Source organism: Solanum pennellii, chromosome 4 (assembly GCF_001406875.1).
Source record: "Solanum pennellii chromosome 4, SPENNV200".
In the NCBI taxonomy this organism is placed as follows: Eukaryota; Viridiplantae; Streptophyta; class Magnoliopsida; order Solanales; family Solanaceae; genus Solanum; species Solanum pennellii.
The window spans coordinates 76965209-77017228 of NC_028640.1; the positions used below are offsets into that span (position 1 = coordinate 76965209).

General features: G+C 34.9%; 9 protein-coding genes across 16 annotated transcripts; 5 read left to right on the forward strand and 4 right to left on the reverse strand.

Annotated features, from left to right (window-relative positions):
* Nucleotides 1–301: 301 nt before the first annotated feature.
* On the reverse strand, nt 302–7715 carry LOC107018272 (serine/threonine-protein kinase/endoribonuclease IRE1b-like). 3 transcript variants are annotated; one of them, XM_015218706.2, is made up of 6 exons: nt 7193–7715; nt 4715–4949; nt 2946–4387; nt 1551–1723; nt 940–1186; nt 302–827 (listed from the first exon to the last, which is right to left on the reverse strand). In XM_015218706.2, the coding sequence occupies exons 1-6, from the start codon at nt 7345–7347 to the stop codon at nt 377–379; spliced, it is 2703 nt and encodes a 900-aa protein (XP_015074192.1). In that variant the 5' UTR covers nt 7348–7715; the 3' UTR covers nt 302–376. The 3 variants fall into 3 exon arrangements, with proteins under 3 accessions (XP_015074192.1, XP_027772297.1, XP_015074194.1); XM_027916496.1 differs by lacking the exon at nt 4715–4949 and having other exon boundaries at nt 7193–7321; XM_015218708.2 differs by lacking the exons at nt 4715–4949; nt 7193–7715 and adding an exon at nt 4447–4677 and having other exon boundaries at nt 2946–4335.
* A 1016-nt stretch (nt 7716–8731) lies between these two features.
* Nucleotides 8732–11704, reverse strand: LOC107017638 (glyceraldehyde-3-phosphate dehydrogenase B, chloroplastic). Its single transcript, XM_015217832.2, has 9 exons — nt 11527–11704; nt 11235–11342; nt 10728–10889; nt 10464–10631; nt 9932–10092; nt 9768–9829; nt 9637–9686; nt 9123–9529; nt 8732–9047 (listed from the first exon to the last, which is right to left on the reverse strand). Exons 1-9 carry the CDS (start codon nt 11626–11628, stop codon nt 8915–8917), a joined length of 1353 nt encoding a protein of 450 aa, XP_015073318.1. The 5' UTR covers nt 11629–11704; the 3' UTR covers nt 8732–8914.
* Nucleotides 11705–12342: 638 nt separating this feature from the next.
* LOC107017639 lies at nt 12343–15755 on the reverse strand. The gene is made up of 5 exons (XM_015217833.2): nt 15579–15755; nt 13878–13995; nt 13603–13705; nt 13359–13445; nt 12343–12672 (listed from the first exon to the last, which is right to left on the reverse strand). The coding sequence occupies exons 1-5, from the start codon at nt 15643–15645 to the stop codon at nt 12538–12540; spliced, it is 510 nt and encodes a 169-aa protein (XP_015073319.1). The 5' UTR covers nt 15646–15755; the 3' UTR covers nt 12343–12537.
* Nucleotides 15756–18604: 2849 nt separating this feature from the next.
* On the forward strand, nt 18605–24913 carry LOC107018043 (protein S-acyltransferase 21). Of its 2 annotated transcripts, none has more exons than XM_015218402.2 (10): nt 18605–19006; nt 20119–20232; nt 20333–20453; nt 20889–21073; nt 21213–21281; nt 21550–21621; nt 21721–21849; nt 23192–23272; nt 23375–23581; nt 23787–24913. In XM_015218402.2, the coding sequence occupies exons 1-10, from the start codon at nt 18962–18964 to the stop codon at nt 24684–24686; spliced, it is 1923 nt and encodes a 640-aa protein (XP_015073888.1). In that variant the 5' UTR covers nt 18605–18961; the 3' UTR covers nt 24687–24913. The 2 variants fall into 2 exon arrangements, with proteins under 2 accessions (XP_015073888.1, XP_015073887.1); XM_015218401.2 differs by having other exon boundaries at nt 18606–19006; nt 20871–21073.
* Nucleotides 24914–25227: 314 nt separating this feature from the next.
* LOC107018044 (peptidyl-prolyl cis-trans isomerase FKBP18, chloroplastic) lies at nt 25228–28205 on the forward strand. The gene is made up of 6 exons (XM_015218403.2): nt 25228–25575; nt 26475–26545; nt 26632–26718; nt 26847–26996; nt 27149–27208; nt 27738–28205. Exons 1-6 carry the CDS (start codon nt 25341–25343, stop codon nt 27801–27803), a joined length of 669 nt encoding a protein of 222 aa, XP_015073889.1. The 5' UTR covers nt 25228–25340; the 3' UTR covers nt 27804–28205.
* A 674-nt stretch (nt 28206–28879) lies between these two features.
* Nucleotides 28880–34361, forward strand: LOC107018017 (dolichyl-diphosphooligosaccharide--protein glycosyltransferase subunit 1A). The gene is made up of 10 exons (XM_015218352.2): nt 28880–29101; nt 29865–29909; nt 30104–30738; nt 30824–30971; nt 31043–31219; nt 31435–31503; nt 31600–31689; nt 33273–33431; nt 33512–33736; nt 33928–34361. Exons 1-10 carry the CDS (start codon nt 29003–29005, stop codon nt 34117–34119), a joined length of 1839 nt encoding a protein of 612 aa, XP_015073838.1. The 5' UTR covers nt 28880–29002; the 3' UTR covers nt 34120–34361.
* Nucleotides 34362–34853: 492 nt separating this feature from the next.
* On the forward strand, nt 34854–39395 carry LOC107018409 (outer envelope pore protein 21B, chloroplastic). Of its 5 annotated transcripts, none has more exons than XM_015218882.1 (5): nt 34854–35170; nt 36593–36667; nt 37507–37659; nt 38290–38388; nt 39013–39395. In XM_015218882.1, the coding sequence occupies exons 1-5, from the start codon at nt 35078–35080 to the stop codon at nt 39094–39096; spliced, it is 504 nt and encodes a 167-aa protein (XP_015074368.1). In that variant the 5' UTR covers nt 34854–35077; the 3' UTR covers nt 39097–39395. The 5 variants fall into 5 exon arrangements, with proteins under 5 accessions (XP_015074368.1, XP_027772515.1, XP_027772517.1 ...); XM_027916713.1 differs by lacking the exon at nt 39013–39395 and adding an exon at nt 38680–38881 and having other exon boundaries at nt 34928–35170; XM_027916714.1 differs by lacking the exons at nt 37507–37659; nt 39013–39395 and adding an exon at nt 38680–38898 and having other exon boundaries at nt 34917–35170.
* Nucleotides 39396–43384: 3989 nt separating this feature from the next.
* On the forward strand, nt 43385–44171 carry LOC107017132 (RING-H2 finger protein ATL80). The gene has a single exon (XM_015217406.2). The coding sequence runs from the start codon at nt 43498–43500 to the stop codon at nt 44032–44034; it is 537 nt and encodes a 178-aa protein (XP_015072892.1). The 5' UTR covers nt 43385–43497; the 3' UTR covers nt 44035–44171.
* Nucleotides 44172–45160: 989 nt separating this feature from the next.
* On the reverse strand, nt 45161–50917 carry LOC107017901 (monosaccharide-sensing protein 2). The gene is made up of 6 exons (XM_015218186.2): nt 50554–50917; nt 50237–50362; nt 48973–49533; nt 47310–48250; nt 46531–46718; nt 45161–45809 (listed from the first exon to the last, which is right to left on the reverse strand). Exons 2-6 carry the CDS (start codon nt 50313–50315, stop codon nt 45365–45367), a joined length of 2214 nt encoding a protein of 737 aa, XP_015073672.1. The 5' UTR covers nt 50316–50362; nt 50554–50917; the 3' UTR covers nt 45161–45364.
* Nucleotides 50918–52020: the final 1103 nt, after the last annotated feature.

A 52020-nucleotide genomic window follows, 5' to 3' on the forward strand; every position in this document is an offset into this window, starting at 1 on the left:
ATATATATATATATATATATATATATATATAATTTATTTTTTGCAATACAAACTTTGTATGAAGAATTTTAGGATAAACGTGCAACGCACGTTCTCGGAAACTAGTTTAAGATTAAAAGGGAAAAAACCTTGATTCATGTATTTATTTAAAATTCTAAAAATCCTTATTGGCTTTTCTTCTCTCACATTCCTTTTCTAATTCAAAAAATAATTAAAATAATGTTATTTAATTAATTAGATGTTTAATTTAATATATAGGTAAAATGATAATTGAACTTTTCATTTTGAAGCTTTCCACTTATTATAATACATATGATAATAATAATAATTACAAATTATAATATGTACATAGGTTTAATATGTAGATAGTATTGAGCTAATTTTGATTGCCTTTGAAGTATTTTTGAAAGATATCTTCCTCTAAACAATAGGTATGAAGTACTTTGTAGACCTCAATTACAAGTCTAGGAAACCTGGTGGAGAAATAGCTCTCAAAACCTTCAGGAACCTGTCCAAGAATTCCCTGTATTTCCTTTGAAAGCTCTCTGTAATGGTTTAACTTATTTCTGATAACACGCAACAAATCGCGGACACTGTCGTATTTGTAACGCCTGTAGCGACCAATGTCATTGATAAATGCACTATCCATTTTATCATTCCACAGACCACCCAATGCCACGGTCTTAACACTTTCCAGTGCTCCCAAAAGTTCAGATCCATCTTCTCTATCCTCTAATTCCACTCTATCACTGGCGTCTCGGAGGAATGAGAGTCGCATCTCAGAATTCCAAAAGAAAGGATGATGCAATACCTCCACTGCTTTTGGCCTAAGGGATAACAGAAAGGCATACGCCCACATCAGTGGAAGTACAAATTTATAATATCAGGGAACCAATACTATGTAGAGGACCAAAAATTCCAAAACCATGATGTCATTACCTTAGCTCTGGATTTGGATGTAGGAGTGCACTGATGAGATCTGTTGCCTCTGGAATATTCTCTATAAGGAATAAATCCTTTTGATCGTTAACTATATTTACATCACGTTCAAAACTATCCCCATACGGATGTTTTCCCCCGGTTATGCAGAAAAAGAGTACACAGCCTAAACTGAATAAATCCACAGCACGTGTCTGCCGTTCATGACGAAGTTGCTCAGGTGCTTGCCAACCTGAACTCCCAGAGCCTACAGATATTGTAACACGGGATAAGTGACATTCATGCACGTACAATAGTTGCAAATAGATATGCAGAAGAAAGTTTCAAGATATCCCTATTTTCAAATGAAATGCCTCCAATGCATGGCTTCACTAATCACTATATAGATTTATCAATTCCAAATTGAAATGAATAGAAGTTTTTCAAAAAATTTGGGACAAAAAGGAAGTGAATGGGACTTGTATTAATTACATTGAAAAATAAAAAGCAACAAAAGAGACCTTCCTCACCCTTCACTCAGGGTAAATAAGGTAGCATTGGGGCTGGGTAATGCACTTGAAAATGCCAATTGTCACAAGAGAAAAAAATGCAAGTTCTGAACTAAGGCTTACCAGTGGAATTTTTGGTTAATGAAGACATGTCCCCTGCAAGATGCTTGCTGATACCCATATCTGAAAGCTTTGCACTTACAGATCTCTCTTTTACTATAAGAATATTCTGAGGCTTCAAGTCACGGTGTACAATTCCCAGTTCATGCAAATGAGCAAGGCCATGAACCATATCTCTGCCATTACAAATCATAAAAGGGCTTAATTGTTAATTCTGAATGCCTCTCAAATACGTCTGAAAGAGCTGTAACTAAATAATGGTGAAAGGAAAGGCAGGTAAAAGACATAAAAAATCTAATATGTCCACATCCTGAAATGTGAAAGAAAAATTTGTATGTATTCGTTCAAAAGGGCAAACAAATAAATAAGATGTGATTCAACAAATGATTCAGAGGCTAATTGCCTTTACATTTTGTGAGATCAAAATAATATAGTACTCTAACACAAAGATTAGATGAACTTCAAAGGCTTCATGGGAATACTGAAATTCCCATGACAGCCTATTAGATGCTTTAGCAATATAGATGTGAGAATTCTCAGCTTAAATGTTCCAAAGGCTGTGATTCATTTGCCTGAGAGTCGTCATTGAATTGTCTGCAAATCACAATGTTACATGTAGTAACAAATATTCCATCTTCAATTCACCAGGTGTGACAAGGATCATTAGGATAAAACTGCTCTGACATCATCCACTATAAATAATTACTTTTTTTGAACACATTTCTAGCGTTATTTGATGAATAAAAGCATGAGTTACCACTAGGAGTTCAGTTCACTAAGCAAAATGATAAAGATTAAACAATTGTCAACATAATTTTATTTTTTTGGGGGGTGGGGGGGTAAAGATTTATCATCAAAATAATTCTATACATATATACAAGAACTATTTCAATGTTAACTTTAATGGTCTATTCCAGTTCAAATTGGGACCCCTACATGATTTTTTCATTTCTGAAGTAAAAGCTATAGAATAACCAGCTTCAATACCTATTTCTCTATCCAAAACCAATAATATAAAAGATTCAAGCCACCATGAACATTTCCTATGTCACATTGTTTGATCAATTCTTCAAGAAAAAATTGACGTGAACCGTGTAAAATATGAATAACAGTTGGATAAACATTCAAGAAGTCCAGTTAGACATGCCCCAGAGTCGGATAATCCAAGAGAAGCTGTTTCCCAGGCATGGTTATGTCAAATGAAAATTGTACAGATTACCCAGTTTAACAAGAGTGACTATCAGTTTAGAGTCATCTTGCTGAGAAAGCCATAGATCATGCACTTGGTATTGACTGATCAATGAGAATGAACACTTGACATTGAAGTGAGTCTCCACACAATGAACGAATTCAGATTAATAAAAGTAAATCAGAAACCGATAATAACAATAAACCAACCTCATCAATTTTAACAGGTGAGCTGAAGGATATCCACTGGGCTTCCATAACGGGAAGTCATCCTTGTCTCCAGATTTCCATTGAACTTTTACAGTGCAGTCACTTAAACAACCGGCATCCTGGTCATCTCCAGAAAATTGTTTTTGGTAGGAGCTGGTGACTGATGATATAAACTCATATAAGCTACAAGTGCAACGCTCAAGAGCCAGGTAAACAAAATCTTGATCGTACTCCACACCATACCAACGAACAATATTTGGGTGTTGGTCAGATGCAATAAGATTTTGAATTTCTTTCAAAGCCACTTCGTGATGAGTCTGGATGAGGCGTTTAACAGCTACAGGACGACCATCATAGATTCCCTCGAGTACGATAGTGCCATTGCTCCCCTTAGCTATTTCAGTGTTAGAAACCAATAACTTACCAATCTTCCGATGATATACAAGACTGTCATACTTGCATAGATTCAGCTCCAAAACTTTCTCACTCTTTCCAATGACACCAACAACACCACTTGCTTCTGTGTCATCATTATGACTATTTTTCTGATTCTTCTCATTACGTGTACTGCTCTTACTGAAACCTGACTTTCGAGATTTCTTCTTTTTTGAGGTTACAGCTTGCAGTTTGGGATCTGTAGCCTGCTTGTGCGACTTCCACCATTTCCACAGATAAGTCAAAGAGGAGAGAACAGGAATGAGCAGAACAAATGTATTTAGTACAACGGAATTCCACTTATATGAATGTACTAAAGCATCAGATTTTGTGACTTTATCTCCACCAGGCAGACCCATGAGCCCAAATTCTTTAGTCATAGATGGAAGAGAAGAAAGGATTATATCAGTTCTTTTGTTTGGAGGTAATCCCATTAACTCAGAAACTGGTTTTAATGCAGGGTTGCTATAAGTAGAAAGCGCCACATCTCCGGAAAGAGCATTATGTGGCCTACCAGATGCAAAAAGTGATTCTAATGATTTAAGATTCCTGACTCGGTGAACAACTGGCTTACTAGAACAAACTCCATATCCGGAATTCAACTGATCCTCTTGGTCAGAAAAATCACCAAGAAAACTACCAATTTGTTTACATTGCTGTGAAGCCTCAAAATCAGCAAACATTAAGTACCATAAAACCTTTCCAGTCTTCGAAGAAGTATATTTTAGAGCATAATCGGTTCTCATAATGTAGAGTGGATTAACAGCTTCTGAGTCTGTATCTTGCGCTGCTGCCCATCCTTCAACATCCTCCATTGGTACAATTGGATTTTGTCCAACATCTGTATCACCTTCTAAAGGAAACACATCTGACCTATATGTCTGGATAAGTTTCCCGGTTTTAGCATCAACAATGAATACAGTAGTCTTCTTTGACCCCAACATGATTCCACCAGCTGAGACATATGGAGTTTGTTTTAGAAATTCTTCCACACTGAATTGCAGCTCCTAAGATAATGAAAAAGAATAGCACATTAAGGAATGCAGTATTTTAGGGTTTAAAATACCTTTTAACACTTTGTTATGTCAAACCATTTAATGTGAGCACACAGCAGTCTCGAAGTAATAACATCAAGTTCACAAGAATCACTCTCATCATGATATTTACACTAATAGATGGACAAAAGCAAAAAGCCTCTGGTGAAAAGATTCAAAAGCATCGCACACCTACTGGTGCCATAAGGGAATACAAGTTCTTCAGAAATACATTCCCTCAACACAAAACTCCGTAAAGTTTCTGACTGAGAATGGTAGAGGACAAGTTCAGTCGCGTACCACTTTTTCGAGGCCATTCCCATGCATGTATAATTTCCAATCTTCTCCACAATCTATATAGAAGTTATCATCCTCAATGGTAGCATTGTTACCATCACCTTGATAATCAGAGAGAGACTGATATGAAGAATAGATGGGTGCCCCTGACCTAAATGCCCAGATATCTTCTCCTGATTTTAAATCCAATAGATGTACCGTGCCATCTGGAGCAGCTACAATTGCTGTGTCACGCTTACTAAATTTCAAAACAAGATGACAACAAATTGCACTTGAATTAGCTTAGGGGCACTCGAGCAGAGAAATTATACAAAGAAGAAAGCAAGTGAAAGATGTTGAGAAAAATTAAGCAAATGAAATAAAGGTGAACAAGTCCTCAACCCTAGGCATATTACCTTATCAAAGAAAATGTAAAATAATGATTCTAAAGTTTCTAAAACGAAAAAAAAACCCAAGAATTTCACTACCATGCCAGTGTTCCACAATGTTATTGTGTATCAGTATGCCATCATCATCTACATCATCTATTCTAATAAAAAATAGAAACAGCAAAGCCTTCTTTGTTCCACACAAATGTGAAGCCTGTCACACTTTATTTCTTGTTTAATTTTACCATTGTATCAATATGTGGTTATTTCCCTACCTACTCCCAACAGTCTGCCTTACTGGATTATAATTTTCATAAGCTCTTAGCTCTCTTCTATACTGTGTTTATCTCCAATTTAAAGACAATTTTGGTAATTTTCTTTAGCATAATGGACATATCTTTGGTGTTCACATAGAAAATTAGTAGTTTGTTGGAAATGTGGCAATCATATGAGGTTAAGAAGAGCTCAAAGCCAATAAGGGATAACTATTCCCAGTTGCATAATGCGGAACTTATGGATGGAAAGAAACAAGGCATGCTTTGCTGGGAAGAAATTAAAGATCTCTAGAGTAAAAATAAAAGCATTAAAAAAAAGTTTAGATGTGTACTTTGGTGTTATAGCAGTACTTTAGATACGATGGATAAGTATTTGGACTTTCTGTACTTGCTAGAGATAATATGTAGTAGTGGATCAAAGAGTTTGCTGCTAAATCCTGAACCTTTTTCTGTACCATTTTGGCATTCTTTTTAAAATCCCCACTTCAAAAAAAAAATTAATGTGTGACTCGTTCAACCTCCAACTTCAATTAGTCGGGTCTTTACTAGGTCAATTGAAATGATGAGATGTGCGAAGAATAATCAACCCAAATGATTGGGTCGACATGGCTTAAGTGCATTATAAACAATTTGCTGGCATATCTGGTGGGAAAAAATCCATCAGAGTTTGATGGGTTAGGGAAAACCGCCGTAGAACGAAGCAAGGCTGTCAGTTGAGGCCTCACCGGGCTTTCATTCTATGACCACCATTCAACACATTTTCCACCCAACCCACACTGACAGAAATGAAATATGGTGGACGGTTTCATGACTCATATCCCAACTCATACTCAATCTAACCCGTTGTGCCTATTTGACACTCAACACAGTACACTGTAAATTGTTTTCCAATTTATATCAAATTTGGATTGCTTTAATTAAAAAATTAAGTTAAGCAAACTCACAAGTGTGACCTCCTAACTAGTAACAACGGGTTGGGAAATGTAGTTGTTGTACAAACAACAAAAACAACAACAACAAACCAGTACAGTCCCTAAAGAGGAGTCTGGGAAAATGTATTTTTTTTTAATAATCCAAATGTTTTGGCCTCACCTCTCTCAAGATGAATATTTAGTGGCAATTTCTCAAGGTTTAATTCTTTGCTTCATGTTGAACATGGAATAATCAGGTCGCCACGACAGAGAAATATATACATCGACCAAAAACAATCACAAAACCCCACACTTTAAGATACTACAACTTGAAAACCAATAACTAGACACCGCAAAGCAAAAAAAAAAAAAATACTTGAGAAAAATCATAGAAAACACCTGTAAGGATTATCCCCTCTTTTTGGAGGATTGTCCGTGGCCTACCTCCTTCCCACCAACACAAATACTGGATAACTCTGCCCACCAAGACTTAGGCAGATGGGAAGAACTCACTTGCCTCCACTGGGATTTAAACCTGATCTCATGGTTTCCTCCCCCTTCATTAATCACTAGTCCACACTCTTGGGTGCCAACACACATAAACATTCTTATCAGCCACATATCAGTATATAAATCAATCAGCTATGCCTCAACCAATTCGGCATTGGCTGGTAGGATCCTCTGCATCCTATCCTTTCTACTCAACCCCTCCTTTTACTTTGACAACCCTTGTGTCCGTCCACCAGCTTGTGGGCACCTCAACTAATTCCATGTAATACCTACCACCTCCCACCAACAAACACCAGGTAACTCTATCCTATCCACCAAGGCTAAGGCTAGGACACATTTCTTCAAAGGATTCATCTTGACTACATTTAACTTCTAACTGCAGAACTTAAAAAATCATGGAAAAGGGGGAAGACTTACGGTTTGAGAGGCAATAGAGGACTGGAAGTAGGAACTTCTGAGCTAGGGATGATTTCAGCTTCCGGTTCGGATCCTTCAGAATTTGATGGAGCTCCATATACAACAACTATAAACACAATTGCTAAAAAGAATATGATTAGGAAGAAACCTTTCATTTCCAAGATTTAGGGATCAGAAATTTACAAAAAATTCCATCCAATACTTCTCAATCGAAGCAAATATGAACACAAGATGTTGATTTTGAAGACAAATTGAATTTATTGAGGTTAAAGTGACATCTTTTTATCTCCTTTCTAGGGTTTTCGTTCCAATTTTGAACCAAAAATTGGATCTTTTCTAGGGTTTTCGTTTGCAGGGGAAAATCATAAACTAGATCATCAGTTTGCAGAAATCGAGGTCGGATCCGTAAACCGTTAATTTCGGCGCTACTATGATGTCTGGTCAACTGGTATAGCTTAAACATCAGTTTATCCTCTTTAATTGGAAAAAAAATAATGTGTGATAAAATGGATTATTAGTGTAATTTCACAACTGGCTTATAAAGAAGTTATATATGTGCAAATTTTATTTAAATAAATTTTGGACTCAAAAAAAGAAAGTAATCGAAATAGAATTATAGAAAAAAAAAATAACAGCAAAATAGTAAGCTACAAAATAAATAAAGCAATATACAATTGGAAAAAAAAAACATTTCAAAAATAAGAAATCAAAATGAATGTAAGGCGTAATATATATTATAAGTTTTTTTTATCAATTGATTTTCATATGTGATAGTAGATTAACAATGTTTATATTGTGTTCAAATGTTAAAGCTTATGAAGAGACTTTTATAGTTGTGATAGTAAAATAAAATTTAATTTTATATCAAATAGTCAACTTTGTCATCTATAATCTATAATTCATCTCTATGATAAATTTATAAGTGGAAAAATTGTGATAGCACATAGTAGAACTTAATTTTATGTGAAATGGTCAATTTTATTGTCTAAGATGGAGTGTAGATAACTTTAAATATACACAAATTTTATTTTTATTTTTTAAAATAAAAATATTATTTCTAAAAATTATTTGAATTTCGAAATTGAAAGAAAATTAAAAATAATAAAATATGAATAAATGAAGCAATAGATTACGAAACAATGAAGAGATAAAATCTATGATAAACTTATAATTGATAGTGCATAGAATTGATTTCATGTGACTTAGTCAACTTTAATACAATTAACTCAATGTTAACCATTTGTTGCTTGTAAAAATATTTTTCAATTATTTTTCGAATAAGAAAGGACGGTTGTCTTCAATTAGTAAAATCTATAATATCAAAAAGTGAGTTATCGGTGGCTTTTTCATTTCTTACCATGTCAACAAACTATCATCGACTTACCATTTTTCTTCTTTCATCATATGAAATTCATCGATTGCTATCAACTATAACCATCAATACACATTTATTTTAAATTTGAAGGATTTTATTTCCATAAAAAAAACTAGCTTGAATTGTTAATTTTTGAAGAAAAATATATAGAAACAAAGACAGAATTGAGATCATCAAATTTATTCTCAATCTCGATTAAATCGATATAGAAAGAATTCATACCAGTGTGATATTATTTTCTTAAGCTAATGGGACTTGCCACTCAGTTTTACACATTAAATATGTAGATAACAAAACTACTGTTGTTCTCAAAAGAGGAATATAATTATTAATATAACAAAAATGTCTTATTCATAGACTTTGCATTCCTCATCAGAAGGATTTGTCTCACAGAACTCATCCAATGGGTCTCCACTTCCTGGTGCTGCAACACCTGGCCATTTGCTTGCTACTAGATGAGCCAAGTCCACAACTCTTTGGCTGCAATTCACAAAAATAATATCTGAGCATCATGAAAGTTTTTGGTTAATTTCACGTATGGTTACTGAACTTTACCTGTATCCCCACTCGTTGTCATACCAAGCAACAACCTTGACCATATCATCTCCCATGACCATGGTCAAGGAGGAGTCGATGGTGGATGAAATGTCAGAGCATCGGAAGTCAACTGAAACAAGAGGGGCATCACACACATCTAATATGCCTTTCAGTGGACCATCAGCAGCCTTTCTGAATGCTGCATTCACATCCTCAGCTGTAATCCCTTTCTTCTCGACGTTGACAACAAGGTCAACGACTGAGACATTAGGTGTTGGCACTCGGAGAGCAATGCCATTCAGCTTCCCCTTGAGCTGAGGTAGCACTAAAGAAACTGCCTTGGCTGCACCAGTACTGGTTGGGACAATGTTCAATGCTGCTGCTCTCGCTCTCCTTAAGTCACGGTGTGATGCATCGAGAAGCCTCTGAATACCACAGAATTAACAATATTAGTGCGGAGTTGCATATTTCTACCATCAATATATTGACATGAAGACACCATATATGTGAAAGTGTTTCGTTGATTTATTACCTGATCTCCGGTGTAAGAGTGAGTTGTTGTCATTGTACCCTTCACAATTCCTGCAATGTGAATGGAAATAGTTAACACAATAAACAAATTTGTGCGTATGTAGTGCTATTGTAATACAATTTGCTGCTTACCAAGTTCTTCATCCATGACTTTCACAAATGGAGCCAAGCAGTTAGTGGTGCAAGAGGCATTGCTGCAATTGCAAAGCAAAGAACTTATAAATTATGAACAATATGAACTGTGAAGGTCTTATATAGTTGAGGATGACCAACTTTTCAAATGATGAAACACTGACCTTATGATGTTGGCAATCTCATGAGAGTAGTCTTGCTCGTTCACTCCAACAACATAGGTTGGAATGTCAGCACCTTTTGCTGGTGCAGTGATGATAACCTTCTTGGCACCAGCTTGGATGTGCTTCCCAGCACCTGGACCATCAACAAACACACCAGTTCCCTGTGATTCAAATAATATAATCAGCTCGGAACCATTTCTCAGAATCATCGAGTTGTAAGATGTTTGAACTCCACCGATCACAGAGGATAGTTGAACAAAGGACTGCAACTTGACTACCTTGATCCTCATTAATTCAATCTTATCGTGCAAATCATTTAATCCTGGTTATGCATACAATTTCTAAAATTCGCAATGAGAACCAGTATTTGAACCTAAACAGGATAAAATTACTTCTTCAATGAACATGGATATCAGTTATCACACCATTAACAATGCATGAACAACTCATCTAAAAACTTAAAACTGTTAAAAGAGAACACACTTTTATTTTCTTAATTACGTATTCAACAGACTGCAGACAAGAAGTTTACCTCAATAACAATGTCAATGCCAAGTTCAGCCCAAGGAAGCTTGAGGGGATCCCTGCTAGAAACAACCTTGATGTGCTTTCCATCAACACTAATGGTTTCATTATCCACTATTTTGACATCAGCTTTGAATGTTCCCAGCATTGAATCATACTTTAGCAAGTGAGATGCCTGCATAGTGCATTTTGCAGCAAAACTCAACCATTAATAATGAAGTTAAATTGAATTAATTGTTGCCACAAACGAAAACAAAGAATTTGGACTCACGTTCTTGACACCGCCACTGTCATTGACAACCACAACATCAAGTGGTGAGTCTTTGCGACCATGCCAGCATCGGAGGAAATTCCTACCAATTCTACCAAAACCGTTGATAGCAACCTTCAATTTAGCAACAGTTTCCCCCTTAACCGGGGCTGATCCTGTAGTCTAGTTTTTCATACCATAAAAAACAGATCAGTTCCACAAGCCTACTACCCTATAAAGAGTTTAAACTTCCTTCCTACAGTGACAGTAATTAAGATCACGATAACTACAGCTAATCGTTGATATCCCTGTGATTAGTAACCTGCTACGACATGTTAAAATATATTGATGGCGTAAATCCACCTACAGAGAAGCTATAGCTTGGCTAGATTTTGGGATCAAGTTACATATATAGTAGGTACTATGTACATAGATTTTCAAGTGGTCAACTTCAACATCTAAGCCAATTAATGGGATCTTAGTATTCTTTATAAGAAAAGCTGAAAAGTAGGGAAATCAAAGAGCTACCTTTGGAGTGAGTTGAGCAGAGACAACATCAAAGAAAGAAGACTCTCCGTTGGAAAATGTCACACATCCACTTGATCTTAGACCAGAAAATTCAGCTACTTCAGATTTCTGCAAAAATAAAGCATGAAAATTCAGAAAGACCATAATTTCCTAACATATTAGCTATGTTGCTCAGACTCCGACGATTGTATATGATCTTTCCAAAGTAGTGGATTTTCAGAGGATCTGCGACAATACTTAGCATCTTAGTACTATCAAACATACCCTGAAAAGGAAAGGAAAGAAAAGAAACCTTGGATAAACATTGTGTGGGGAATGAGTAGGAGTTCTTATTGGAAGGAAGCCTTGTGCTTGTAGGAATTCTTGAAGAAGCCAAAGCTGCATGAGAAGCCATGGCTGCAACTAAATGATCTTGAGGAAAGCTACTTCCTTTTTGGTATATATGGTTTAAAATATGGTTTGTTCCCACCATATTATTAATATTTTTTTATTTTGATGTAAATAAAGTCATGGTTGATATTGAAGGTAAAAGAAACGAGTGGTGAAGATGGTGTATGAAGATTGATATGAGATAAGATCATGTCCCCATGTAATCTTCCATTTTCATAATCTCAACCACAGATTGTTCTTTTTTATTCCGTTCATGCCCTTGAGATTCTCTATACTCTATACTGACCTGGCTGTAATTTGTTGTTGTTTGGAATTGTAAACGGATATTTACACCATCAGTGTAATTTAACCCGCTACGATAGAGGTTTACAATGGGGAAAACCGTGCAAGAAGAATATGGCACTCATCTTCAGTCCATTTAAATGTTTGGCTAGAACAACTATACAAGATAGTAAATATCAGTGTCTATTCATTAGGAAAAAAGTGAAAATATATTAATACTATTGCTGAAGGTAAAACTTTTATTTTGAGCTAAGACCCCTCTATACTTGGTAGGGGACTTTTTCCCGACGATGGGTATATTGTGGTGGAACCATGTGTAATGTACTCCAATATTAAAGATTCACATGTTCAAATTTATGAATCAACAGGCTTCTCGTGCTGGTCTTGATAGCAAGTTATGAAATATATTACCCCTCGAAGAAGAACACTAAGAAAATTGTAGGACAAAGATGAGTTTTAAAAGAGTTCCATGTCAATAGAAAACAGAAGCAGCATATAAAATCACATAATGTTTCCTCATTTTGGGATATCATATTGTAGCGAATACCAAAAACATCAAAACTGAACTAGGAATATTCCCATATACTCGATGTCCTCAGCTGACTTGATACTAACAAGATAGAAATGTTTCTTATACAACAGCTTCAACATCATCCGAGTTCACAGCAGCTCCATTTGGTGTGTCATCTGACCTCAACTGGGTAGAAATGTCATCAATCGCCGAGTTCAGCTGGTCAATCTTTTCAGCAAGCTTCTTGCGTTGTTTCTGCAGACAGAACAGTATGCATGAGTCAGAGGAAGTGGGAATACAAGATTATAACCCCAAACGGTTGGTTTATTTGTTTATCCTCTGTGAAAGTAAATGGCTGTTACACTTATACAGAGGTGATCCAACATCTTTTCACTAGGGGATCAAGAGTAGCCTCTCCAATACAGTTACTAGAAGCTTTCTACTAGGATTGTCAAGCATCAATATTCATGTAGCACGAATAGTGAAGCTAAACTTTTAGAACTGGAGCAACACACAATTGGCAGCTTCTGATCTTGCTGCTCACCTGTTTCTTCTGAATTCATTATCAAAAACGTAATCTGTTGACAAGTTCAAAGCTACATGATGGTCACAACTACCAGCACTTGTTCAATTACAATCCTTTTATTCAAGTATGGGAGAAGACAATTGCAGGTTATAGGTTTAAGAGTATTCATTGTTCACCAACAAAGGGAAGATAAAGTAGAAGTCCTTAGAAGGAACACAACATGGCAACTTACTAGAGTTATTACCTTTTCAGCTTAAGTGTAAGTGAAGATTAAGGTACACAGACTCGGGAAAACAGAATCACATCAATTAGTGAGACCAAAATCACAAGGAAACTATATTTTAATCAGAAGAGATGGTTCCCAGCACAAAGATATCTCCTTATATGATCAAAAATGTGCACGACACTAGCTTACCTCTAATGCTTTGTCTTCGTCATATATAAACTTGGGCAATTTTCTCATCAGGTCCTTCTTATCAGCTCCAGCTAATGCCTTGCTGATCTGTTAAGAAGAATTACACGGCAATCAGCTGGCTCCTCCTCTAAAGTGCAGCACTCAGAAAGAGAATAAAATATAAAAATGACCAATGAGATCAAGATGTGACTTTCACTAATGTTTAGCACAATAAAGGCAGCAACCAATGCAATTCCATATTTACCTGAGGTGCAAACACACATCCAAGAGTGCCAACAATTATTCCTCCCAGAACAAAGCCACCAACAAAGATGCCAGCACCGCTTCCGCTTGACCTTCCACCATCACTGCCAATTCAGAAGGAGAAATATTTGATACAACAATTTCTCGATTAGGTTTAGGTGGATAACCAATATATGAAAAACAAATTTCCTTGGTTCTGCTGTTTTGTTTGGCAGAAACCAACTCAAAGCAGAGAGTTCATGCACAAGCTGCATATTGAATACAAGAAGGAAATACCTGTATGACGCTTGAATGATCAATGATCTTTTAGAAGAATATGATTTTCCTCCGTGACTTGGACTGAAGGACAACTTGGTAGCACTAACATTTTGGTCCAATGACTTCAAGAAAGAACCTAGCACAATAACAAAGTTAAAGATTTTACACCGCATAGGTTCTGAAAGACGGCATACCATGAGTGCAACAAATTCTACTAACGTTATTTATAGGCCCAAACACAAATATAAGTAATATATGTTTTTTTAAAATACTGAGAAATTCCCGAGGCCAATGGCACATGTTCAAAACTCGGGATACATGCCAGCCCTCTATCATTCTCCACTAAAGTACCAAGCTTTTATCTGCAACAAAGTTCAAAATCGAGCGTGTGTCTAACCCACACATCACATGTTGCACTCTTAACACTATACCAAAGCCCTCAGGCATAATTTTGAGAAATATAGCCATCACGCTTTCCACGAAAAAAAGTACAAAAGCTCCAGTATTGGAAACATGCATTTCATTTGTATCATAACATTTGCCTTCAATTGCTTCACTGAAAATATTTAATCACAAGCATGAATTATACCAGCTGAATTTTGACCTTAACATGACCCTATTTTCGATATAGTGAAGAGAACGCCTGGCAGAAAATTCCTATAATTACTCATATCTATTAGATTATGAATAAACTATAGCATTCAATGAGCTACCTGGTATTTTATATTCGTATAAAGTATAATTTCCATGCTATTCAGAATCAAATCAAAAGCTTATTTAATCTTTAACAATAATAATAATAATAATCACAAACAACAACAATTATCACTTGAACAGCCGGTAATAAATATACAAAATTGAATAAGAAATGTGTGACAAATAAAAAAAGGGGGAAATCACGTTATCACCAAGCAGAATATAACCCAATTGCAGAAAACGCTTATTTCATGCATGAATATGTGAACTAGGGGAAAGTATAAGAAGTTAGGCATCTCCCTATCAAACTTATAGAAGTACAAATGGATATGGTAGTTGTAACCACCAAAAGGCTCATTGTTCGGATGCTAGAGCTCATAATTTTAGTAACACGGGTCGCTGGATCCTAACAGAAAAACATTTGACAAGTTCATGCTACAATGTTAAAACCGGCTTACTACTAGCACACACATGTTACTAGCATACATCTGGTGTTCTCAACCATCCTAACTGAAGCATGGTTGAGAACTCAAAGGGGCATGGACCTGACACTAATGCCGTGTGAAGATATAACACCTTAGGCTAATTCAACCCTAAAAGCTAGCTCGGGAGGGGAGGACTGCCCACTCACCAACCAATGTAGAACTCTAACAATATCCAAAACTAAGAGTCTAAAGAGCTCAAGAGACTAGTGTTAGAAGCTAAGATATCAAGAAAATCAGTGAATGAGAGCATCAAAACTAAATAATACAACCAGATCAACAAAGAATAAACACGCCCTACCCCGATTTGGGTATAGTACGGAGCTCGACAGACGCAAATCATAAGCTCACTCAGCAAAAAAATAAAGGCCAGACCAACGAGATCGAGAAATGAAAAACAAAAGCAAATACACAGCCATTCAACAATCCGTCAATAACTCGTAAAAGCTCAGATAGCAATGTAAATCAGTACAAAAATAAACAAACAATACAATCAGATCAACAAACGAAAACAAAAATAAAAGGAAATTGAAGAGATTACCAGAGGAGAAATGGAGAGAAGGGCTTCTGGGTTTGGATAAAATCAATGAATTTGAAAGAGCAGTCATTTTTGCAGTGAAACAAATTTGGATTGTGGAGAAGATTACAACAGAGAAGTGATTAATGGGTTATAGTACGTTTATATTTTTCCTCATTCGATAATATCAATGCCACATTGGGGACATTTCGTAAAAACCAATACTTATTATTAGTAATAAAAAAATAATTTAATTAATCAAACATATAGTAGTATAGGAGTCGAGATTAGAGGAACTTGCTCGAACCATAAGCACTTGAGGCTTCACTTTCGATCTAAATATTGTGAGTTCTAATTATCGATAAATTGGGAGTTTCTTAAAAAATGTTATTCGAATTACTAAAATTAGTAGAAACTACTCTCTTTGTCCCTAATTACTTGTTCATTTTTCTTTTTATAGTTGTCCTTGATTACTTGTTTATTTTGACAAATCAAGAAATGACAAATTTTTTTACCGATTATACCCTCAATTAAAATAATTAATTACTTAAAAAGATGTAAAACTTTTCATCCACTTCATAATTAACAGATGTAAAATGGTAAACTCATTAATTATTTTCTTAATAGGCGTGTCAATTCAAAAGTAGACGAGTATATACTAAAACCAATTTAATCAATAGTACATTTTTGCATGTTTGGTGTAATTTGTCTAAACTATAATACTCTGGATTATATCTCAGTTCCCTCAAAATTTACCGAATGAATATAAGATTAAATTCTAAATATGTTTTAACTACCGAACATCAAAAGCTTTGCATCTCAAGTAACTAATTTAATTATGGTTTTTGGATAAGTTTTTGCGTAGCTCAACAAATTTTACAAAATATTTGTTATCATTTACCGACATAGATATCGAATAATTCTATTCAACGAGGCTTGACAAAATCTTAAATCACTAGTAAGGATATAACAAATGTACCTATTAATTAATTTGTTAAAGTAAGGCAAGAAATTAGACGTAATAAATGTTCAAATGTTTATCTAATTGGGCCAAATGAAAAGCAGATTGCAATCAACCTAAGCCCATTATTTTCCATGACCCAGGTCCAATCAATTTAAAAGGGCTTTGACTGTTTAGTGAAATAGCCATCTTTTGCGACGGTATTTAAAATTTAGCGTAATCGAAAATTGAATAATTTTATGCTAGTACTTCACGTTAACCCATGTTACATAATCGTCCCTAACGACAAGTTATTAGACAAACTCTCACGGTAACACAGGTTTGCTTAAATTATACAAATGTTAGCTGCCAAAAATGTAATAATTTTTTTTAAAAGAATAAATTTTAGCAAGTTGTTTGGTGACAAAATTACTACAATATGAATACTTTAGTTGTCAACTTGATTGAAACTTCTAGTTAGTTGGTTGCAGATTGCATAGTTTGATATTAATTCATATAAATAAATTAGTGAAGAATTATTTCTATAAAATAGCCATTTCTTGATCATTACTATTTGTCTTGAATAGCCCGAGATGAAGCACAATGCATGGAATAATTAAATTTGGGCAGAGTTATAAGTACCGTTCAGAACATTTATGAAGAGAATAAGACGCAGAGAAATTTTATCTTTATATTCGTAAAATAAAGGAATTATTTTTTATTCAATATATCAATCAAACAAGAATGACTTTATCCCGATATATAGCATTCTTCAAACATTTTTCTTGCTATATGAAATTATCAAGCAATTGATTGTGTAAAATTATTAATACTATGAATGAAAAATAATTACTATAATTTTATTACAAAATGATGTGATGAGGTAAGAGCTTGTCAGTTTGGTTCTTAATAGTTGAGACAAATATCCAAGTCCATGATGAAAAAAAACCAAAGAAATAAACTTTAGTTTAATTGGATGGACAGTTCACTATTTTTCTAAGCAAATGTCAAAGCTGTTTATTATATTTGATTATTGTTACACTTACCTAAACATCCACATGCATTTCAATTATAGTTTTCATTGATTCTTTTCACTCATCATTTAACTATTATATTACTTTTAACTTTATCTTATCTTATATTATAGTTTTCATGGCTTTAATAATTTTGTGTCTTTTTTGCTCTCCTAAGAAATCATCAAAAATTAATTAGACTTTTTGTTTACTAGTAGTTGAACTCTAGTCGTCAACCAAGTAAAGATGCTAATAATTGTTTTCCTCTTATATTTTTACATTATCTCTTTTTTTAACATTTTCAATTTTTATAACGAGTTTCGAGTTTTTTACACGTATTTAACACACAACATTTCAAATATGAAGATATCTTTTATCCAACCATCTTTAATATGATGAGTGACATTATCATCATCAATCTTCTTATTTTTATGTATTACATATGCAAGATACTCGAAACTTGCTACTTTGAACATGACATATATATAATCTTTACTTTGATATCTTTTTATGTGTTACGTCACTAAACTTACACTTTAAATACTCTACTTTCGTTCTACTTCATCTAAAATCCTTAGATTTAAAAATATATTAAAAATAGAAGTACTAAAAGAAAAATATGGTAGCAGCAAGCTTTTTAAAAAAGAAAACAAAAAGGAAAAAATCTTACACGTTTGGTAGCTCGAGGATTCTGTTAAAACTACATTGAAAAGTGAAAATACTAAACAAAAAATTCTTTTATATAAATTTTGATTTTCATTTTGTTAAAATGTATTTTTAATTCTTTACATAAAATAATATTATATTCAGAGCATTTATAGAACTCACTCTAAAAAGACAAAATAAAAATTAAAAAGTTCACATCTCGTCAAATAATAGGACCATAAAGTTGAAAAAAGAGGAAATTTTCTGAAGCCGTCTAGATATGGAGAATTATTTTTTTCAACGTATTGTTTGATTATATATTATAGTTAAAATTTACAAAATTCAAACTTTATACTAATTTTTTAACTTTTTTTTAGGGGTGAAAAAAGAGCCGGCTTGTACGTCATAGTCAAAAGAAAATCTTTTTTTAAAGATCAATTTAATTTCCATAATAACAGAAAAAAACAATTTTCATCTTTCTTTAGTTACACTTTTGCTGCATAATGTTCTGCAGTTCCTTATTTTGCTCACCCACTTCTTCCCAGTTCCATCTTTTCAATTTCCCCAAACCCTAGAACTGAAAAATCTAAGTAAATGGGTCGTCTTGTTTCTTGATTTTAATATCTGGGTCGTTGTTTAGTTCTCACTTTGCGTATCAGAATCTTCAAACAAGTTCATTTGCTGCAGAAAAAGGAGCAATTTTTAATATTTTTAACTTCAATATTAGTAGTTCATTCACATTGGTGGAAGTTGGTTTGTTGGCATTTTTTTTTATGGTTTGAGTTGAAACGGGTCGGACTCGGTTCTCTATGGCTCGGCGTCATGGGTGGCAACTACCGGCTCACTCGTTTCAGGTTCTTCATTTTGCTCTTTGTTGTATTTGGATCACTCGTAAAGCTGTAATGTTGGTGTTGTTGGATCTTTTGGGGTTGGTTTGGTTTGGTGATATTGCTGATTTGTTTCTTTTAGTCAACTGCACTTTGACACTCTTTTACTTTTCCTTTTTAAGTGATGTTTTAGTTAGTTATGCTTTGTAGATTTGTGATTTGCTCAAATTTTAGTTACAGTCGCTTTGCAATTTCTAGTGTTTCACATTCTGAAAAGATGCGATCTTTAGGTTCTGAGTTATGAATTTTACTTGAGTTACAGTTGCTTTATTTGGATTTTTTAAAGTTGGTTTTGGGCCTGTGATGAAATTGGAGAAAAGGAGGTCAAATTTTAGTTTGTGGTAGAAATTTGTTTGACGGGTTTCCTTATTATTATTTTCTGCTCTGATAATTTCTAACTTTATGGTGATTACCCTGCATTGAAGGGGGAGTCTTGGAGCAATGGTAAAGTTGTATCCGGGTGACCTATATAGGTCATGGGTGATCTTAACTGATGCTTGCATCATTGTAGGATGCCTACATCACACCCCTTTGCCCTTCCCTGGACCTGCATGAATGCGGGATGCTTAGTGCACCTGCTGCTCTTTTGTATGGCGATTACCTTGCATTGTAACAAGATTAAAATTTCTGCGACTGACTGAGATCAACCTTCCATCTCTCTTGATGAAATAATGTATATCTTCTTCATCCAGTTCCTTGTTGGATAAACTCTACTATTTAGTCTAAAGAGATTTTAGCTCTGAACCGCGTTCACTGGATTGTCTAATGCAACTGTTCTGTATGTGTACTTGTAGCTTGGTCCCCGTGATATTCTTTCTTGCGGTCCGTCTGACAAAATAAAATACTTCATTGGTTTTTTGTGTGTAATCAGCATGCATTGCTTACTTCCGTACTCATTTTTCCATTTCTCAAGTCTCAGGATGATAAGTTGAACCTGTAGTTCTTCAGGAAGGCACAGCCCTTACTATTATTATTGATTAGTGACATCATATTGTATCGGCCTTTATGATTAGCTACTATTATCTATTGTTGTTGTGCAACTTGAACTTGTGTACTCATTATTCCATGTTGCTGTGCAGGTTGTGGCTATAACAGTTTTCTGCCTGCTATCTGTTGCCTTCTATGCATTTTTTGCTCCATTTCTAGGAAAAGACATCTTTGAGTACATAGCAATTGGTGTTTATTCCTTCCTGGTGAGTGTATTAGGAATGAAGTTGCTTGCTATTTTTGTTGCAAACACTCTATTCATGTTTCACTTGTTACTTCTTGTCATCTTTTGACTCTTGCTTTCAGGCTCTATGTGTGTTCATACTCTATGTTAGATGCACAGCAATTGATCCTGCTGATCCTGGGATTCTCATTGAAGCTGACAAGTCAACGGCCTATCAATCACACAACGAAATAGAGTTGCCTGGTTAGTATTGGATGCAATATGATTCTTTTATTCTTCTTCCTTTGATAAAGGTGAATCTGCAACGGGATCAGAACAACCTGAAGATACATCTGTTATCTTTTGGTTGGTAATCAAAGACCAAGTATTGTGTCTTTTGGATAAGTTGAAGATACTAGTAAACCCTTTGACCATCTAGACTTTCGGAAGTATAACAGAGCAAAATTATAAGAAATATCAAGTCTTACTAGTACTTAAACTGAAAGACTCAAGTTTTACAATAGATGAAAAAAGGGCAAAGGACTATCAAGTGTTAGTTATATGACTTTGTCGCTTTATCTTATTGGGGAGTGAGTGAGTGAAAAGATGGAACAATTGGTATCCATTTGGTAATTTGACCACAATTCATCATCTGTTGACATCTTGAACTGCTTGTGATAGGTGATATATCTGCTGCAGGGGGTCCCAGCACGGAAGGGTTCCGAGATGGAGGAACAACTGCAAGTGATGCTTCAGTTTGCTGTGGAAGACTTGGAGGGATCCTCTGTTGTTGTTTTGTCATTGAAGACTGTCGGAAGGATGATTCGTCGCTGGAGCAGAGTGGTGATGAAGAAGTTTTGTTCTGCACATTGTGTAATGCTGAGGTATACCACTTCTCATTTGCTGCTCTCTCTAGTCTACCCTGTATCTACAGTATATCTTTCTCCTACAACTATATCCAATGTTCTGACATTCATTGGTTGTAGTGGAGAGCATGAATACATTATTTTTTCCCTTATGCAGGTTCGAAAGTTCAGCAAACACTGTAGAAGTTGTGACAAATGTGTTGATGGATTTGATCATCACTGCCGTGTGAGTTCAAATATGTGTTTTCTGCTTGTTTAGTTTTCAGTTGCTCAAAATACATCGTGTTTTACTTTGACATGACATAACTGTTTGAATTGGAGGAATGAGCTGAATCTGATTTCCCATTTTAGGAATTCAAAACAAGGTTTATTTTGGACAATATATATTATATCACAAATATATTATATTCCATGCTGTTAATAATGTACACCAGTTCATATCCTCCTCTTGCAGTATTGTGAAGTTCTGTCATTTTGGATGTTTACTTTTACAGTGGTTGAATAATTGTGTGGGAAGGAAAAACTATATCACATTCGTGTGCCTGATGGCTTTCAGCTTTGTCTGGGTAAGTTGCTCTAAGATCTTTCACTTTATCTCCTCTTTTTGACAAGGCATAATCATTTCTTCACCTTTTTTTAATAGAAAACTGCTCTTTTCATGTCAGCTTATCGTTGAATGCGGAGTGGGCATTGCAGTCCTAGTTAGATGCTTTGTTGATAAGAAAGCTACTGAAAATCAGATAATAGAGAGGCTCGGAGAAGGATTCTCTAGACCTCCATTTGCTATTGTAGTGGTATGTAAGCTAGCTTGTTGCTTGCAGAAGAACTATTATGTACTGCATTTTCTAATCTGTCTTTGTTAGACCTTAATTTATTGTGGGAGTTATTTCTTATAGAATCTTTAGATGCGTAATCCGCTATGGTAAGTTCATAAGCCTTTGACCGGTTGAAGAATTTTCTCTGAAGGAAAGATATAAAACCATTTATATATCAAAGCCTTGATGCAGCTCGTAAATTTTTAAGGCGTGCAAAATCATAATGCCAGAATCACCATATATAGTGCTGCTTGGAACTTGTTCCCATTGTTGCTGCTTTATGGCTCTTCTATTCTTAAAAGGGATTCTATCAACTAAACAAAGCAGTTCATCTTGATTTTCTAGATAGAGTTCCCTTTATCTTCAAAGCGTCTCTCACACCTTTCCTCTAAACAGTCCACCAAATGCACACAGGGATAGTGCACCACAATTTCATCTGTTTCTTGCTACTCCCCTAATGTACCAGCTGTTTAGCAGCTGTCCAGTATCTCTAGGCAGGCACCATTTTAGTCCACCATGTTAAAAAGCAATCACCATAATTGATCAGTGACAGACCAATGCAGAAGCAAATGAATTACTCTTTCTGGCATTTGTCTCACAGAAAACATCTAGAACGTATCCGCTTCTTTGTAAGTTCTGATAGGTTAGGCATGTGTGTTGAGCCAACAAGCTTGAAAAACACATCACCTTATATGGAGCATTTGTCTTCCAAATCTGCCTCCAAGGCCAGAAAACATTGTGTTCCCTAGAGTTCATATTATCACATCATGATTTTACAGGGAAAATCATGTTGTCCCGAATCAGTGAAAATTCAGCGAATCTGCCCAATTTCTGATAATTCAGATTCCTCCTAATTGAAATCTAAACTTGTTTCTTGCATTAAGGCATTTAGAGATCTGGGAACTGTTCTTTGAGAGGAACATGGCCAATCCAGCTATCATTCCAGAAGGATACTTTTCTACCATCACCAATTTAAACCTTACAAATAGCAGCCTCAGGTTCCTTGTGTTTCTCCATTAGTTATAACCCCATAGGAAATGGGAACTGTTTTTAGTAAATATGATCCTTTGCTTCCATACTTTTCACTAATCACATCTTTCCGTAAAGCTTGTTCTTCTGAAATGGATCTCTAGAGCTGTTTCATCCTCAAGCTGTTGTTATAATGTGTCAAAATTCTGATGCCCAAAAGCTTTCCTTTTTGTTTGTTGTTGTGGACCACTTCACTAAATGAAATACTCTTTTTTCCTCGTTTTCTTTCATTCTTTGGTGCCTTTTCTTGTTCTCTTAGGGTTTAATATTCTTTTTTTCTTCTCTGTTTCAGGCCTTATGTACTGCTGTTTCACTCCTTGCAACTGTGCCTTTAGGTGAATTGTTCTTCTTTCACATTATTCTCATTCGTAAGGTATGTCCATTCATATCCTCATTCCTTCTCGGTTTTAATCTGGTGTATGTGCGTGCTTATATATAAGAGATATTCTGGTTCTGTTGTTATGCTGTATTACAGGGTATTACAACATATGAGTATGTTGTTGCAATGAGATCTCAAAGTGAGCCGCCTGGACCCTCTGTAGATGGAGGTGATCAGCAGAGTTTGCCATCATCACCGACCAGCTCTGCGGTGACTGCCATCAGTGGAAGAAGTTCTGTTGGGATGAGCTTGCAACATAAAGGTGCTTGGTGTACTCCTCCAAGAATCTTCATGGATCATCAGGTTAAACTTCTTATGTGCTTCTAGTTTTGTGAGATTGATTAAGAAAGTTCTCTCTTTTTCTTCGGGTGGAGGATATAGGATGGAATGAGAATGAGTTCTGGATGAGTTTTGACTCGAGCAACTAAGCTCATCCCTTGTCCTTGAGAAAAACAGTCAAATTATAGAACGGTATTGTTAATTTCATTCCTCTAACCACCTCGTGCAGGATGAAATTATTCCTCATCTTCAGCCTGGGCGATTGCCATCTACTGTTGATCCTGATGCACTAGACAAGGACAAAAAGGCATCCCACCGTCCAGTCCGAATTAGTGCATGGAAGCTGGCGAAACTAGATTCTAGTGAAGCAATCAAAGCTGGTGCCAAGGCTAGAGCTTCATCATCTGTGCTACGCCCAGTTGGTGCCAAGCACAATCCTTACGACGCTGATCATTTGTCCAGTGGCATGAGTGGTATAAGCAGTCCGGCAAGTACTAATCAAGGATTTTACGACAATAATGCTAGAGCTGGGACATCAAGGTTGTCTCCTTCCAAGAGCTCATATCCGCCCAGTCGTGCCAGCAGAGAAGACATTGAAACATGTGGCCACAGCATGAGTAACTTGAGCAGTCCTCTTGCCCCTAACCGAACTCCATCTCCATTAGCACTGCAGCGTCACCCTTCAAATAGAGACCACTTTAACCCAATATACCAGTCATCTGCAAATCAATCTCCGTGGTCAGCAAAAGCATGCCATGAGAACGAATCTCTGCCCCCTGACAATCTCTCAGAGGTATCCACTAGGAAGAATAATATGGGCACTCCAGAGAGTACAAGGTCATCAGTTTTCTGGGATCAAGAAGCCGGGCGATTTGTTACTGCTAATACTAACAGGGGTGCTGGTTCTACTTCACAAGTTTCTGGAACAGAGCTTACATACACTGGTCAATCTATATTTTTTGGAGGGCCTTTACTGAACGAGAACATGAACAGAGGGGCAAGAAGTAGCGGTACACCGTTTGCTGGTGGTCCACAGCGGAGTTACTATCAGGGCAGGACACAAAGGGGTGGCCAGCTTCCTGTATTTGTTCCTAGTGATTCCCAGCAAAATCAATTTTCTTCTCGATAGTATTGTATTTGCCCCACTTGTTTTATCTTTGAGATATACAGTTAGTTGTCCATTTTCGTCTTCTCAAGTTTTTGCTTTTACTTTCTTAACTGAGTTCATTCTCCCTTCTTTCTTTCACAACAACATACCTGTATAAACTCAAAAAGAGTGATCTGGAATGTACAGTGTTTCAAAGCACCACAATATGATTGCCAATCAAGATATCTTTTGGCATTGCAGACCTTAAATCCTCTGCTCATGGATTTAATCTTTCTTACACGACTGTGCTAATCGATAGTCTTATTAGTAATAAGATAAAATTGCAAGAAGAGAAAAGTGGCAGATGGAGAATATGATTAACAGCTCCAATTGAACCACACAGCATATATAGATATAATATAGGTATGTGATTGATCATTAACCTTTTTGGTGCCATATTTATCCACGACAACTCAAAATTGTCTTTCTGTTCTAAAAAATAATATTTTTAATTAGCTCAAATTTAATTATATATTAAAACTTACTATCCTTTTTATATTCAAAACTTGGTAAAATGAAAGAGGATATTGTTGTAAAGGAAATGACGGTGTGGCCCCTTAACTCCTTCAACGGCCTGGGTTTGGATAGAGCCAATCAAGAATGACAGAATAGTATACTACTGAATTTGTTAAAATCATGGCAGCTACTCTGAGCATTCAAGGATCATGCATCATCAGAAATTCTTCAAATTCCTCCAATGCCCACACTGAGCAGCAGGTAAAGAAGGTGTTTTTACAGTTACCTATTTCAAGAAGATCTGTTATTCTCATCTCTGTACTGCCCCTGAGCCTCAATTTGGTTCCTCAACCATCCATGGCTAGAGAGAGGCGCAATAAGAAGAACATCCCTCTTGAAGACTATCAAACTACCTGTTAGTACCTCTTCCCAATTCATTAATTACTTTTAGCTTTTTTCATTCTAAAATCTTCTTCACATTGGGGGCATTTTACAAGTTCTGTTATGGATAGTCTTAAAAAGTTACCATTAGTCATGCTATGTTTCAATTTCTTTGTCTCTCTTTTCAAAAAGAATACATCTTTACTCTCTTGTTTCAATTTTTCACGTGATATGTTTAAAAGACCGTAAGATTAAGGTATATTTTGACACATTCTTGGTATCTTTAGTTTAAGAATACAAAGATACAAAAGTCTTATTTAGTTTCTTAAACTCCGTGTATGCTTGTACGATTAGCTTCTAAGTAGTGCTGAAAAAAAGTAATTTGTTTACTCAACAGCAAGTACTTATGATAAGTTGTCAACAGTTTGAGTTTGATGTTGTTGAGTTTCCACATTGGGTGACATGTGGAGCTTTGGTCTCCTTGTATAGGTTGGAAAATCCTCACTCTTGAGCTGATTTTTGGGATTGAATTATGTCCAATATTCATTTTTTTATCATGGTATCATCAAAGCTCATGGTTTATCTGAACTTGGGCCTGCATTTTATGTGTCCATGCTCTAGATGTCAGTACTGGGCATGTCATCAGGTGGGATGTGGAACTATGGTCTCCTTATATTATCTTTGATCAAACCTCTCCTCATGGCTAGCTTTTGGAATTGTAGGTCCAAGATCCATTTAACATCAACATTATTCTTATATCTCATCCTAAGATTTGTTGATCAATCATTAAGGACTGGAAATATATTTTAATTAAATCGAAATACTGTTGTAGTTGATATATGTAATAATCCGATCGTCAATTGACAGAGCCTGACGATATCATGGATATAAGTCCATGATTATTATCTTTATTAATGATTGCTTTTAAAGCAGCTGATGGATTGAAATACTATGATATTCTTGAAGGAAAAGGTCCTGTAGCTGAGAAGGGCTCCACTGTACAGGTTTGGTTGTCCTTCTTGAAATTTGCATACATGTCTATTTCCAGTTGAGACTGACCTATTTCTGGCTTCTCTCCTGACTTCTGTAGGTACATTTTGACTGTGTATATCGTAATATTACTGCAGTTTCAAGTCGAGAATCTAAACTGTTGGCTGGTAATCGGATCATTTCACAGGTCTGTTGTGATGACTTCTCATTAGAAATGAGTACGCTATAATTGAATTGACATCTTACTAATAGACATGTATTGCTGCCCTTGGATACATTTATTACTGATACATATGTCTTTCTACTCTTAAGTAGCCTTACGAGTTCCAGGTTGGAGCTCCTCCAGGGAAAGAGCGGAAACGTGATTTTGTGGATAATCCAAATGGCTTATTTTCTGCTCAAGCAGCACCAAAACCTCCAAAGGCAATGTATACAATAACTGAAGGGATGAAAGTTGGAGGAAAGGTGTGATGACATTTCATTTGTGCCTAAAATGTCTTTTTTTTTTATAATAGTTTCTATGTGTAAACTCTGATCTCTGAAAAGTTAATCAAAGTGTAACATAACTGACAGCTAACTCATTACTTGCTGCTTGTCTTATGGTATCTTTTGCTCAGAGGACTGTGATCGTTCCTCCAGAAGCTGGATATGGTTCAAGGGGAATGAATGAAATTCCGGTATGAACCTCACTATGTTTCATTCTTTGTTATCTTAGTTGACAAAGTTATTATTGTGGTTTGCTTCTTTTCAAAGAAATGTCAGCTCGACCAAGGTCGATGAATTCACTGTATCTGTTAAATCACATTCGCTTAGAAGTGAGTTTCTCTTGAGAGTAGCTTGTGCTCAAACGACTTTGCGATCCTGGTATCTATTCCAAGGCCTAACAATATTGTTGCTTGCTTGTTTAGTAATTAGTTATGCAAGGGGAAACCAGAATGTCCAATCAAAGTTCTTGACATGACCAAATATAGTATATAGCCGTTAGAAATAACTTATCGATGTACTTATTACCTGTGAGTGGTTGTTTTCAGCATCACTCACCAAATTGCGAAAAGCAAAGCTATCTGCAGATTATACAACCCTTATACTAGGAGTTCTTGGCTGAAGATGCACAGATATCTTATTCGATTTGATTGGTGTGCTTCTATCATCTTTAAGTCTCTTTAGTTTCGATATCTAATGAATATTTCAACTTACATGGTGCAGCCAGGGGCTACATTCAACCTGAATATTGAACTATTGGAAGTAAAGTCATCAGAACGGAAGCAATAGATACCTGGACTGTGCCATATGTTTTGCCTTCCCTCTTCTTCATTGTTGTAAAAGTTGTGTTCGCTCATAAACACCAACAGCTATGGAAGCAATAACAGTTCCCACTTATCCTCCACGTGATTTGAACCACGACTTACAGGTTAAAAGAGACGGTGCCTCACCAACAGTGCCATCTCCTCTCATGATTTTTCTTCCCTTCATGTTAACTGTTCAGTCTTTGTTATGTAGATGAAGGAACTTGCTTCCAATTTTTTCCATGCTTCTTCATGTGTATGTAAACTTTTACTTCTTAACTTCCCATGTTACTATATATCATATATATATTAGAGAGACATCACACTATCTTGACAATGAGAAACCATGTACTGTTGGATGAGAAAGTAAAATAATAGTGTTCTCATATGTTATTTTATTTATTAAGATGATGATATCAGCTAAAACGATAAAATGATAGATTTACATATCTGGTTTTTGTTGTCTCATATATCATTTTATCAAAAAATACAAATATTTTTTCTTTCTTTTTGGATATTAAGCTAAGATATAATTCACATTTAATACAAGTTTTAATGATGGATAATACATTTATCACACATTTTAATACACTTATAATACAATGTGACCATTTTTTACCAAACAAACACAATATATTTCAAAAACAATTATAATTCAAATATATTGCATAAATAATTCACTTTTAATACATATTACAGATTTATCACAGTATTGCTATAAATGGTAATAAACAAAAAGTATCGCTAAAATCTGTAATTATTTTTTAAAATGTATTAATTTATGTAATTTTTCCATTCCTATTTACAAATTATTTAGTAAAATCAATTTACAAACTATTTGCAACCAAGTATAATCACACTATCTTTAGTTTTGTAAAAAAAAAAAAAAATGTACACAATTCTTATGCTTTAATTAACTCAAAAATAAAGCAGTTGTTTTGATAATACCAAAATTTTGTTAAAAATAAAAAGTGAAATGGATGAAAAATACGGTAAATAGAAGTATAGGGTAAAAATGAAATAATTAGTATTAGTAGGAGGGCTTTATATTTTAGGCAGATCGGTCTCGCTTGTCAGTAGACAGTAGCGTTCAACTCCGACGATGGTCTTTTTCTCTGTTTGATATTTTTCCGATCTGACAGCCGGAGTAGTATAACGCATAAAGCTAAAAGGAAGAATCAGAAAATGAAGATTCGTCTTTATTTGTTGTTCTCGTTTTTTGTTTTACTTGCTCAATGGTCGCCTGCACTTTCCGATCTAGTCATCTCCAAAGTTGATCGAAAGGTACGTTACGTCTCTGATTGGTGTTCAATTTGGTTTTGATTTGTTAATGTATGAATGTGCTACACTTTTTCCCTATGATACTGAGGGTAAGTGGATTATATGATTAAGATCTAGTCGTTGATAGAGTAACCTTTTGGGAGAATTTGATAAATATTTTGGTTTGCAAACCTCCTTATACCTGCTGGTGGTGGAAGATGATAGGTACCCGTGGAATTAGTTGAAGTAACCAAAAAAAAGTTGCAAATGTTGTAAGAGGAATTATATAGTCAAGTAATTTCAACAAAAGATGCTATTTTTTGATATTCCTTGCATTGGCATCAAAGGGAGCTGGTAGTTCTTTAAAAAATAGAGCTTTTTTAGGATTGACGAACTTTAAGTGATTAATTGTTCTTGCATAATAGTATAACTGTAGTGCTCTGACAGTGATTAATTTCTGCCTATCCCCTGTTTCTTTTTCTTTTCTTTGTGTTTATTCTCAAGCATGATCAAGTTGACTGATGCATAGAATGTGAGGTCATAGTATACTAATGATAGTCTTCACCTTTCTTTTTGTAATTATCTTCTAAAAATTTAATGGTTCACTGCACGTTTGATACTTTCTTTGATTGTCGTGTTGTCTGTTGTCACTTGGATTATCAGTCATTCCACATTTTGGTGTAGTTTGATAGAGAAAAACTGAGCTGTTAATTAGACTATCGGATCTAAATTGCTATTATGCATTCAATCATGCTTACTTCTGGCTGTCATGTATCTTGTATTGCAGATTGACCTGACCTCTCAAGTAGTGCGTGTGACTGCAAATCTGAAGGTTTGTGGTAATTGCTTGCGTTTTTTGAGATTCTGGACAAGTTTGTTGAATATTCCAAACCGCAGATAACGGATTTAATAGTCTATACTTTAATCGAGAAGTAGTTAATTGTATTTGAGAATTTGCAAAATTTAATGACTTAGTGTTACTATCTAACTAGTGATGCTTGTATTATTTCTTATTTGTATGTTCAGATAGAAAATACTGGTAATGATCCAATTTCAGAGGTTCTGTTACCATTTGGAGATCACCAGGCAAAAGATTTAGCATTTTTAGTGGCAACAACCAGTGAAGGGAAAGGGAAAACTAAAACTTCTTCCAGTAGCCTACCTATCAAACTTGTTAACCCTGAAGGCATGCCACCATCATTGACTTGGTATTCTGTCTCCCTACCGAAGGAGCTGGCAAAGGGACAGAGCCTGAATTTGGAAGTCAGGACTGCATTTACGCATGCACTACAACCATTTCCTGAGAAAATTACTCAAGCTGATATCCAGCTCCTTGTGTTTCAGGGGAGTGCCTACTATATTTCTCCTTATGCAGTTAATGTCCAATCTCTTAGTGTCAAATTACCCGAACCAAAAGTCGAATCATACACTAAGTTAGAGAACACCAAATTTTCTGGTTCAGAAATTAAATATGGACCTTATGAGAATCTTCCTCCTTTCTCATTCTCGCATATAGCAGTACACTTCGTGAGCAATAAGCCATTCGCAGTTGCCCAGGAGTTGGTGCGAGAGATTGAAGTCTCTCATTGGGGAAATGTTCAGATCACAGAGCATTATAACCTTGTCAATGCTGGTGCCAGAAGCAGTGGGGAGTTTTCAAGGTACTATAATATTTTCTGATTAAGTTCAAGAATTATTAAGCTGGTTATATTTGACCAGGAAAGTCTCCCACTTTTAACATCACAGGCTAGAGTACCAGGCCCGACCACATCTCAGAGGTGCATCGTCATTCGGACATCTTGTTGCCAAATTGCCTCCAAGAGCCCATTCCATTTATTACAGAGATGAAATTGGCAATATATCAACATCCAATTTATGGGGTGACTCATCAAAGGTTAGAAGACATACTTTCTGAAGCTTTCATGTAGCTTGTGTCTAGCTTAACACCATGCTCTCTGTTCGCAGACATTGTTACAAATTGAACCTAGGTATCCAATGTTTGGTGGCTGGAAAACTTCTTTTACCATCGGCTATGGGCTGCCCCTTAGGGACTATTTGTTCCGTGCAGAGGGGAAACGTTTCTTAAATATATCTTTTGGTTGCCCAATTGAGGAGGTGGTTGTTGAAAACCTTGTTGTGAAGGTAATACTTCTATAAGAACTGAATAGGCTTTAATTCCATATTTATAATGATGTAATTTAGTGTTATCACAAGAATCTAAAATATAATTTATTTAGAAGATGATGATATATTTTGTGCAAAAGAGGCTTATGGTATAGTGTGATTGTATGGGCCTTTAATTTTTTTTTCTTGAAAAATTCTTCAAGATAATGATGGACTTGTTTTGTGGAGAACAGGTTGTACTGCCAGAAGGTTCAAAGGATATTTCTGTCTCGGTCCCTTTTCCTGTCAAAGAGTCAAGAGACGTATGAGTAAATCTTAGTTTTTCTCCTCTGAAGTTCCTCTTGTATGATAACCTTTATTCCTCTAACATTCTATTACTTCTTATGTTTTATTTGCAGACGAAATTTTCCAATTTGGATATGATTGGTAGACCAGTGGTTGTTCTTGAAAAGACCAATGCTGTGCATGAGCATAACCAATATTTCCAGGTTTATAAGTTTATCTACAATGCTGTTGAAAGAACTGTATGTGAGAAGCATTGCATATGATCCTAGCTTAGCCAAGTCCATTTTGGGCATGAGTTAACCGGGCGTAGGTAGAATAATTCAGTTTTGACAGAGCCTCAGATATAAGGATTAGACTTGGTTCAATCTGAAAGGTTGAATGGTGGAATTTGAGCCGAACCTGAGCTAGATCATCCAGAGAAACCTTTTGGATCTAAGATTCAACTTTTTAGTTGAATGAGAGAAACGCATCCCCCTCCCCCCAAGAAAAGGGAAGAAGAGAGACTAGAAAGAAAATTACAGTAGTGGTCCTACTGACAATAAGATCTCCGGGCGAAATTTTGGCTGTTGGTCTATTATACAAGAACAAACTAATTAGAATGGGGTACAGACATGGGTGGAATATCCTCTATGAAATGGAGATTTTACATATCAGACTGTAGGCTTTTAATGGTGCGTCATATCATATCTAGTCAAAGCAAGCATTTCAGCATATGTTTGCTTGCATCTGGCTTATTCACATGCTACCCTGTGCATATTTGTACTGGATCAAGTTATTTAGGACAAATATTATCATCCTCCAGAAGAAAGGATGATGGAATATTTAAATAAGAACCACTTGTATCCGTGCTTTTGTGACCAAGCAAAATTGTAATAATCGTGTTGAAACTTATCTCATTGAACTCAGAGCATAAGATAAGATCCCATCACATCATATCCCTAATATCGACTATGATATGTAACCTATCAATTTGATAGGCATATACTCACAATGATGTAACATGTTGGAGAGTATCAGTATAAATTTAAAGTTATTTAATTAAGCCTTACATCTTTCACTCTGATTTAAATTTGGGCTTATTGGTTATTAGAAGCACAATTGTGTTGATTAATATTCCTTACTCTTTCTATTTTGGTCAATAAGAAAGCCCAGTACGCTTACCTGAGCCAGCTCATGACTTCAAGATCTCTTCTTGGTTATTCTACCTTAATGACGGAAAGTTCAGGTGTCTGGTTGGGGGGTTTAATGCCTGAAAGAAGTCTTCAGAAATCAAATAAGAAGAATGCTTTAAAGGGGATAAGGCTTGTTGAATCATGAATGTGTTTGGGATCTTGTCAGGGATCCATACTTCTTTCATTTCCTTTCCTTTTTGTGGTTTTCTTTTGGGATTGGGAATAATTAATGCTCGTTTCACCATTCTGAGGTTTCATTGACATCCATTATATAGAACTAGAGTTCAATTGCCATGCAGAAAGTTTCTGTCCTGATCTGGGAAAACAAATCTTTTCCTTCTTGCTATTTTCTTTTCAGCGACTGGATGGGCAATACCACACATTACAGCAATTCTTCTCCTTTTTCTATCTCACTTTTGGCTCTCTTTTTATGTAAAAAATATTTCTGGTTCACTTATGATGGCCTCTCTATCTGGGAATTAGAATTCTTAAAAATCTGATCATGTGCTATAGCTTGTGAGTAGAACTTTCCCTGCATGGCCTGGATCACATTAGTTTCCCTGTTTTTGGCTTATTTTTTATGTAGGTACTGACTGACGAAGCTTTGGTGACAGGTCTATTACAGGTTCAGCAATCTGTCACTGCTTAGAGAACCAATGATGTTAATTTCTGGATTTTTCTTCTTATTCCTTGCATGTATCATATATATGCATGCGGACCTAACAATCTCAAAGTCCTCTCCTTCTTATCTTGCAAAACTGCAGTGGGATGAGGTATGCTAGTAGTAGTATAACTACTTATTTTGTGTCAATATTACAGAAAATAATTTTAATTTTTCCTTTGGTGTTTTCAGGTGCAGACTGCTCTTCAGCAGATCCAGAGCATAATGAACCATTGTTTGGGCATTCATGATAAACTTGAAGCATCATTACGAGATCTGTCAAGGACTGGTGATGTGCAAGCATGCAAAGCTGCTCGTAAATCAGCTGATAATATGTTGAAGGAGCTTTTGAAGGATTTAAAGCCTTTACTCTCATTTTTGCAGTCTTCTCCGCTGTCTGCTTCATTATATTCTAAGGTTTGTCTATGTATTCTTTTCTTGCGGAAAGAATTTACCCATCATCTTGATAAAGATGGCCTACACATAGATAGTCGACCCCATCTTATCTAATGAACTCCTTGTCATTGCAAACTTCAAATTTAACTTGGAATGACAACTTTATGGTCCTTAGTCCATTGGTGCTAAAGCTATGTGGCTGTTTTATGAAGGTTGAGGATGTTGTTGCAAAGGAGAAAGAGCTGCAGGAGAAGCTGATAGTGAAACACACCACAGTTACAGATAGTTATGAAAAGAAGTCTGGTGGTCGAGATATTGAGAACCGTATTGCACCAATCCAGCAAAGAATTAGAGCTTTGAGACAGGAAGTTGATGATCTTCTGGAAATAATTGATGAGATATAATTTCAGTGCAGACAACATTGATCCAATATAAATGGCTAAATTTTTGTTGTGAGGTGAACTACAGAATTAGGATCAATTTGAGATATTAGTTGATGCAGCTGTATGTTGAGAACCTGAATAACTTTGTAGTTGTAGAATTCTAGGTTCTTGCCGAATCTCTTTGGTTGACAATCAAATGAGTGCTGTAGACAACTGTTTTTTCATATATATTGAGTTGTTAAGTTTATGGTTTTCTAACGTAATTGAGCTCAAAGATTATCAAATTCCCACTTGATATTGCAAGTGCGTGCTCAACGTAAATACCTTATAAATTATCATGATGTCAGTAGACGCATTTTGTTATGTGTTAATTATAAGTAATCAAGATATCTATTTATTATCATAGTTAATAATTTATTGAAATGACAATATGTACTCTCTCCGACGCAACTCAAATAGTGTCTTTTTTTTTTGGTATTTGATAAGTTGTTCAGTTTCGACATAACTTGGCAAAGTTTAATATCATAAGAATTAAAAGACTAAACATAATTAAAAAGAGTTTTAGGTATTATTAATTTATCGTGAGTCGAATTGTGTAGACTTTTGATTAATATATTTAAGATGTATTTTTTTATCGTATTACTAAATAAAAAAGATTATAACTTATAATATTTTTTATATAGCTTTCCAATATCTAAATTTGAAATATTAATTTAATTTAACTTAAAAAATTAATTACAATTAAAAAGTCTCATGTACAAAGTGAACAAAGGAACCTTTGGTATGGTACTAGTAAGTAAAAAAGAAAAAGAATAGAGGCAAAAGAGTTGAAATCCAAAATGTTTGGGTGTTTATAGAGTCTGGTTATCCATTCCCAGCTGAAGCAACTCTTCCATTCATATATATATATATCTAGGGTTTAACCAGTTGGGGGTTGGGGGATTCTTCTACAGTGAAGAACACCTGCATTTAACAGAAAATGGAGAGCTCACTTCGTTATGCTGGAGATTCCAAGAGTCTGGTGATTCATGCCAAGGAGAAATTTCCTCTTAACACTTTCACCCATTTGCAGGTATTAACCATTTCCTAATTTCTTTCCTCTCAATTTTGTGACAAGACTGAGTTTTAAGCATTTATTCATGTCAAAAGACTCGGTTTTTAGCATTAGTAAGTTGTTCTTTCCATGAAATTTTGTGACAAGACTTGAGTTTTAAGAATTTACCCATGTCAAAAGACTGAGTTTGAGCATTGTTAAGTTTACTCTTTTCTATAAATTTTACGAGGAGACTTGAGTTTTAAGAATTTGCCCATGTCAAAAGACTGAATTTTGAGTATTATTAAGTTACACTTTTCTGTAAATTTTGCGAGGAGACTTGAGTTTTAAGCATTTCCCATGTCAAAATATTCAGTTTTGAGCATTAATAAGTTGCTCTTTCCATGAAATTTTGTGACAAGACTTGAGCTGTAAGAATTTGCCCATGTCAAAAGATTCAGTTTTGAGCATTAATAAGTTGCGCTTTCCTTGAAATTTTGTGACAAGACTTGAGCTTTATGAATTTACCCATGCCAAGAGACTCGGTTTTCAGCATTAGTAAGTTGTTCTTCTTGAATTTTTTGCTTGATATACTCTTGTTTCCTCTCCACAACCTCAATTATTACCCCTCGCCCTGAAACTTCTTTTGTAAATGTCATGTGGGGTTTTTGGGTATGTTTTCTGCTAGTTCATGATGTCTAGATGATTTAGTTTAACTGTTTACTACTCATGTTAAAAGACTAGTGATTTGAGCATCATTGAGTTATTCTTCTTGAAGTTTTTGCACGATAGAGACTTGTTTCTTCTGCAGAAATCCAATTTTATTCCTTCATACTAATTACTTATATTAAAAATGCCAAGGAGGTTTTCAGGCTAGTCAAAGATGTCTCCTCTATGCCTGGTTGATTTAGTGTAAGTGCTTGAAACAACACCCTCCCCAGACCCCACCTGTGGGATTTTACGTGGTATGTTGTTTCTTGAAACAGCTTACAATGAGGGGTCGGGGTTCTGCATTTGAAGTCAATTCAGCTTATCTTCCCTTTTTATACCAAGATTGCATACTCTCATACAAGTGTATATTTGGTTTGCTCATCATTATCTACAAACATGGGACATTATTGGGTATATTGACAATGAATAAAGGGCTAAAATAGAGTAGAAAGCATATAGTTGAAACCAACTAGGTTGATAATGAATTTGCCGACGTCCGTTTCTTTTAAGGAAAATGGTTGATGATTATAGACATTTATCACTTCATATAAGGTTTATGATTTTGCTATAATTCTTGTACATATATAGATATGCGTATTTCTCCCAGGATAGGTATGCTGAGGTAATACCAAGTAGAGAGAAGTTGATGTACAATTTTAGCCTGTTTTGATTCTTCAATTACCCGGCTATGTTTATAAACCTTTTGAGCTGCTTAATGGCCTTTATCATGTGGATTCTATTCATTGGCAGGGTCATGCAGAACTAGACACCAAAATTGGAGCACCAACTTATCTCTGTGCTATGATAAGGCAATACTTTCCTGACGTATGTTCCTACCCTTTCTACAACAATTTGTTGCTTGTATATGTAGGTAAATTTTCACCTTGAGCACTCCAAGAAGTCTAACTGAGCATGTGTAGTCTGATCTAACAAATAATTAGGGTCAATCTTTTAGCACTCTATTTATTCGTGTGCCTCAGTAACATATCGTGTCAAGCGCCCAGAGCTGATTTGATATCCACTATTTTACCTGCTTGAGACCAGAAAAGGCGTTTTGCATAAACCAGTGTTCATCTCATACACTAAAATGAAACATTGTTTAATGACATCATCACACGGTTCTTATTTTTTTCCTTGAAATACTGGTGTAAATGCAGTATAAACCCGTGATTCTTTTTAGTGAACTGACAAGTTGGGTTCTGGCACAAGCCGAAAAATGGAAATTTCATTGTGGGCAACTCAATCAAATTAAACGCCATTCCCGTTACCCCCAAGAATAAGGGATAAATTAAAGAACAGAAGGCAGAAAATAAAAAAACATCTCCTTTCAAATTGAATGTTATGATTTTCCCTTTAAGAGTCAACCTTCTCATGATATTCTCCGATGTTTTTAATAATTCTAAAGCTATAACTTTTCTTCCTTCTTATTTTTGTTCTTTCTAAATATGTAAAATTTATTGTCAATAGCTTAAATGAAATTTTTTTGCTTGTCTCAAAGATTAAGCAATGCCTGTGTCAGTAGCCTGCTAAAAAAGAAATCTTTTCATTTTACTTCCGAATTGGCCAACTCTCAATAAGCTAATTGAGACATAATAGCTTGAACTGGTGTACATGAAATTTTTGTTATGGTAGCTCAGGAAATTGACATGCTTTTGTACTTGTAGCAATATGCTAGTCTTGCTGTGGGAGTGCAATATTATAGGCGGCAAAAGCTCTGGTATACTGTTCGTGGTAAAAAAGAATTTCCAGTGACAGCAAATAATTCGGTTAACTTTCATATTAAGGGCAAGTACGGTGTGGACGAAAAACTTTTGGAGGTTGGTAATTATTCAAAATGTGTAAAGTCTATACATGAGTGAAACCGTTGGTGTTTAAAAAATGATGATGTCGATTCTTTTCGAGCAACTATTGGGATATATATCTAGTAATCTTACTCTAGGCTTGCCCAAGTAACACATTAAAGGAATTTGGTTTTGAGTTACATCTATGAATGAGTAATCACCCTTGTCAAAAAAAAAAGGTTTGAAAGAGTAATCCCACTGTCATTTCGGGTATGTTCATATTTATGCAGTCTTATGTATTTCAATCTGAAGGTATCAGTTATATTCTTTGTTGGCTTGAAGATCAAAATTCTAATCAAAATTTTCAGTTATCTGCATCTAGGAGTGTTATAACTTGTATATCTATTTCTTTGACCAAGCATGTAATCATATTAAATTGATGGTGTTCTCTTTCAATGATTTATCTTGTCCAGTATTAGAGTGAAATTGCTATACAGAGTAAAATAGGTATAGGGGATCTGTATAGCTAAGCTAACTAAGTAAGAATTGAGGCATAGTTAATCGATATCCTGATATATCTTGTAATTTGACATGTTGCTTAAATATTTGGTTTAAAGTAACAGTCTTACAGAAACCTTCATACTTTGCTTATTTCAAAACTTCCAGAAAAAGTCGAGAGTTGCTGCTGAATTTACTTGGGATATCATGGATGTGAAAAAAGACCAAGATGTGAGGCTCAAAGTTGGATACGAAGTCATTGAAAAGGTAAATCATTTTGCTAATCTTCAAGTAGTGTACTCCGTCTCCCATCTTCCCACCAATCAATTAGTGTTGAAACAAATGTAGAGATATGGTTTGTGAAAATGGTCACTTGAGCTTCTCTAGCTCTCATCATAAATGCATGGCATTGTCTTGTACCTTTGAATCTCATAAATGAATATAGTATATACTACAGTGTTTTGATACTACATTTCTTGTCCAAAGAGATAAGATATAGTTCCGATGCTAGAAAGTAGAGACTGCACTTTATCTGTGTTGCATGCACAAGTGTTGCAGGTTCCTTACTTTCATGAAAAATCTAAGCTTTATTACCCAGCAAACAACAAAATTAAGTTGCTCAAATTGTCAAACATTCTCCTGCTGATAATTGTGTAAGCTTTAACGAGGTAAGGACCTTCCTACTATGTTTTTGTACATGTCATTTCCATTATTGGGTTATGGTCTATACGTCGTTGTTTTTCATGTATTTCCTCTTTCTTACTATTTTGTTGGTCTGATTCATCTGACAGTTAGTTCCACTTTTGAGAGTCCATTGCATGTCTCTTGTATGGATCTCACCAACATGTTACCCTGCAGTTTGAAGTTCTGTTTTATTCTCTCTTTTTCCAGGTCCCTTACTTTCAGTTTAGTGAAAACAACTGGACTCTCACTGTCAACAATATTGGGAAATGGAAAGTAAGATATGATTTGTGATATTACTGATGGACGCATAAATTGTTCAGTTAGAGTGGTTATAATTGCTAGAAAGAAGAAAACCATCATCCGTCATCTGTGTTTCTATTACGTATTGACATTCTATCATTGCAAAAAGGCACATTACCGTGTGTAAGATCTGGTTTTGAGTATTGTTTCCAGAGATAGTGCCATTGCAATACAAAATTGAAACTCATGAAAATTACCTTTCATTTGTGTAAGAAATTTTGATCCCCATGTATGCTTGTCTGCATTGCCTCATCTACTGTGAAGTTAAAGCTAATACATATGATTCGGGAGCTGTGTTGGTTTCTTTAGCTGTTTTATTAGATTATAACAACATACCAAGTGTGTCTGTTCATGGTCACTCCTGCATTGTCCCGTATAACTTCGTTCCTACTCCTACTTCCGTTCTACCTAAGTATTATTCGAAATGTGCATCGAATTTGAAGTTTGATGGATAGTTAGTTAATCATTAAACATCTTATTGCCTGTGAAGTCATATCTACAAGCAACATTCATTAGATTCTCTTGCATTCCACGTAAAGGAATCGTGTCAAATAGTAGCTTAGCAAGTATGATCCTTGTTTTGCCTTTGAAGTTTGAAAAATGCTTTCTTTTTACTATTAGTTTATTTTATTTGATAGTTGTAGTAGAATATGAATCTTAGTACTAATACAGATCCTCAGTTGGATTTGTTGTGTATATGACATAATCCTTTTTTTAATATTGATAGAACATTCCCACGAAATGTCAATCTAACTTGTGGATGGATGTGCACTTATTACACGAAAATGTCAGCTACATCATCTATTTTGAAATGTCTAACCCTTCATTTGAGAAAAGGGCAATAAGAAACGATTGCCAACGTATGAAGTAAGTCAGGTAGTATCACGAAAGAGTGATTGTGACTTAAAATCTTGAATCCGTCTGTCTTTACGTGGCAACTTCCTCGCATTACAGCAGTTTCGTGTCAAATGTGTGTATAGTTTGTTCAAAGTCAACAACTTTGGAAGTTTGAAATACATGTGATTTAAACCCAAATTAATTATGTTAGGCACACTGACCCTAACTGAGGTTAAAAAAATTCAATAGGTGATGTCTTTAATTTTATTAGATTAAAAAAAAAAAGAAATTTTCTGTTGAAATAGTCGAGGTGGTGCAATATATATATATATGTGGGTTGCCTCACGATCCCATAACCATAAGAAGGTGACAAGTAATGTGTGAAGTTAGGTCATGTCATGAGTTCAAATGGAGGAAGTTGTGTGCCAAGCAATGAAGTGAGTCTTTCTCACTAATGTGGAAGAGACAGACTAAAAATAAGATAAGATAAAAGATTAGAAAATAAAAAAGAGAAACGTGCTTGTATCTTTTTATAGCAAATAAGAAAGTGCCAACTTGTCATGTGCATAATAACAAAGTGCTTTGGTGACCAATTCACACTTCCTTCTACTGGTCTACTCCATCCACTATCTAACTCATTTTGCTTTATTTGTTTTCAATGATTTCAATTTCCAGACCTATTTAAATCTCTTCCTTGTCAACCTTTTTCTATATTCAAAATCGAATACAGAGACATCTCATTCTTGGTTAAAACAGTATTATATTTTGTAGTGGTAAAGTGGTGGAAGAAAGTTTGACTAGTAACAACTTAGAGCTGACCCACAAGACGTTCACTTGAGACTTGTGTTATGGTATTCGTAATTTTGAAAATTAATAAGACTAATTATTATGGAAATAGAATAAGAAAGGAAGTAGTTAGTTTACGTTTAAAACTACTGCAATAATTAGGCTGATGATATATTAGAGATGTTTGGCAAAATTTGCCTAAAAAAAGGGGGTGGGCAATTGTGAATACTAATCCATAAGTAGTAAAGTTTGGTAGTTTTTCTGTAATTGTTGGAATCCAGAATTGCCCTCTTGAGTAGTACTGACAATGTTAATTTGTTATGGCAATTGCTTTTTATATCACTGTCCTGACTTTAGACTACACTCACAAGTAGAATCAACAAAGAAAAATTGTAGATTTTTCTCAATTATTTGGCCATGTCATTTTTCTATGGCAAGAGCAAAAATGACCTCAAAGAATAACACTGGACAGTGAAATTAAGATATTTTATATAAACAACTTCACATTGTTACGACTAATCTTTTGTCATTTCTTCTCTATGATAAGTATAACGGTCTCGAGCGGATAATATCACTAGTAAACTGAACGAGTAAAGTACATTGTTAAACTCTTATTATAATTATGTCAACATCAACATGTCTATATCACAACCCAATTCCCCATGTGCTTGCAATCTAGTAGTAGTAACATAATAAAGTCATTTCTATTAATCTAACTACTAATTGATGCTGTTTTCATCTTTTATATACCCAAAAAAAAAAAAAGATGTGATGACTACAAATCAACAAACTCCATGATAAGTTGAATAGCTTAATAAGTACTTTATATGGTTCACTTAAAATTTGGCACACAACAAAAAGCTAATTAGATTAAGTTAAACCCTAAAAGAGGAAATAGGGTTATATATATTGCCTTTGAATTTATTTGGTACTAGCTAGGCTAGGCTTTTTACACTACTACTTCTACTTCACTTTAATTTGGTTCTTTTATCATCAATCATGTTCCTCTTATTGGCTTGGCCTTTATGAAAAGGACTTTTGCAAAAACAAATATTTTTGTAGAGAATAAATTCAAAAGTTATGATTCCAAGTTTCATAGTATTGAATTACGTGAAAAAGTTCTTCTAGTTTATGTTATCAAGTTTATATTTAAAACGGAACTCTTTCATTAGCTCTTGCAATAATAATTATGCTTCGATCATAAACAAATTGAAATTGACTACATACATTTGTACTATTCTATTTAAACTCATGTAATTATCACATCAAATATATTTAAGTTAATATATATAAGTAATTAAGTAATAATTATTATTATTATTATTATATCATAAGTTTTTTTTAGTAAGACTAGACATATTCACTTATATCCACTTTTTTTTTCCTGGATAAATCATAGTGCCATATATAAACTTTAAGCTTTTTGAGACTTCATATTATTTTAGGTCTATCTTGTTCCTTTTAATACCTTTAATTATCTTAATTTTACACAAACAACTTGATATATCTGCAAATCAATACAAGACATGATTAGACTATTATTTTAAATATCTTTCTCTCGTTTTATCCTTTGATATAATGATATTTGCACTTTTTAAAAAATATATATTAACTACAAATTCATGCATCTATATCTCTTATCTAAAAAATATTACTATATTTGAGATTCAGTGGGTCACCTGATAAAATGATCACATGAAAAGATATAAAGAAGAAATATAAAAATATAATCTCAAATTAGTTAGGAGCGTGATTATAAACATGATGCTATTTAGTTAATAACTATTTAATACTATAAGATTCTTTTTTTAAAAAATAGAAAACTTCTTTTTGATCATTTAATTATAAACTTTCAAATTTTGTTTAGACTTAGACTTTAAAATTGAAGAAGAGCTTTAAATTTATAATCATGATTAGATGTGTGCAAAAATTGAATCGATCAAAGTGTTATTGGTTTATTGTTATTAGGTTATTGGATTAATGATTTTATAAAAAAAATTGTTGGGTTATCGATTCGGTATTGGTTTTTAATATTGGATTATTGGGTAAATCAATAACCTATTAAGACTAATAATTTACTACTTTTATTTGTACAGAAATATTATATATTCATTTCAATATCCTACTGGTTACTATATTTGTCCTTTAACCTTCAATTTACACATTATAATGATTTTGAGTTTACAATTTTCACATTATACAAAACGTTAAAATCTAAAGCAAGAACTTTATTCGTATTAATTTCTCTCTGATTTACTCTCGTATAGTTCTTTTCATGCTTGTTATTATTGTTCCAATTTTATGAGCAATTTGTAAAGTTATATTATTGTGTTTTTGCATCAAATTTGTTAGAAAAATCATATGTTTATTTTATAAGTATTATCTTATTGATTAAATCGAAAATCTAAACGTTTAAGAATCGAAACCGATAAATCAAAAATCGATAAAGAAATATGTTATTGGTTTAAGATATTAATCAATAATACATAAAATCAAAGCAAATCGCTAACCCAAACCCTAACTCCAGCTTCATAAATTTCAATAAAGACGGATCTAGCACACAAGAAGTGTGACTTTGACTCCATTCGTTTCCTTTCTTTATCCCAAAAATAATTAATAAGATAAGTATGTTTTACAAAAAAGGTTATTGCTTAAACAGTGTACGTGACTCCTTTATAAAGCTTAAAAAAAAAAAGAGCTACCAAAATCAGATAGTTTTAAGCGCAACGTTTTGTTTCTCTCTTTTAATTAAGCTCCGACACTTTCCTCATGAGTAATTCTGATCCATCACCGTCTGCAACCACCGGGATCGGTAAAGTCGATTCTGACTTCGTCGTCATCCTCGCCGCCCTCCTCTGTGCGCTCATTTGCGTCCTCGGACTTGTCGCTGTTGCTCGCTGCGCCTGGATCCGAAGGATCTCCGCCAGAGCAACCGGAAATTCCGTTTTTTCGTCACCTCCAGCTAATAAAGGTTTGAAGAAGAAGGTTCTCAAGTCGCTTCCGAAGTTCAGTTACTCAGCTGAACACGCCGCGAAATTCTCTGAATGTGCAATTTGTTTAGCGGAATTCGCAGTCGGAGATGAAATCCGAGTGCTACCGCAGTGCGGCCATGGATTTCATGTAGGATGCATCGATACCTGGTTAGGCTCGCACTCGTCATGTCCTTCTTGCCGACAGATTTTAGTAGTGACGAGATGTCATAAGTGCGGCGAGTTGCCGGTAGCAAGCTCCTCCTCGTCAGCTACCGTAGCTGAGCCGGAAAGCCGATTACCTGGAAATTATCATGTAAATGCATTTCTACCGTAAAAATTAGGCTGTGTGTATATACTATATTAACTAAATCTCATGTATATTCATTCAGCCCTACTATATCAATATCATCAATTTTAGGGTTACATAAAACTACTGTTACAATTTATTAACAAAGATGATTGCTGTTTCAATTTCTTGTTTAGCGGCCGTCAATCACCTTTCCGCTTTTGTTTTCCCCGTGAGCCATATTATTTTTGAAGAATATTGTCCAATGCATCTCCATTAACAATAAATCTATATTTTAAATGTTAGCTATTGTTTGTACAAGTTGTAGTGGTGAGGTCGATAAAGTTGGTAAACCACCAAATTAGCTACCAAAAACGTTATTAGTTAAATCCCATTATCAATTATAATCAAATGAAAATGTTACAATTGACAAACGATAGAATTAATTAACATAATAACCTTTAACTATTATAATAATAATGTAAGGATTAATTTTTCTCCTAGTGGTAAAATATAGTAGTATATTATTTATTCCCTTTTAATGGGAACCGTCCAACGTAGTAAATAGGGAGGACCCATGAAATCCCACTATTATTAATTAAAATGCCTAGTTCTTAGTTACAACTTACAACTTTATGTATAAATATATAGTAATATTAGTTTCCACTTAAATAAAAATAGTTAATCTAACTCGTAAATTCTACCACTTAGGGTTAGGGTGGGTCAGCTTGAAATTAAACGAGTTCCCATTGGAATTTTGTCACGGTTGACGATAAGTATAAACGTCACGGAAACAGAAAGGAAACGTTAGACATGTGAAGCGCAGGATAAGAACGAGGAACAGTTTTTATGGTAAAAGGTAGAGTGATTGTAGGGATGAAGACAAGAGTGGTTAAGAGCCTTTCCAGGAGACATGTAATAAGCATGTCTCCATTTCCTACTTCATTACGAAAAAATATTTCAAAAATTGGTAATAAATTAACCTTATTTAAATGTCTAAGACAACAACAATTAGTATGTGAAACTAATCACCAAAATAAAAGAACAATAATATCTAACATAGACATAAAAACGACATATAAATGAAGAAACTTTACTACATACTTGTGTACGCGGTTGAGCACATTTTAAACTTCAATTGAGATGTCTTTTTTTGGCGAAAACATTAAAAAGCTTGGAGGAAAAAGAAAGATACTAATTTGGACATTGTGATACATCTCAAAATGGTGGACAAATATATTAATAATTAACTATTGAGAAATGCCAGTACCAGATGGATGTAAAATGGAGGACACCTAGAGAGAATAACATTTTTTTATTTTCTACAAATTTTACTACATACTTGTAGTAAATCGGACACAAGCTACCTTAAAACTAACTACTCATGCTTTGCGATAGCAGCTTGTCTTGCACCAACAGCAAAGAACTCTGTAATGACTTCTAAGGGCATGCCTTTGGTTTCGGGAACCCTTAAGAAGACGAAAATCCAAGAAATGACACAGACAATGGCATAAATACCAAACACGCCAGATAAACCAATCGAGTTGAGCATCACAGGCAGAGTGTAAGTCACAATGACATCACATATCCAGAAGACGAGAGCACAGATGGCGATGCACAAACCACGAACCCTAGTTGGAAAAATTTCTGAGCAGAGGATATTTGGGATGGGTCCATAGCCCGTCACAAAGAAACAAAAGTAGAGAATCACGCAAATAGTAGAAACGACTGCATGAGCTACACTTCCCAGGTTGACAGTGTTACCAATGACAAGACAGATGAGTGATAGTATGAGAACAGGAATAGTGTACAGCAGCAGCGACCTGCAATTTATCATTTTAATGACACATTCTACAGCATAAAATAAATAATATAACGATGAAGAGTTTGTATTTTTTTATTATAATCAATCAACAATAACATACACACTGTTTATCCACTAGTGGCAACTAGGGTGTACATGGACTTTAATTATCTCTACCTAGGAAGGTAGAGAGGTTGTTTCGATAGACCCTCGACTCAAGGAAAAACATTTTCAAACAAGTTTAAGATGATATGTGGCTTGTGTATTGTCAAGTAGGAAACAGAAAATATATTAAGTAATACTAGTCGAAAAGTAAATTAGACAGAGAACATCTCATATACATCTAAACTGGATTAGTTTATTGAATTTGAATTATTGACATGTATAAACTTTGAGTAACTAATTATTTACAGATTGATGTCATCTTTGTGGTGTAAATTGGATAGAGGGAATACTACCTGTCATGAAACACAAAATCAAAAACTAACCAATTTGAAATTTAGTCTCATTGAAGATAGGGCATCGATTTTCCAACCTTGGATATATATATATATATATATATATATGGATGGAAAAAGTCCGAGGAGACTACTACAGCCGATATAAGGAAAAGATATGGTCCTACATGCAAATCGAGACTCACTACACATATTTTATGGATTTTCCAGCAATAAATCTTGAGGACATAACCAAAACCATCCTCAATCTAATGCAGAAGAAAGGAATCAAGAGAACATTACCTTCTGCCAGCCACATCCATGAACCGCATTGCAATTGCTACAGAAGGGAGCATCAGGAAGTTTGTTAACGCACTGATGAGGAAGGATGCTGAGTCTGATGCGATGCCAAAGTTAGAAAGAAGAACTCCTACACCTGCCTGCTCAAGGATTTGAGGAGTGTAGTACATGACTCCATTTATACCGGAGAACTGCAGATAAAATATTACAGTCGTAAGATGGCAACATTCCAAGCCTTGTTGTCTAATGACAGTGAGCGCACAGTTTTGCCTAAATAATTTGGGATTATTAATTACAAGGTAGTTCTCAGTATAAAAACTAAATAATGAAGTAAATACAGAAGAAGAGACTCCGTAAAGATAACAAAGGAAAATACACTAATGGAGAAAATAATTCATCCCCACCCTATCGACAAAGTTGAACTAAACATGGAAAAAAAAAAACTGTATAAATGTTTGTTGCGAGTATAATAATGCTTCAGATAAAACACACCAAAATATTTCCTTAAAACTTGTATCTGCTTCCAGATAAGTGATATGAGGATGTACTGTCTAGTTTGGTCATGTAATCCTTACATCATCCTATGCTAATCACAATCACAATCCCAAGATACTTATATTTAAAGAAGAAACAGAATTCTCAACTCCAAGGATATAATATATAAAACTAAGTCCATTTCGTAGGCATTCAAACACAGCATGCTGAAATTTTGTAGCTATCAAATTTAATCCTAGTAAAACAACCAAAAGAAGCAACAGAATGACGAAAGAATAATACTTTACCTGTTGCAATATTTGAATTCCAATTCCAACTATGAGCGCTCGCTTGACTCCTGGTTCAAGAAGAGCAGCCCAACTCGGACCTTTTGAAGCAGTTTCAGATGGATGGACCATTGCTGGTCCCACAGGATGCTGATCCATAAGTTCCTTAGAGTAAAGTGCAGGCTGACTTACCAAAGCCGCAGCTTGTATGAATTCACCATCTTCATGAATATCGCCACCAGGAACTGAAACGAGAGACCCACGTCGAGAGCCAGGGCCCGCCTCCTGATGCAAATATATCCTTTTGAAGCCTCCTTCTTTAGTTCCATCTTCACCTTCCCTTTCAGACCATTTCCATGCCAACTGCCAACCACCACCAATGCCCATGCTGCCTACACCCTCTCCAGCATTGCCTTGCATTAGGCTGCTATGCCGCCTCACGCTCAGAGTGCTGCCATGGGGATGAGGGACTACGGTTTCCAAAGCGGTTGTTTGACGTGATATCAATGGACTTTGTAGATTGTCATCAGAATCTGCACCGCCATCCGAAGGATAATCATCGCCTTCTCTCTGCAGACTCTCCTCATCCCAGTGATCATCTTTGACATGAGGATCCATGGTGCTGATCATGCTTCCGAAATTGGGGAATAGCATGCTTCTCATACTTCCTGTATCAGGGAGCTTCTCATGGACACTACCAAATAGAGTCACAAGAGGATCCATAAGAGGCACACTCTGCTGCACCATGCTCCCTTGCCTGGACACAAGAGCTAGACTACTCTGTCCAGTAACTGGCTTGGCCACCCACGAGAGGCCTTCCTCTGGGCCGTACAACTTGATATGATCTTTGTCAGTAGCCAGGTCCTGATCCTCAGTAAGCTCATCTGCTGGACCAATGATATACTCTTCTATTGATGGTTCAATGCCAACTGCCAAACCCTCAACAAGCAATGCCATCTCCCCTATGCACAGAATAGTTAACAAAATCAATATGATGAAATCAGTGTCTTTAACAAATAGGAATCACGAGATGAATATGAAAGAACTTAAAAGAAGAGTGTTCTACTGACTAGAGAACCAGAGAGAGAGAGAGAGAGAGAGATGGTGAGCCTTATTGCCTCCAAGGAAATAAAACCTAAAAGGAAGGAATCAGGGAATATTGGATGGCGTTGGTAGGTATGCATATTGTGTTTTGATATGGTATGATATAATGAGTGTTCTCCAGTTCCTGATTTCTCACTTATATGGAAGTAACTAAAATAATTCATGAAAGATAGTAGAATCTGGGAGAAAGAAAATATAGAAAATGAGTGATTACAAATCAATAAGCCAATCGATAAGCAAATCTGACATTTTTCATTAAAAAAATAAACTTTGAAAAGAATTTGACAAAGACAGGCACTGACTGAATAGTGGATAGTTAAGAGGGGTAAAAAATGGACAACGATAAATAATAGAGGAAACTCAAGTTTAGATGCATTCCTATTTTGGGAGCTACTCCATAGCAGATTGTGAAATCAGCATGAACGTTACAAAAAGAGTTATACTAAATATTCATACCACTACTTTCAGCGATCTAATAAAATCCCTGAGAAAGCACAACCCACAGTCAACATGTTCTGAATATTTAAACAGCCAGCTGACACAAAAGGGAAATGTTTCCAAAGAATAGCAGATAGCATACCTGAGACATCCTCTATGCCACGCAATTTCTGCAAAACTTGTTTTGCCTCGACCATTCTTCCTTTACTGACTAGCCATCGAGGAGATTCCGGCAAATAAAGTACAACTAATACGAAATAGATAAGAGAAGGAATTGAAAGAACACCCAACATCAATCGCCAACTCGGCGCTGTCATCAAGGACATTCCGAAAATCATGCAGTAGGCCAAGAACATTCCACCAGAACCAGTGAACTGTGGAAGAGTATTCAGTGACCCTCGTATTTCTGATGGAGCAGTCTCAGATATATATAGGGGGACCAGAGTAACCGCTAAGCCAATTCCAAATCCATCTAATAGTCTAGCTATAAGCAGGACATAGACATTAGGGGACCACAACATTATTAAGCCACTAAGGAAATAAAGCATGGATGACATAATAAGCATAGGGCGACGACCAATGCTGTCAGCTATGGATCCAGAACAAGTTGTGACAAGTGTGGCTCCAATGAGTGACATCGCAACAATAAGTCCTTCCACTGAAGCATCCAAAGTAAGCTCCTTCTTTATGTAAACAACAGCTCCTGCAGGTTTGAATTGTAGAAGACTTAGAATACCAAACATGTATAAAACTCTTGTAGGGCTATAATTCTGCATGTTCGTGGAAATAATGCAACTAGGGAAACACAACGGTAGAAAATTCTACTCCCTTCGTTTGAACTGTTTGTCTTACTTTCCTTTTTAGTCCATATAAAAAATAATGTTTTTGGCCACTCTTTACTTCTAACATTCCACATGACATGACATGACATGTTTAAGACTGACCACAAGATTAAAGAGCATTTTGATATCTTCTATATATCTTTAGTTTAAGATTCTTTACTTTCTTAAACTCCATGCCAAGTCGAAACCAGAAGGTCAAATTGAAACCGACAGAGTACAAAACAAAATGCAAGAACACTTACATATCATTAGTTGCAGATCTATACTGAAAAGAAAACTCTGCATTGACCTATCTCGCAACTTCTTTAAAATAAAAAATTCAGTATATGCTATTCCACCACAACAATTTAAGAAAGATAACAATTCAAATTCATTATATGCTATTACACCACAACATTTTAACTAATTGGAAAGATAACAATTCAAATTCAGTATATGCTATTCCACCACAACGATTTAACTAATTGGAACGATAACAATTCAAATTCAGCAAATGCTATTCCACCACAACAATTTAACTAATTGGAAAGCTAACAATTCAAATAAAGAGTAAACAATGTTTACCAGCAATAGTAGCATTATCCCAACCCTGCAAAAAGTTTCCAATTGTCGCGGCAAGCGCAACTAACACAGCACCATTCATCTTTTCCAGTACAAGTAGCACACAAGTCAATCAAATTTGAACTATACCTGCAAATTTAGAACACTTATAACTCAATACACCAAAACCACAGATCTAAACTTCAAACTACAAAATTACCATTAGTAAAAACTATACAATTCTTGAAAAAAACTAAAATCATATACATGGGAAAGTTTTCATTAATACTAACAAGTCTAAAAACAGTAAATTGAGGAATCCCAAGTAGAAAAGATTATACCTTTAGATGGCTGAATTCGATTAGAGAAGGTTAAAGCCAAAAGTAGTCGAGCCCCAGCTACTATATACTCAAAATTCAACAAGAACAGAAAGGGTATACTCTAAACAGTTTGGAATTGGAGTTAATCAGCAGAAAGAAAGATTTCCCATTTCAGAAAACAGCACAAACAAGTTTGGATTTATGAATCTTTTTGGCTAGACAAAAAGGGTGATAAAAACAACATAAACAAAACCAACCGCCTTTCAACATAAACCTAAGACATCATTAAAAAGGTTTTGTCTTTGTAAACCCCAGAAGCTTAAACTGAAAAATATCTTGAAGAAAGTTTTGATCTTTTTTTTTTTTTTTTTGGGGTCCAAGATTTAATTTTTTTTTTTATAGTAGAAATATAGTGGTAGTAAGCTAAAGGGGGGAAAAAGAATAAAGAATAAAGAATAATTAAAGTTAAAGATTAAAATGGAAGTAGCAAAGAAGACAAAAAGGGAACAGCTAAGCTTGACCTTTCCAGGTCCTAAATGTATCTCAATTGTGTTTTGTGTGCCTCAAATTATACTATTTTCCATTACTCCAATTTCATAATCATTTTTTAGTTTTAAAGCTAAAGTTCTTCTTTTTATGTGTTGTAAAGAAGTTTAATGGTTAATAAAGTAGAGTCTTTGATTAAGATGAGTACAAAATTATAGAAAGCAAAGGTAGAATCTTTGATTAAACAAAAATTATGTATACAACCTGTTTCATTTATTATTATTTTTGTTATTGTGAAGTGTACGATAACTTGAATTTATGATTTGTAGGTTTGATTCATTAATATTGGTATCTTAGTCATCCATTAATATTAACTTTAAAATATCCTTTAATTTTCACTCAACTATATATACTCATGGTATCAAAATTTTAGTCACCTAATTATTATTACGAGTCTCATATGTTTTGCTAGCTATGATAGAATAAAGTTATCTTATATAAAACACTTCGAAATTGTTAAAAAGAAAAGGTTAAATGGGAAGAGAAGCTAAAAGTTAATTGTACATGTGATTTAAATGAAAATCTTTCTTAATTAATGATTTTATGAATATGTGATTAAATGATTATATTTTTGGATCATTTTGAAACTTTAGCCTTGATTACAAATGAAACTAATTTTGTGGCATATGTAATAAATTAGTAAGAGAATCATTGATTCTAAATTAAATTAGCTAGTGCAAATTGATGTGATGTTTGCCAAAACAAAAAAGAAAATTGTAAAAAGTTAAGTCGCATCATGGATGTTTTAGAGCCGTTGGCATTTGATTATTGCTACTAATAATAATAGTCTTAACATAAAGTAAAATCCCATTATTATCATAACCACTCTATTGATGTTATTTTGGCAAAATTAAAAGTTAGAGATGAAGTCAAAAATTAAATTTTGTAAATTTTAAATATAATTTAAGTGTTGATATATATATATATGAAACTTCTTTATAT

Bases quoted from the DNA above. Each gene is read 5' to 3' on its own strand.
- LOC107018272 (XM_015218706.2), bottom strand. From the start codon at position 7,347: ATGAAAGGTTTCTTCCTAATCATATTCTTTTTAGCAATTGTGTTTATA. The intron at 4,388-4,714 runs GTACGCGACTGA...TCATTATCTTAG, and splicing joins GGAATGGCCTCGAAAAAGTG to GAGCTGCAATTCAGTGTGGA. The intron at 1,187-1,550 runs GTAAGCCTTAGT...CAATATCTGTAG, and splicing joins ATTAACCAAAAATTCCACTG to GCTCTGGGAGTTCAGGTTGG.
- LOC107017638 (XM_015217832.2), bottom strand. From the start codon at position 11,628: ATGGCTTCTCATGCAGCTTTGGCTTCTTCAAGAATTCCTACAAGCACA. The intron at 10,093-10,463 runs GTAAACTTCTTG...TTTGAATCACAG, and splicing joins GCATTGACATTGTTATTGAG to GGAACTGGTGTGTTTGTTGA. The intron at 9,830-9,931 runs GTCAGTGTTTCA...TTGCAATTGCAG, and splicing joins GAGATTGCCAACATCATAAG to CAATGCCTCTTGCACCACTA.
- LOC107017639 (XM_015217833.2), bottom strand. From the start codon at position 15,645: ATGACTGCTCTTTCAAATTCATTGATTTTATCCAAACCCAGAAGCCCT. The intron at 13,996-15,578 runs GTAATCTCTTCA...TTATTGTGCTAG, and splicing joins TTCTCTCCATTTCTCCTCTG to GTTCTTTCTTGAAGTCATTG. The intron at 13,446-13,602 runs GTAAATATGGAA...TCTTCTTAACAG, and splicing joins GATGTGTGTTTGCACCTCAG to ATCAGCAAGGCATTAGCTGG.
- LOC107018043 (XM_015218401.2), top strand. From the start codon at position 18,962: ATGGCTCGGCGTCATGGGTGGCAACTACCGGCTCACTCGTTTCAG. The intron at 20,454-20,870 runs GTTAGTATTGGA...TGCTTGTGATAG, and splicing joins CAACGAAATAGAGTTGCCTG to GTGATATATCTGCTGCAGGG. The intron at 23,273-23,374 runs GTATGTCCATTC...GCTGTATTACAG, and splicing joins ACATTATTCTCATTCGTAAG to GGTATTACAACATATGAGTA.
- LOC107018044 (XM_015218403.2), top strand. From the start codon at position 25,341: ATGGCAGCTACTCTGAGCATTCAAGGATCATGCATCATCAGAAATTCT. The intron at 26,546-26,631 runs GTTTGGTTGTCC...TGACTTCTGTAG, and splicing joins AGAAGGGCTCCACTGTACAG to GTACATTTTGACTGTGTATA. The intron at 26,997-27,148 runs GTGTGATGACAT...TCTTTTGCTCAG, and splicing joins GGATGAAAGTTGGAGGAAAG to AGGACTGTGATCGTTCCTCC.
- LOC107018017 (XM_015218352.2), top strand. From the start codon at position 29,003: ATGAAGATTCGTCTTTATTTGTTGTTCTCGTTTTTTGTTTTACTTGCT. The intron at 29,910-30,103 runs GTTTGTGGTAAT...TTGTATGTTCAG, and splicing joins GTGTGACTGCAAATCTGAAG to ATAGAAAATACTGGTAATGA. The intron at 30,972-31,042 runs GTTAGAAGACAT...CTCTGTTCGCAG, and splicing joins TATGGGGTGACTCATCAAAG to ACATTGTTACAAATTGAACC.
- LOC107018409 (XM_027916713.1), top strand. From the start codon at position 35,078: ATGGAGAGCTCACTTCGTTATGCTGGAGATTCCAAGAGTCTGGTGATT. The intron at 37,660-38,289 runs GTTGGTAATTAT...CAAAACTTCCAG, and splicing joins TGGACGAAAAACTTTTGGAG to AAAAAGTCGAGAGTTGCTGC. The intron at 38,389-38,679 runs GTAAATCATTTT...CAAGTGTTGCAG, and splicing joins GATACGAAGTCATTGAAAAG to GTTCCTTACTTTCATGAAAA.
- LOC107017132 (XM_015217406.2), top strand. From the start codon at position 43,498: ATGAGTAATTCTGATCCATCACCGTCTGCAACCACCGGGATCGGTAAA.
- LOC107017901 (XM_015218186.2), bottom strand. From the start codon at position 50,315: ATGAATGGTGCTGTGTTAGTTGCGCTTGCCGCGACAATTGGAAACTTT. The intron at 49,534-50,236 runs GTAAACATTGTT...TCAAACCTGCAG, and splicing joins GGATAATGCTACTATTGCTG to GAGCTGTTGTTTACATAAAG. The intron at 45,810-46,530 runs GTAATGTTCTCT...GATAAATTGCAG, and splicing joins ATGGATGTGGCTGGCAGAAG to GTCGCTGCTGCTGTACACTA.